The following is a 72,089-nucleotide window of genomic DNA, read 5'->3' as shown; positions in this document are numbered from 1 at the left end:
TATTGGTTGTATTGTGACATCTACCTCCCAACGTTTACAGTGACATTTTGCAAAGCATTTGTACATAGTTGATTTGCAGGTTATCCTATTGTGACAGGTACCCATGCTATTAGTTGTAGTGACCTGACATTTGTGAAGCATGCCAATTCCATTAAAGCAGGCAGCTGCTGAATTGTGCAGGTCATTAGCACATGGGAGGATGGGCTGAGAATTTGATCTTGCCACCAGTGCAGACAGAACAGTTGCTGGGCAGGATGTAGCTTTGACCATTTTGAGGTCTAGTTGATTGTCATGCAGGGAGACCCAGTACTTTGTTGTATATGTGTTTGGAGTCATCATGTAGTCAGTGCAGTGTGAATGTATCTGCTGCCAATACCATTATGGTGATGCATCTTTATGCCTTTTGGATCATTGTTTTGCACACTGGGCATACTATCTTTCCTGTCCACAATAGTTTCATCTTGGGTTAGCTGTTCGAGAAGGAGCTAGGTGGTCAGACACATCTCTGGGTTGAGCATAATGTGTATCTTGGGCCCTTCCAGGTGAGTAAACCTATATTGAGAGTTAGCAGGCAAGGGTTTTGCACAAGTGACCACTGTTCTGCTGTTTGGAGTCACTTGAACAGTGCCTCCTAGGAGATGCAGTCATGTCACTCCCTCTCCTTCTCAACACTTGACAACTGGGATCTTCCCAGGTAAGTATACTCCTTTTGAGAGTTCATGACAGATGCATTCTGACAAGTGGTCACAGGGCTGGTGATTGTAGTTAGCGAAACAGGGCCTATTGGGATTTGCAGTCATGTCACTCCCTCTACTTCTCAATACTTGACAAGTGGTAACCTCCCATGTGAATAAACTTCATTTGCAAGTTCATTAACAGATGCATTGGTGCAAGTGCACACTGGGCTGATGATTGGAGTTACAGGAGCAGGCCCTCCTAGGAGTTGCAGTCATGTTACTCCCTGTTCTACACACAGTATACAAATGTTATCCTCACAGGTGAGTACGCTTCCAGAGAGAGTTGACGAACAAGGGCATTTGGACAAGTAAGCACTGGGCTTGTGTTTGGAGAAGGAAAGACAGAGTCTCCTATCTTTGGCAGTCATGTCACTCCCTCTACTTAATACACCTGTGAAATGTCATCCCCCCACATGAGTACACTTCATGTGTGAGTTCCAAAACATGTTCTTTGGAGAAGAGAACCCTAGACTGGTGGTTGGAGGGCAGTAAGGGAGTCTCCTGTGATTTGAAGACATGTAAGTCCCTTTACTACACAGACAATACAAATGGTATCCTCCCAGGTGAGTACACGCCAATAGAGAGTTAAGACACAGGGGTCTTTGCACAAGAGAACACTGTGCTGATGGATGGAGTTACAGAAACTAGGCCTGCTGGGAGTTGCAGTCATGTCACTCTCTCTAGTACACACACTATACAAATGTTATCCTCCCAAATGAGCATGCTACAATTGGGAGTTAACAAACAGGGGCATTTAGTTAAGAGGACACAGGGCTGGCTGAGTGGAGTCACAGTAACAGTACCTCCTGAGAGTTGCATTCATGCCAATCCCTGTACTACACACACTTGACAAATGTTATCCTCCCAGGTGGGTACACTACAATTGGGAGTTAACAAACAAGGATATTTGGTGAAGAGGACACAAGTCTGAGTGAGTGGAGTTACAATAACAGCGCCCCCTGAGAGTTTAGTCATGTCAGTCCCTGTATAACACATGTTTGACAAATGCTATCCTCCCAGGTGGGTACACTACAATTGGGAGTTAACAAACAAGGGTATTTGGTGAAGAGGAGACAGGGCTAACGGAGTGGAGTTACAGTAACAGTGCCTCCTGGAAATTGCAGTCATGTAACTTCCCCAAATACTCACACAATACACAAATGTTATCGCCCAGGAGAGTACACTTCAATTGTGAGATGCCAGACAGGGTTCTCTGGACAGCTGGGCACTGGACTGGTAAGTGGAGTGAGAGTGGGGGTGGTAAAAGGTGAGCAGGGAGCATGCATGACATAGACATTTTTAGTGTTGTGACTTAGCAGACTCCACACACCCAGGTATTTCTGTCAAGCCCTCAGGATGCAGAATGGACAAGACCTTCTCCTCCCATGGATAGAGTTGAAATGGGGCAGTGGGAGGGCCACTGCCAGTCTTCTTGGCCAGCAGCTGATGCCTGGAGACCAAGGATTGGACCTTGCCCCGAAGGTCGTTCCACCTCTTCCTAAAGTCCTCCCTTGTGCCAAGGGTGGTGCCTACAGTATTCACTCTGTCGACTATTCTGTCCCACATTTCCATTTTCCTACTTAGAGGAGTGTGCTGGACTTGTGCTTCAGACAATTGTGGCTCTTCTCTTATGATTTCATCCACCATGACTCTTAACTTTTCATCTGTGAAACAGGGATTTTTGGAATGTGACATGGTGGAAATAAATAAATAAATACATTTGAAATTCAGAAGATGACAGTGACTTACTAATGGGGGGTAGTGAAAAAGGATGTGACTGGACATAAGTTTGTGCATGGTGTTGTATGGGATGGTGAAATAAATGGTGCCTAGTATCTGTGCAGTGTAGGAAAGGCGTCACTCTGTCTTGCTGGGTCTTGCTGTGTAAATTAAAAGTATTGTCATGTGTGAAGAGGTGGGTTTTACAGTGTTGTTTGCAGGGTTGTGTAGTGTGGCAAGGTGTGTCAGCTGTGCTGCTTTCAAATTCATCCAATATGCCATTGTGTATTTCTTTGGTGATTGCGAACTGCCGTGGTTCAGACTGCAATTGGCTGACCGCCATGGGTCCCCTCCACTGCGACTTTGGACTTGTAATACGGTTAGTGGTTGGTCACTGTGCTGTTGGGGCTGTAGTTCAGGCCACCTATTTAAAAGACCCCTGCGCCGCTACCAGTCTGGCATTTTTGTTTGGTGGTTGGTGGTCCTGTCTGTGTAACTCGTAATACACCAGTCTGTAAGACTGCCAACATGGTGGTCTTTCCAGGACCACCAATCAAGCGGTCTGGCAGTGCGACCGCCAAACTTGTAATGGGGCCCCATAGACTTTTGGTCTAAACTTAGGCTTTTGGTCTAAATTTACCTTTGTGAATCAGGCCCTAAGTTTACGACTTTTTGGTATTCACAAAGGTAAGTTGCAAGTAGTATCTTTATGTCTGCACTTGGGTTTGAATCTCCATATTCGTGTGGAATCTCCACCCCGAGTGTGGAGATTTCACTCTGGGCCCGGAGTGTCATCTCAGCACCAGGAGTGCACTCTCTGCACCCGGAGTGGAATCTCTACACTCGGGGTTGAGATCATGACCAGTGTGAAGACTTGAAGATGAAACTCATCACTTACCTTAATGAATACCGAAAAGTCATAAACTTAGACTTTTGGTGTAAACTTAGACCTAAAGTGTACATTTGCCTTTGTGAATTGGGCCCTTTGACTGCAACCAGACACACTTTTGAGACCTCAGATTTATAAGCAACATTGAGCATAGCACAACTGGGTGAAGTCTAATGAAGCTAAAGGAAGATGCTCTATGGCAGAAACTGGATATGTATTCACCAGTCAGTCAGTCAGACATCTACGCGGTTTCCTAATTGAAAGTATCAGACAATGCGCGGGATGATTAGGGCATTCAAAGATGAAAAATACAGTGTATGCAGTTTATGAAATCCAAAGGTGGAATAATGCAACATGAATGTGAGGCACCTATTGTTCATACATTGACACAGCTCTCCATAGCACACTATCCCCCTGGTGCCTAAACTGACCCTACACACCCCTTGTGTATCATGTCTTGCATAATTTACACACAACATGGAAGAAGTGCTCCTTCCCATGATGGGTGCAGGTGAACATGCAACTCCACCTATATTACTGTCATGCACTGCCATCAACCACAAGTGCCCTGAGAGGGTGATGTGTGGGGGTTGAAGCTATCATCAAATAACATTTGGATGCACCAAGTCTTACCCTTGTGGCTGGAAGTACCTCTATATTCTTGTGGTAAATCTCAATCAAAACAAGAAATACCTCAGAAGAAGTCACAGATTGTGAAGCCCATTGGACGATACCCCAGAGTAGATGAGAAAAAGTCATCCAGAAGGAGGATGGACAATTGAACCATACCAAATATTAATGGTGAAACTTTCCCTTTGTGTAACTGGTGACCTGCAACAGGCAATCAGTATGTAACACATTTTTCCAGTTATTTGTTTTTTTGCTTATAGACATAGGCAAGGTAATAGCTTTTCTGTTTTAGTATACTAAATTATTTTCTAATCATTTTGATGTGTTATGTGTTAGAGTCTCTGTGGAATAGTAAATATGGGTCTTAGACAAGAGGAAATGAATTAACGATAGATTTGTCTCTGCTGTTAGCTTCAGCACAAGAATTCACACCAAATCAAAACTGTCCCATTCCCTCGTGCAATTCAGAAAGAATCTCAAGACTCATCAGAGAACATTGCATCACTACCTGAGAGATTCAGAGTCCTTGAATATTCAAACTCACTATAGATGATCATGAATCGTCAGGGCTCCCACCCATCTTCAACGTCCCATTGCTCTTTTGGTAGATTCACACTTTAATAGCCACACTACGTATGTTCACAGACAACAATATTGAGTGGACTAATGCTGGCCTACAGGATGAAATGTTATCCTTATTTGAGTTAAAATATGGTTTATCTTCACAATTTATGCCTTTGCGTCTGTGAGGTTGACTCATTCTAAAAAAAGAGATATTGTGTATGGAAGTAGCAGGATGTTATGTTTCCTGGGCACACAGTTTCATAGCTTTTGAAACTTACAGTGTGTTTTTGGATTGGCTATTATAACATCTGATTTTACAGCATAGAGTTATTTATTGGCCTACCACAGGAAACACACAGTATACATCACTCTAACTAGGAACAAACCACTTCTTACCTTCTTGACTAGAGTAGATGGTAGAGCCCCCACACTACAGCTATAAGCTCCATGTGATTAGAAGAATAAAATAGTCACTAATCAGAAGAGATTCATACAAGCTGAACTTGCATCAGGTCTACTTCTGCATACCACAGTACAAAGCACAAACAAGCCAAGTAATTGCTGAACGTTGTGCTATTTATATGTCCAGTAACACAGCATAGCATTTCAAAAATGGTAATGATTTGATTTGCTTTTTTATTTATGTAATGTTAACATCCATGGGGATTTCAGGTTTTGGTGGTCAGTGTAAAACACATTTGTGGGTAAAGCATCTTCACAAGATAATGACCTTGATCTAGACAGAGGCTTTGAGAAGCATAAACCTTCTATTAAATTTCTGGTATTGCAACCAGGTGATGAGGCATAGCAAAGGTATTATAAGCATCATCCTAACTAGTGATGAATGTGACCCACCCATTTCTCTCTGCCACACTTGACTATACTCATCTCCCTATTGCCATTACTAAACTAGTCTGAAGTACCTACTGTCCAATTAGATGATGAACATAATGGCCAGAATGATGGAGGTAGTAGGACTTTGCTTCTGGGACACCTTGATGGTCCAATTTGAAAGAGAGTCTAGCAGTTAGTCTCCCAGGATGGTGCCTGGAAGACTGGGCTGTGACATTGTGAAAACTCAGCTTTTCCCCTAGATCTTTAAAAGGCACCCAAAGACCACCAATGTTGACGATGTTTCTTCGAAAATGTCATGGTTAATTTTTTCATAATAGAGGAACAAACGAATGAATGAATTAATATGGCTTGTAAAGTGCACAGCTATGTAATTCATTCCAGCGCTAGGACTATTGCTACTTAATAAGAGGCATTCATATGTTGTTGATGAGAGAAAAGCTAGGTTTTAAGAGTGTATGACGATGTGGAGATCTCAGGGGTGAAGTGAGCGAATTCCATAATTTGGCCACAAGGCAGGAGAAAGATCTGTCTTCCAGCCAGCAGAATTTGATGGTAGGAATGTTAATCAGATGTTCGGGCTCTGATCTGAGACAGCGGGGTGGCAGTTGTAGAAAGAGAATTTGGTCCTAAGATATGCAGGTCAGGAATTATGAAGAGCTTTGTGTATAAAACAAAGAGCTTTAAATGGTGTTCTTTTATAGATTAAAAGCCAAGGTAGAGAGGAAAGGTAGGATTTCACCAATGTACATTTAAGTATATCAAGAATCAGCCTGGCAACAGCATTTGGAATCATCTTTAGGTGAATGAGGACTGTACTGGGAGTGCCTAGGCATACAGAGCTACTGTAGTTGATTCTTGAGGAAATAAGAGCTTAACCATTCATTATTCTGGAATAGGATAGCCTATTTTGTGCAGAATGTGTATAATAGCAAAGCAAGAGCAAGCCCACTTGGGAGATTTGAAGTGAGCACAACAGTGAAGTGTTGAACAAGATGCTAAGAATGCTGGCTGTATTGACTGGAGGTGGGGGTGAGGGGAGCAAATAGGCTCAGCCACACAGGTCAGATAGCCATCTGCCCATATGCAAAAGTTAGTTTTGGCCACAAAAGAATTGTCTGAAATAGTAGGATGCTTTGGATGTCATCCGCTTAGGATAACAACTTCAGACCAAAGGATATAACTATGGTTGCAAGAGGGGACATGTAAATATTAAAAGGTGCATGGCTGAATTTCGAGCCTTGAAAGACATCACATCCAAAAGAACATAGATGTGATTAAAATGGTCCAACAGAGAAGCATTTGGGCTCTGTTGGAAAGATTTAGGGTCTTATTCCCAACACCAAAATCAATTAATCTGGTTCGGATTACTTCATGTAACACTGTATCAAATATTGCAGAGAGATTGGATTCTGAGTACTCTGTCAACTGCAGAAAATAAATGTAAGTATGTGGTACCAGACATCTCCAGGTTACTTCTTGCTGAAGGAAGGTAGACTGTATTTTGTAGCCTACCTACTTGGATTGTGAGAATGAATAGATTTATCAGCTAGTAATAGAAATTGTACTCTTGTTCTCAAAAATGCACCCACTTTTGGGTTTGTCCAGAGGTGGGTCACTTCCTCACTGTCCCACAGGATTTATTCTATACCTCACTGATAAGTCCTAAACAGGCCAAGTCGAGTCTCTGATCGTTTCTGTTCCTGTTTGGAGGGGACCTAACTTAGCTTCTACAGGAACAGAAACATTGATGTCTAGAGTGGAATAGTAGTTGTAAAACAATGGTCTGGAATGTTACCCAATTGATTGTCAGGGCCTGAGATTAATTAAATTATTCTTTCCATCACTTTATTGTTTGTTGTTCTTATTAGGTCATCTTTCAGAGGTAGGAGGGTCTCTAAACAAAAATTACTAATTACCAAGATATTCCAAATGTTTGGAACAAATTGTTTAAAATCCTGGAGTAAAAGTGCATATTTTATGTTTAGCTACGGGGTGTCAGTACCAGGCCTCTTTTAATTTTAAAACCATGCACTCTGCTATGTATGGCCGCTCTTGATTTAGAACAGAAATTTGAAGTTAATTTAAATATGACAGAAGCTTAATTCTAATGTATAGCTCCTTTAGAAGCAGCAATTGTGAATACCATATTCAAAATCTGGTTGTTCTCTGCAATGATGCAGCAACAATAAGAAACAAAAGTTGCACCCCACTGTTGTACCATCATCAAGGGATTCCAGACTGCTCTGTCAGGGCTGTCAGAGAGCCTATCAGTCCAGCACTGGTTCTAGCACAGCTTTGGGAGGGGTGGGTGTAGGAGAACAACTATGATAGTGTGGTGATGTGGCAAGAGGCCAGGTATTTTTCTTTTTACAGTTGAAAGCAGAAATAGATGATTTTGATGGCCATACAAAACAAAATTATAGATGGGTAAAAAGAGGAATACATCAGAGATGTAAGTGACATTAAAGGCAAGTTGACCTGGACACTCGTTATCTATTTGGTGTCACTCAGTACCTCTCATTTAAAAATATCCCAGTTATTCACTCTTACCTATCTTTAATTGTGTGTGTGAAAGATAGCTCATTCATGATAAAAGAAGATTTTTTATGCTTTAGCTATAAAGACATCTGTAGGAAAGGGTAAGCGTTATTCAACGGTGGTTTGACACAGTTACCACTCAAACATAAACCTGATCGTACCCCAGGTTCTCAAAATACCCAGTATACAGCAAGGTTTATTTGAGCATTGCAATACAAATTGTGGGAATAGAACTACACTAGAGAGGGGATTAGAGTCACTTTTTGAGTAACATACAACTACAGCTGCTCTGTGATCCTCTATCTCTGAACACAAGCATTGAAATAAAGACATACTCCAGGGAGGGCAGCCTTACACCTGGAAAAGACATCAGGCCTTATTATGAGTCTGGCGGTCCACGACCGCCAGACTCGCGATGGCGGTTGGACGGCCGCACTCCAGGTGGTCTAACTGACACATTACAATCCTGGCAGTCGGACCACCAAGGGACTGCTGTCCCCGCCAGGAACATGGTTCCCAATGGGCTGATAGAGGTCTGACTCATGCACAGCCACGGCAGTGCTGAGTTCATCACTGCCGTGCTGAGCACAAGTCCCCTTTCTACCAGCTTTTGCATGGTGATTCAACTGCCATGGTAAGGCTGGCGTAAAGGCTGTGCAGTGGGCCACAGGTGGGCCTGTGCACTGCACAAGCCCATGGCATGGGCAGTGCAGTGGACCCTTGCATTCCAAAGGTGCTGGTGTGCTATGCTATTGGCCTCGGCTTCCTTAAGGAAGCTAAGACCAATACCGTAGCACTGTGGCAGGAATGTAATAATGCGATGTTTCCACCGGTCAGCCTGGTGGGAACATCGTAATACAGCGGGGGTGAGGCAGCAGGGTTGATGACTGCCTGAACCCCATGAGATGAGTTTGGCGGTCGGCTTGTCTGACCACCAAACTCATAATGAACCCCTTCATCTGCTGCACCACGAGGCCTCAGACATGTCACTAGCCTTTCCAATTAAGACTAATTCCATCTGCTATTAAACACTATTGCCCTGCAAGAAAGGCCTATACTAAAGACAAAGCCTATTAATCCAAAAAAAACTGCAATATATTCTTTTAACTCAAAGACTTTAACTACAATACCGTAATAATTGTAAATAAGTGGTGATCTTGAGTGCATTAGATGGGTGGAAGAAAATGCTTCGCCTGTCCTTAGTGGTGAGTCACTGCTGTGTTGCACCGTTATTGCGTCAGATTAGCTATTGCACAAAATTTGATGGCACTAATTGGCACCCGCATCTGTTAAGAACCTAAAATATTTAAAATGTTTTTAGAGCAACTGTTTATTTGTACCCTATAAAGAGTGCACTTTCACTTACAATTCATTACTTAAATGGGAACACAACTATTTTTACAAATTAATCATCAAAACCTCTATGATACTCTGTTAATTTTTTAACACATTAGTCTACGAACAACAAAATGTATAACAAATGTGACTTTTTACACAATAGGATGCATAATCATTCATGCTTAGACACAAAAGTGTTTCGGCCCATATCTATACTTTTTTAGCACCGCATTTGCGTCATTTTTTTACACAAAAGTGGCGCAAACTTACAAAATGTAATTGTATTTTGTAAGTTTGCGCCACTTTTGCGTCAAAAAATGATGTAAATGTGGCACAAAAAAGAATAAATAGGATCCTAGGTGTGCAAAACATTGAGGTGTTAATTAGTATCAGCAAATGTTGTGCTACATTTAATCCATCACAGGAGCAAGATGGGAAGTAAAACCCTTGCACAAATTATCTAAGACATAAAAAGTTGTGTCACTTATTTGTTCCAGCCTCTGGAGTGGCATTAAAGCAACAGGCTAGTGCTATTCATAGATTCATAAATATGCGTTTTTTAAGTTATTGTAAACAGCCAACACTGGAGTCTCAGTGATCTACTAATGAGGGAAGACTACAAAGATTTAGAGTAGGTATTCGATAACAGGGGTCATTCCTAAGGGTTGCTTGGGCACTCGCGAGGCGCTGAACATTTTTGTCCAGCACCCACAAATTAGGGTGACCACCCGTCCGTAAATTTCACGGACTGCCCATAATTTTGCCCTGCCATCCGTAGTCCATGATGAAAACCTCAACGGACGGCATTTGCCCGTAATTTTAGCCTTTCACCAAAAGGACAACTGATGGCAGGGCTAAATTACGGGCAGGTCAGTTTCCGCAGCTGGACTGAAAGGCAGGGAGTCTCCTGTGCTCTGAGGGAGGGGCCGACAGATAAGAAAAGGCCTTCTTGCCAGGGTGTCTCCTTCCCTAAAGAAATGCAAATGTGGGCAATCTGCAAATGCAAAGGGGCTTGAAAACCTGCATTAACTTTCACCAAAGGAGTCACTGGAAGCTTTCTGATGGCAAAGACATTTTCTTTTAGAGAGGTACCTTAAGGGTGTTCCATGGTGAGCTGTGGAGTGTGTGGTTTTAATGGAGTGTTATAAAAAAATGTAGTACTATGTATAAAATGTATATTATTCAAATCTGTATTTGAGAAGCACTTTTTAAAATTTAACCGAAATGTATTTGTGCATTTTGTAGCAGCCTATATTATGATGTAACTGTATTTATATAGTGCTTACTACCCCTGACAAGGCATCGAATGCATGTTTAAAATAAAGACTTACACATTCACAGTTCTTTCAGGGACATCAGTACCTTATAGTACTAACAAACATTGGCAAAGCCAATAGGTCTCGTCTACGAAAGAGTTATTGGCTTTGCTAATGTGTTTCAGCCATGTTATACACCAGAGTGGCTGCTGTTCAGCATGGCTAAAAGTTAGTGGCATAGTAGTGTGGAGTGGAGTAGAGTGGCAAAGGAGCAGTAGCGTAGTGGTGCAGAGTACAGTGCAGTGGCGTACAGTGCAGTTGTGTAGAGTGCATTGGCGCAGTGTGCAGTGAGTGGCGTGGTGTGGGACAGAGTAGAGTGACAGAGTGCAGTGGATTAGAGTGACATACAATAGAGTGGCAGAGAGTGCAGTAGTGTAGAGTGCTGCAGTGGCATAGAGTGCAGAGTACACTTGCGTGGCAGAAAGTGCAGTGGCGTAGTGTAGAGTGGTACAGTGCAGAGTAGAATTTAGTGCTGTAGAGTGCAGTCGTGTAGAGTGGAGTTTGCAGAGTAGAGTGGCATGAAGTGCAGTGGCATAGAGTGCAGTAGCGTAGAATGCAGTAGTACATAGTATATTGGTGTACAATACAGTGGCAGAGAGTGCAATGTTGCAGAGTAGAGTGTCAGTGCAGTGATGTAGAGTGACACAGAGAGCAGTGGCATAGAGTACAGTGGTGCAGAATAGAGGGCAGTGGTGTATAGTGCAGTTGTTTAGAGTGCATTGGTGCAGAGTGCAGTGGCATGGAGTGGCTTGGGGGTAGAGTAGCATAGAGTGCAGTGGAGTAGAGTGGCATACAATAGAGTGGCAGAGAGTGCAGTAATGCAGAGTGGTGCAGTTTGTCATTGAGTGCAGAGTAGACTCGTGGCATAGAGTGCAGTGGCCTAGAGTGGTGCAGAGTAGAGTATTGTAGAGGGGTGCAGTGCAGAGTAGAGTATAGTGCCTAGAGTGCAGTGGCAAAGAGTGCAGTGATGCACAGTGCAGTGGCATAGCGTGCAGTGGCACGGTATGCAGTAGTACAGAGTAGAGTGGTGTAGAGTTCAGTGTTGTAGAGTGTCAGTGCAGTGGTGTAGAGTGGTACAGAGAACAGTGCCATATAGTACCGTGGTGCAGAGTAAAGGGCAGTGGCATACAGTGCTGTTGTTTAGAGTGCACTGGTGTAGAGTGCAGTGGCATAGAGTGGCATGGGGCAGAGTAGAGTGGCATAGAGTGTATTGGTGCAGAATGTAGTAGGTCAGTGTACAGTGATGTAGAATATAGTTGTGGCCAGTGCAGTGTTGCAGAGTAGAGTGTCAGCGTGAAGTGGTGTAGAGTGCATTGAACTAGAACGCAGTGGTCAGAGTGGCCTAGATTGCAGTGGCGTAGAATAGATTGTTTCAGAGTAGAGTGGAGTTGCATAGAGTGGAGAGGTGCAGGGTGGAGTGCAGTGGCACAGAATGCAGTGGCACAGAGTGCAGTGGCATAAAGTAGATTGTTTCAGAGTAGAGTGAAGTGGCTTAGGGTGGAGAGGTGCAGGGTAGAGTGTAGTTGCATAGAGTGGCATAGAGTGTGATGGCATAGAGTAAAGTGGTGTAGAGTGCCGTGGCATAGAGTGCAGAGGTGCAGAGTAGATTAAAGTGACGTACAGTGTATTGATTTAGAGTGCAGGGGCATAGAGTTGTGTGTTATAGAGTAAAGTGCACTAGCCTAGAGTGTATTAACATAGAGTGCAATGGCATACAGTGCAGTGTTGCAGAGTGGCATAGAGTGGAGATATGTGGACTAGAATGGTGTTACCCAGACTGGAGTGGTATAGCATGCAAAGGAGTAGAGCGCAGTGGTGTAGAGAGGCGTAAAGTGCATTGGCATAGATGTAGGAAAGTACCATCTTGCCTGGCATGTTACCCCCATTTTTCACTGTATATATGTTGTTTTAGTCGTATGTGTCACTGGGACCCTGGTAACCCAGGGCCCCAGTGCTCATAAGTGTGCCTGAATGTGTTACCTGTGTAGTGACTAACTGTCTCACTGAGGCTCTGCTAATCAGAACCTCAGTGGTTATGCTCTCTCATTTCTTTCCAAATTGTCACTAACAGGCTAGTGACCATTTTTACCAATTTACATTGGCTTACTGGAACACCCTTATAATTCCCTAGTATATGGTACTGAGGTACCCAGGGTATTGGGGTTCCAGGAGATCCCTATGGGCTGCAGCTTTTCTTTTGCCACCCATAGGGAGCTCTGACAATTCTTACACAGGCCTGCCACTGCAGCCTGAGTGAAATAACGTCCACGTTATTTCACAGCCATTTTACACTGCACTTAAGTAACTTATAAGTCACCTATATGTCTAACCTTTACCTGGTAAAGGTTGTGTGCAAAGTTACTTAGTGTGAGGGCACCCTGGCACTAGCCAAGGTGCCCCCACATTGTTCAGAGCCAAGTCCCTGAACTTTGTGAGTGCGGGGACACCATTACACGCGTGCACTACATATAGGTCACTACCTATATGTAGCTTCACCATGGTAACTCCGAATATGGCCATGTAACATGTCTATGATCATGGAATTGCCCCCTCTATGCCATCCTGGCATAGTTGGCACAATCCCATGATCCCAGTGGTCTGTAGCACAGACCCTGGTACTGCCAAACTGCCCTTCCTGGGGTTTCACTGCAGCTGCTGCTGCTGCCAACCCCTCAGACAGGCATCTGCCCTCCTGGGGTCCAGCCAGGCCTGGCCCAGGATGGCAGAACAAAGAACTTCCTCTGAGAGAGGGTGTGACACCCTCTCCCTTTGGAAAATGGTGTGAAGGCAGGGGAGGAGTAGCCTCCCCCAGCCTCTGGAAATGCTTTCTTGGGCACAGATGTGCCCAATTCTGCATAAGCCAGTCTACACCGGTTCAGGGACCCCTTAGCCCCTGCTCTGGCGCAAAACTGGACAAAGGAAAGGGGAGTGACCACTCCCCTGACCTGCACCTCCCCTGGGAGGTGTCCAGAGCTCCTCCAGTGTGCTCCAGACCTCTGCCATCTTGGAAACAGAGGTGCTGCTGGCACACTGGACTGCTCTGAGTGGCCAGTGCCACCAGGTGACGTCAGAGACTCCTGCTGATAGGCTCCTTCAGGTGTTAGTAGCCTATCCTCTCTCCTAGGTAGCCAAACCCTCTTTTCTGGCTATTTAGGGTCTCTGTCTCTGGGGAAACTTCAGATAACGAATGCAAGAGCTCATCCGAGTTCCTCTGCATCTCTCTCTTCACCTTCTGATAAGGAATCGACTGCTGACCGCGCTGGAAGCCTGCAAACCTGCAACATAGTAGCAAAGACGACTACTGCAACTCTGTAACGCTGATCCTGCTGCCTTCTCGACTGTTTTCCTGCTTGTGCATGCTGTGGGGGTAGTCTGCCTCCTCTCTGCACCAGAAGCTTCGAAGAAATCTCCCGTGGGTCGACGGAATCTTCCCCCTGCAACCGCAGGCACCAAAAAGCTGCATTACCGGTCCCTTGGGTCTCCTCTCAGCACGACGAGCGAGGTCCCTCGAATCCAGCGACTCTGTCCAAGTGACCCCCACAGTCCAGTGACTCTTCAGTCCAAGTTTGGTGGAGGTAAGTCCTTGCCTCACCTCGCTGGGCTGCATTGCTGGGAACCGCGACTTTGCAGCTACTCCGGCCCCTGTGCACTTCCGGCGGAAATCCTTTGTGCACAGCCAAGCCTGGGTCCACGGCACTCTAACCTGCATTGCCCGACTTTCTAAGTTGGTCTCCGGCGACGTGGGACTCCTTTGTGCAACTTCGGCGAGCACCGTTTCACGCATCCTCGTAGTGCCTGTTTTTGGCACTTCTCCAGGTGCTACCTGCTTCATTGAGGGCTCTTTGTCTTGCTCGATGTCCCCTCTCTCTTCAGGTCCAATTTGCGACCTCCTAGTCCCTCCTGGGCCCCAGCAGCGTCCAAAAATGCCAAACGCACGATTTGCAACTAGCAAGGCTTGTTGCCATTCTTTTGGTGGGAAAACACTTCTGCACGACTCTCCACGGCGAGAGAGATCCGTCCACCAAAGAGGAAGTCTCTAGCCCTTTTCGTTCCTGCAGAAACCTCAGCTTCTTCTGTCCAGTAGAAGCTTCTTTGCACCTGCAGCTGGCATTTCCTGGGCATCTGCCCATCTCCGACTTGCTTGTGACTTTTGGACTTGGTCCCCTTGTTCCACAGGTACCCTAGATTGGAAATCCACAGTTGTTGCATTGCTGGTTTGTGTCTTTCCTGCATTATTCCTCTAACACGACTTCTTTGTCCTTAGGGGAACTTTAGTGCACTTTGCACTCACTTTTCAGGGTCTTGGGGAGGGTTATTTTTCTAACTCTCACTTTTTTCTAATAGTCCCAGCGACCCTCTACAAGGTCACATAGGTTTGGGGTCCATTCGTGGTTCGCATTCCACTTTTGGAGTATATGGTTTGTGTTGCCCCTATCCCTATGTTTCCCCATTGCATCCTATTGTAACTATACATTGTTTGCACTGTTTTCTAAGACTATACTGCATATTTTTGCTATTGTGTATATATATCTTGTGTATATTTCCTATCCTCTCACTGAGGGTACACTCAAAGATACTTTGGCATGTTGTCATAAAAATAAAGTACCTTTATTTTTAGTATAACTGTGTATTGTGTTTTCTTATGATATTGTGCATATGACACTAGGTGGTACTGTAGTAGCTTCACACGTCTCCTAGTTCAGCCTAAGCTGCTCTGCTAAGCTACCATTATCTATCAGCCTAAGCTGCTAGACACCCTATACACTAATAAGGGATTACTGGGCCTGGTGCAAGGTGCAAGTACCCCTTGGTACTCACTACAAGCCAGTCCAGCCTCCTACAATAGAGTAGAGTGGTACAGAGTAGAGTAGAGAGGCATAGTGTGAAGTAGCTTAGAGGGCAGTGGCATAATGTGAAGTGGTTCAGGATGGAGAAGAGTGTAGTGCAGTAGCGTAAGGTGGAGTGATAAAGAGTAGGGTGCAGTGGTGTGGAGTGGTGCAGAGCAGAGTGGAGTATGCATGGTATGGTAACACACTGCTATTACAGACAACACATTTTTTATTATTGAAATTGCCATTACATTGCACAGATATACAGTTTTTCAAATCAAACTATACTGTGCACAGACAATGATGTATGAAAATTGCATCACCTAATGTAATGATTTGTTTTAATCATATAAAGGTATTTGTTTCCAGCACAGTCCAGAATTAACAAAAATGTGCTTCATTTGATCTCCTAATTGTGATATACTATGAAGTTTATTTAAATGTTGTCATGTGATAGAAAAAACTCTTTCCGAACCCTAGTATCCAGCAAGATTGTTGCATAAATCCTCCCACTTTGAAGTCAGAGAAAGAAAAGTAAACACTAAGTTCCCACCAAAGACAGTCTGACAATTGACTTTGTTCTTTGAATGCATAGCAAATCTAGCCCCTGCTCACCCTACATAAGCACAAACAGAAGACCATTGCACCAGAAGAGTTTGCCAAGGTGAATGGGTGTTGCTTGTTCAACCACTTGACAGTGCCACTTCTGTTTCTCTCCTGTGTGCAGAGACAAGACCCCAGGTACCCAATACCTTCCGGTAGTCTTGGTGGACCCATCTTGTCTGATTTTAGGAATTGTCCCACCTTGTTCTTCTCTTTCTTATTCATCCACTTCTTAGCAACAACCCTTTGAATCACTTGCCGTGGATCTCCTATTTGATCTCGATTTTATCCTCCTCTATTATTATCTTCGATTGGTAGTCAGGGCTCCCATTTCTGAGATCAATGTAGAGTCCCACACATACACTCTAGTGCTGTGAGACTACAAACAAGTTGTGGGTACCTCACATCCTGACATTAGATGTGAGACTGTCACCCACACCATCTGCCCTGTCTCTTTAAAAAAAATTAGGTTTAAAGTCCATGGGCGGTTGGGGTAAGCCAGATGGTTTTTTTTAAACTAGCCTAAGGTTAATTACCTTAATGTTTCCCAAACTGTTTGCTAGGGGTTTTAAAATATTCAGAAACATAATCAAAATGTATTAATGCAATGCTTTTAGCTACTTGTGGCATGTGAGTGTCAGTGGTGTAACAAAGGACCCTTCAGTCCCTCTGGTGCAGGAGTCCCCCCTCCCCCCACCGACCCATCAGGGGCTCCACCACGCTTCTATGGGGGGCGTGGGGAGGGTCGGGAACTGCTCAAGGCCAAAGAATATATGTGACATATGGGAGACTCATCTTATATCGGCTGGAGCTATCATTTTAAGATATGCCACTCCCGACTGCCCGTGCAAAACCTTAGTAAATAACCCTGTAAGCACGCCACACACTGGAGGGCTGTTTTCTTTTTGATTAATTGAGCGTAGAGCGCAGCAAATTACGCTATTCCCCAAAAATTGTACTTGCCCCATTTCGGTTTTACCGCTGAGGAGGTGTTTCATAGTAGCAAAATATAGTACAAGGACTAAAGGAAGATACGAGCTGCAGCGATGTAAAATGCTGTGCTGCTGAAAAAATGAAATAACTCTGGATTTCTGGGGCCCGGGTTTAGTTTGCCTTATTTACGGGGAATGAAGGCTAGAATGTTGGAGAGCGAATTATGCAGCACGGTCTCAATAAAGAGGATCTAGACATGAAAAAGGAGCAACAATGTAATTAAAATATAACCATATCAAAAGAAAAACTTTACAAAGAAATGTAATTGGTTCCATTATCTTGTGAAAGAATGATGCTGCCGATGCTGGTGTAGATTTATAGATCACTGTACAAATGTGTAATTTGTGAGAAAAGCCTAATAAAAACCTAACAGCAATACAGAGATAATCTGTAGGCTCACAGTGGAGCTGTCATGGCTAATTGAAATGTTTAGGAGCAGCACAGCGTCCTTGCTCTCTGGGATTCATGCTAAAGACACGAATATATACCATTCCTTTATCTTGACCAGACATATATTATCGCTGTATATTATAGTAATGCCAGTTTAGACTTCTAATTGCTGAAATCTTTAGACATAGGCCACCTAATAATTGCAGTATCATGGCCAGGCTAATGCCAAACATAATTCACATTTCAAAAGCAAGGGATCATTTGTAAAGCCAATGCTGGATGCTTGTGTTTTAGACTATTTCAAGCACTCATGCGAGTACTTGGCTTTGCCGGCCTGTGGCCTGTATTCTAAGGGCCGGATTCACGAAAAGTTAGCGCCGCCTCTATGTCATTTTTTTATGCAAAAGAGGCGCAAACTTACAAAATATAATTATATTTTGTAAGTTTGTGCCACTTTTGCATCAAAAAATGATGTAAAGGTGGCGCAAACTTTCATACTCATGAACAGATCATCTATCTATCTATCTATCTATCTATCTATCTATCTATCTATCTATCTATCTATCTATCTCTTGAAGAATAATACCAGTAAAAAGACAAAGGCCCTCATTCTGATGCCGCCCGCCAATATCTGGCCGCCGAATGACCGCCCCGCGGTCAAAAGACCGCGGCAGCCATTCCAACTTTCCCGCTGGGCCGGCGGGCGCCCTCCAAAAGAGCGCCCGCCGGCACAGCGGGAAAGACCCTGCAACAATGAAGCCGGCTCTGAATGGAGCCGGCGGAGTTGCAGGGGTGCGACGGGTGCAGTGGCACCCGTCGCGATTTTCACTGTCTGCTAAGCAGACAGTGAAAATCTTTGTGGGACCCTGTTAGGGGGCCCCTGCACTGCCATGCCCCACGACACCCGTTCCCGCCATCCTGTTCCTGGCGGTAAAAACCGCCAGGAACAGGCTGGCGGGAAGGGGGTCAGAATCCCCATGGTGGCGCTGCAAGCAGGGCCGCCATGGAGGATTCCCTGGGCCAGGGGAAAACCGGCGGGAAACCGCCGGTTCCCCTTTTCTGACCGCGGCTTTACCGCCGCGGTCAGAATGGCCCTGGAAGCACCGCCAGCCTGTTGGTGGTGCTTCCGTGGTCCCCGGCCCTGGCGGTTTGAAACCGCCAGGGTCGGAATGACCACCAAAATGTGCAAATATTTCCTAATTGTGATGAGAGAAACCGCAGCCTCTAAACATCCCCTAACGGGTAAATAACCCTCCACTCCACCTTATCCAACCTTGTTAAAGGTTGGGCTCTGTAGCCAACCTTTATTGCCCATTATTGTAGGCAATGTGCAGTAGGGGTAGTCTCCACTGTAGGCTGGGAACTGGTAGAATTGCCTAGCTAAAGGCCAGGCACTATGGCCAATCTATGCAGCACATGGCCAAAGGACTAGTTTAGAAGATGTTTAGGTTTTGTGGTGTTTGGGGGAAGGACAGGCTATAGGATTAGTCCTCTACCCATCACCTCCTCTGCACCATCAAATGCAGTATGGCATAGCAGGGGTTAATTGTATTGGACTTTTAGCTAAGGGTCCAGCCTAATGTTAATCTCAAGGAAATGCAAAGGGGAGTTAGCTTGATGGTTCTTTGGGCTCTTGGCTGATTTGCCAAACCATGTAAGGAACAGTGGAACGTATTATACCAAAAATCCTAGAATTGACTGCCAAACGTTGTTAAGGATAGGTCATTCCTTTTGCTTACAAGGCATTATCTATGTTTTAAAATAACTCAAGAATACAAAAGCAGTAAAAGTGTTAATATAAAACAAAAAACGAAAAATCATGAACCTGTGCCCTTCCCTTCCTTTATGTGAAACATGGATGGGGCACTTATGACTATGGGCCTCATTACGAGTCTGGCAGCCTCAAAACCAGCAAACTCGCCGTGGTGGTTGGACTGCCACACATCTGGCGGTCCAAATGCCAGATTACGACCCTGGTGGTCAGAATTCCAGGGGACCGCCACCACTGCCTAGAACATGGTTCCCAATGGGGTAGCGTCAGTTGGAGTCATGTTCAGACACGGCAGCGCTGAGCCTTTTTACATGGCAGGGTCTCCACCATGAAAAGGCAGGTGGAAAGTGAGTGCTGGAGGCTACAGGGGTGCCCCTGCACTGCCCATGACCCCCTTGCCAGCACCATCGGAATGTGCATTCCGAGGCTGATGTGCCATGGCACTGGCTTCAGCTCCTTTAAAATGTTGTAATACGATGTTTCTGTTGGTCAGCCCGGTGGAAACATTATAATACGACTGGGGGGAGGCCACTGGCACAACAGCAGCGTCTTCTCTGCGGCTTTGACGGTCAGACAATTCAGACCGCAAAAGTGTAGAGGTCCGAAACCTGGACCGCGAGAACTGTGGACTGGTGGGCTCCCACCGTCCCCTATTACAAGGTTTCCACTGGGCTGACCAGCAAAAACTTCTGAAATCTGAGGTTTCCGCCAGTCAGCTCAGTGGGAACCATGTTACGGCATTGGCCTTGGCTCCTCATGGAGCCAAGGCCAATGCCGTCGCACAGAGGATGCTCCCAGCACCCTCAAAATGCACAAGGTCTCCTGTAGCAGACAGTGTGCATTCCAAGGGTGCTGGGCAGGGGGGCTCCTGCTCTGCCCACAACATGGTCATGGGCAATGAAGGGGCCCACCTGTGGCCCCCAGCACTTTGCTTCCACCAGCCTTTTCATGGCAGGTAACCTGCCACGAAAAGGCTGGTGGAAAGAGGACTCATGATCAGCATGGTGGCGCTGTACTCAGCACCTCCGTGGCTGACTATGACTCCGACCACACCACCCCGATGGGAACCATGTTCCTGGCGGTAGTGGCAGTCCCCTGATGGTCCATCTGCCAGGGTCGTAATGTGGCAGTTGGACTGCCAGGAGTGCTGTGGTCTGACCGCCACTATGAGTGACTCGTAATGAGGGCCAGTGTCCGTGTGTGCAGCAGGTTGTGTATGCACCCTGTGTGCTGCACATGGTGACTGCAGCCATTTGGTCCAAGGTTTTACAGTTTTATATAGAGCAAACTCAGCCTGAGCGCTTTATGTGAGCACCAGTTACATTACAAAAGGTGATATTCATTTTTTAGTCACATGGGGATCGTGTGATTTGCCCAGAAGAACAGGATCTCAAGCTGACAGCGGGACTTGAACCTGGTTCCCATGGTTCCAAAGTTGTTAACTTTGGCTGTACTACCAAATCCCCTTTATTTTTTATTTACTACACCTGAATGGTACATGACATGAGGTTGCAGAGAATCTGCCACACAGCAATATAATTGTAAGGCTTCTTCCAAGCAATTCTAAGGCCCTTTTTGGTGGACCAGATTTTAGGGTGTTGTGAATAGGAGAGAGGGGGTCCTTTTGTTGCACAAAGATAGTCCATGATCCCTTCCTGATTTATTTTTACCCTAGACTATTATCACCATCAATTTTGGAGCCTTTCCCATTTTTGAGCCTTTGTTTTGGGTCCCTCCTGACTGGGAGCTCCCAATTCCATCCCACCTTCCGGCTGAATGTTTTGGTTTTAAAAATAAGATTAAGCCTGGTGCCACCACTAGCTAATGGCTCTCATTGTGCCCAGTAACCACTGATTGTCCTACTACTTTGACAAGAAACTTCCCATAGTACTATTAACCATAAAATGCTTTTGAAAATCTAATAAGAGTGCATGGGTTTAGATGGAATTGCAAAAAAGTGAGATCCCATCAATTTAAGATAAGAGGTTCTCTATCAAATATGGTTTCTTTCCTTCAAATTGTCCCTCAAGGCTCTCTATTATACTCACCTCTTTTTAAGTTGAGCCTGCATGAGCATATGCTAAAGCATGCGCTCTCACACTTACAAAACTTTTGTGTTTAATAATGGGCTTTGAACCCGCTCATTGCTTTCCATTCTTTGGTGTCACTGTCAAACTTTTTTTGCTGCCTTCTAATTGGGCAGCACCTGGCATGCATCCCTTCCTTTTCTTTCTGCACGGATCACGTTCAGATTGAGGGCTTCAGTACAACCTTGGCTATACCACCATGGGACTGCCAGTGCCATGGGGAGGATGCTATTGCCATGTTGGTGGCGTCCCTCCCAGTAATATAGCAATGTTATAATGTGGCAGGTGGACCGTCTGGAGTGAAGGAGTCTGACCATCACCACAGCCTCGTAAATTTCGCCCTAAATAAGTTTGAGTAGTGTCTCTCTGCTGGCCATCCACTGCTTGCACTGTGATTCAGACTCTATTTCTTCTAAAAAGAATGTGATACGATGCGGTCAACACTGGCCGTGTCATAGCGCTTTTTTTGTACCTTCTCACCACCCACCCCTGTTTCTTTTTACCCACCCACAAAAGTTTCTTCTCTCCTCCTACCTGTCCCATCCTGTTCTCCCCACCACCCGCCCTCCCATCCCTGTTTCTTGGACCCCTCTCCCAGCCGTCCATCCCTGTTTCTTCTCCCCCTCCCACCCACACCTGTGTCTGGTTCTTTTCCCCCCTCCCAACTGGCAGAAGGAAAAAAACACTTTGAAGCAGCCAAGGCTAGAAATTTCATAGTGTTTTTTAATCATCCTGGTATCCACCACCACCTGCTCCCCCTCGATACCCACTCCCACCTGATTTCAAAAGCCTAGAGGTTGCTCCTAGGCGTGTCCTATTCACTTTGCCAGTGATGGGGTTCATCGTTGTAATCAGCCAGGGCGGCACTGAAGTCAGCGCCACCCTGCTGGTGACAACTTTGTTCTCTCTCAGCCTTTTCATGACGGTCTGATTGCCATGAAAAGGCTGGATGAGAACAAGTGATGGGGGCCACATGGGGGCCAAGCACCCTTGCAAACAGTGTGCTTGCGTGTGGCAGCATTGCAGCTGGCTCATTTATGGGCAGGGAACAATGCTGCTGCACCTTTCCTACTGGGCTGATGGGTGGGAACTTTGGTTCCCGCATGTCAACCCAGTGGGAAAGCTATAATAGGGTCGATGGGGAGACCACTACCTCGACGATGGGTTTCCCGACCACCAAACTCATAATCAGGCCCTCATTGTGAGAATCGTTATACTCTTCCCTCTCTGCTGATGACTGAGGCACCTTATACATTTTACTGTTTATCATTCCTTAGATATTATTTTGGTTATCTTTTTTCTACATTTACCCAGTTATGTGGTGTTTTACCAAAATATTGAATACAACTATTAGGATACAAACCTACTGTGTCAAGAATATCGGATTGTTACAAATATCGTGGACAGGAATGTCGAAGGTAAGAATATTGTTTTAAGTGTTATTTTTAATATTGGATTCTAAGGAAATATTGTATATAATATAATTTGTAAGTATTATTTTATATACATTTATTGTAATATGTTTGATTTTATGTGTTTAGTATTTCTTAAATTTGTGTGGTTAGTAAAATAATTTATTAACTTTGACATTTTTTTAAATGTTTACTGTCAGTTGTATTAATGTGAAACAATTTATGTATACATATATTTTATTTTAGTACCGGAATGGTGGGTTTTTAGGGCATAAGAGTACGGAGATTTAAAAAAAAAGGCAATTTAATTTAAACATAATGTTTATTTATTAATTATATGTAATATTTCCAAATATAGAATATACATTTTTATTATAATGTTTTATTAAAAACGATTTCCAAATTATTTTATACATTAAAATGGGTATTTTGTTTTAAATATTAAAATCATAATTTTATTTATAGAAATATTAAGGAAAGCACAATTTATTAAATTAAAAGCGAATAATGTAAAATTGTGTACATTTAGTTTGATTACATATTTTTAATTGAATACGTTTATATTTGTATTAGGAATTTAATATTTTTTGTGGTTTTCCTTAATGTCAAAAATTAAACTGTCATTATTCATTAGTTGTTTTAGATTTTTTTTCACATTTTACATTTATTTAAATATCTAAATGTATGTATAATTAAATTATTAATATAGAATAGATATATATATATTATTTTTATATATATATATATATATATATATATATATACTTATATATATATATATATAATTATATATATATTATTTGTGATGTATGATTTAGGATTTATTTATTTATTGCTTATTTATATCCTTAGTGCCCATGTAATATTTATATGTATTTTTTAATTATAAAATATGTTTTATATATTTTTATATATTCAATGATTTTTAAAATAAAATTGGAATATGTATTCACTTTATTGTGTTATGCTTTACAATTTAGGAATATTAATAAATAATAATAACAAGGTATCATTTTTAAATAGTGAAAAACATATTGTTTTATAAGTTAATGTTTTAAGCACATAGGTTTTTATTTTGGGTTATTGTGTCTTCTCTGTACCTTTTATTTTTTTAGACATAAAAATATGTGTGAGTATGGAGTATTGATTGTGTATATAAACCTTTCATTGTCCAGCACCTTCCCCAAAAAGATTTAAGATTGGAGTGAGAATAGTAAATGTCACCACGTTAGTGTCCAACACTTCCCTAAAATGGTTTAGAATGGAGTTGCAATAGTAAATGTCACCCTTTAGTGTCTAACACCTTCCCCAAAATGGGTGAGATTGAAGTACGGAGAGTAAACATTCTCCCTTTTAGTGTCCAACACCTTCACCAAAATGGTTTAGACTGGAGTAGGAATTGTAAATGTAATCCCTTTCATGCCCAACATCTTCCCCAAGATAGTTTAGATTGGACTGTGGAAAGTAAATGTCACTCCTTTACTCTACAACACCTTCACCAAAATATGTTAGATTGGAGTGAGAATAGTAAATATCAACACTTTTGTGTTCAACACCTTCTTTACAGTGGTTTACGTTAGAGTGGGAATATTACATTTAACCCTTTTAGTGTTAATTTCCTTTTTTAAAAGCTATTTCTGTATAGTAGAAGTATTTTATGCCATTGAATTAGTATTATTGATGTTTTGAAAGATGATTGACGCAGTAGTTGGTTGTATATTTGTAATAAATAACATTATCATTTACATATGTTCTTAGAATCAAGATATGTAACACATTTTTCTTTTTATTATTTTGTAAAGTTTATTTAATGCACTACTTAACATCTATAGTTTTAGTGTTATAAATTATATGTTGATAAATAAAAACATTTAAATGTATTTTTATTATTAAATAAACAATGTAAGTCATATTTAAATAGCATTGTGTGTTGTATATTTTCTGTTTTTGTCTACTATTTAACATTATTTCAGCATTAATTCACTTGTTTCATAAACGTATTTATAAGATAGGGCCTGATTAGGAGTTTGGCAGACAGGAACATCCATCCACGAAACTCCCGACGGGATGGTTGCCACTATGCTGGCTACCTCCCCGTCGGACCCATTAAGACTTTCCCACTGGGCTGACTGTCAGAAACCAAGGTAATCGAGCCGTGGGCAATGCTGGCACCCATAGGGGCACTAGTACCTATGTGATGTGCACTGACTGCGTATTACGAGGGTGCTGGGCATGAGGAACCCTGTGGCCACCTGCACCTATTCTCCACCAGCATTTTTGTGGCAGTTTTACTACTGACTTCAACGCTGCACTGGCAGATTGCAACCTGCACCATCGTCAGCCAGTCGGGATCTCCAATCCTGGCGGAGATGGCAGTAGGTTGGCGGGGCTGCCCACCAACCTCGTAATGTGGTTCTCAGACTGCCACAACAGTGGTGGTCCGACAACCAACGTGAGTGTGGCAGCCCGAGGAACCCCACACTCCTAATTAGGCCCATAATGTTTACATAGTTTTTGTCAGTGTGTATTAAATAACTGGATATTTTTTCTACTAATATTAGTTAATTTATACTTTAGGATTGTATATATATATATATATATACATATTTATATTTATATATATATATATATATATGTATATATATATATATATATATATATATATATGTTAACAACATTTTGTAACACGTTTAACAATTTCTTTTACATTTTTAAAAACTTTTGTTAACGTATAATCTAATTTATCAACATCATCATCATCATCATCATCAATATACTTTATTCAGTTTAAAATAGCAAACCACAAAAGTCAGTTACAATAAGATCAGACAATATACAACAAGTTATATCAAAAGAAGACATTAGGAGTCACCAACCACGGAGTTCATAAGTCTAATATCACAGTTTAAAAAACAAGGAACAGAATCCCAGATAAAAGGATTGCTTGATAACTGTAAAAACAATAAGGTGGGCCTGGTCTGAGTAAAATTTATTCCTATTAAGATTGGCTTCAGAAGAGGTGTTTATAAAGAGGACAGAACAAATAAAGTGCATAGGGGCATAATTAAGAGCCCCTAGCACCTCCTTGCGCCACATTAGTTTAATTTTTTGTTTACGCTAATGTGGCCCAACGAGGCCAAAATCACTGTGCAAAATTTACAAAGTGGCACAATGCATGCATTGTACCACTTTGTAACCCCTTGTGCCACAGTATGCCTGTGCCAGGTATAATGTATGGAAGGGGGGTGTTCCCCCATTAGGGGGGCCGATAAAATGGTGCAAAGAAATCTAAATGATTTCTTTGCATAATGTTTTCTGCATTTTTAACACCTGCTCAGAGCAGGAGTTAAAAGGGGACATGCCATTGTTTTCAATGAGCCCCTATGTACCACAATGTTGGCGCTAACCCTGAACAGTACATCAATAGTGTTAGGAATTCTGATGCTATTGCCCCCTACCCTGTGCCATGGTGCCTCGTATTTTAAATACGGTGCACACATGGTGGTGGTAGGGGGGTGCAAGGGGCCACAATAAAAGTGACACTACATGTAATGTAGCACCACTTTTCTTAAATCTGGCTTATAGTGCCTTGGGTAGATGTGACTTCACAAATGCATAGGGGGCGTGGTCCACAATGAATGACCATCACTTGGGAGTAATAAATAAAAAAAGACCATGTTTATCCTGACATGAGTTAACAGATAATGATGAGTGTTGGCCATGTCAAACAGGAGATAAGGTTTTATTGACAAGGTAGACAGCACAAGACAGTATCACCTGACTGAGGCCATTGTTAGAACAAGAGATTCTCTCTTTATCATGCAGTTGTCTGTAACAGGTTGCTTTGATCCAAGTAAGATCAGCTTTTTTTAATGCTCTGAGGGGAACTGAAGAAAGAGGGACACCCCCATTTAAAGAAAAAGTCACAGACATAGGTAATCCAATCCAGCATATGTGGTAAACACCGTCCAACCCTAAGCAGTCCTTAAGTATATCCTGATTAAGTGCTAGCTTCAGCTTGATCCAGATAGTCATCGAAAGTATAAGAGGTCTCAGTTGAATCATGTCCACCAGAATCTACTGCTCCAGATCATAAAGAACAATAAAAGTGGGTGAACTACTTGGAAGTGCAAGTAGACTTTGGAGAAACATGTTCTCAGCTCATTGCAAAGAAGCAGTGTGAGCGTAACCTCAGATTTCACAACTGTAGGATGCGATGGGTATACACTATGGCGCATTATTACGAGAGGCTTGTACTGTTGCTTCACCAAAGATTTTGACACAACTGAGGCACATGCAGTACAAAATATTTATGAGACAACGCATTTGCCTAAATGAGTCATTTTTTAAGGCGTGCCTAAACCAACTGCGCCACTCACAAATTAAAATTTGCAAGGTACGTGTTCCCTGCAACATCTCATGCAAAACAAACACAGTGATACTTATGGGTTTGACAACATGTGATGCATCGCTTGGATGCAGCAACCAAAGCCCGAAATGAGCCTAAAAAGCTGCTCATTGGTAATAACGCAGGCATAGGAAATGATACAGTGGTTGTGGTATGAAAAGCTGAACATCAAAACACTTAGGCAAGCTCAACTACCCCATGGAGGTTGTTAACCTGCAGCTCAGCATTGCAAGGAGACCACCACCACTTAGTAGGCAGCAAAGGAGGAGAGAGCATGTGTTCTGGCAGCTCATCTCCGTCATCAACCTCAGGGATGATGAGGTTATCAAATTCTATAGGATCTGGAGGGACTCTACAATGGACTCGCTCCCCAAGATTGGTCCATCTTCCAGGCCCACCAACATTATTCCCCAGGTGAAATTGATGGTGGTGCTCCACATGATTTCTTCTGGTCCCTTCCAGGCCACAACAGCAAGAGTAGCAGGAATATCCCAGGCATCATTTTCTGCCTTCCTACCCATTGTCCTGGATGTCATCATTCGCCTCACACCATGGTACCTTCTCTTCCCCAAGACCCGCCAACAACATCTGAAGACCAAGCAAGGCTTTTATGTCATTGCAGGATTTCCCCAAATGTTCGGTGCCATGGATTGTACATGTAGGCAATTGGTTCCTCCTGCAGAAACATCACACCTGTACCATACCTGCAAGCATACCTACTCAATCAATGCCCAGACCATCGTGGACCATTTGGGAATTTTCACAAATGTGCTGGCCACATATCCTGGAACTATGCATGATGCCTACATCTTCTGGCACAGAATTATCAATGAGCACCTCCAGAATAGGTGACATGGGAATGACCTACTTATTGGTAATCTAATTTGAAGTATGCGACATACCAACAAACATTTACAAATGTATGACATAATAGCCATCTCTGTGTCTGTTGATGGAGCTAGGTGCATATGCAAGAGTGGTGTGACTCGCGCTTGCACCGTGTATTGTACTTCATGTGTGATGCAAGCTCCTAAGTCAGATATTTGAGGACTTGCCAAGCCACTTTTTGTGGCTTGGAATGCCGTACGAAATCTGGACGCATGCAACATAGTGCCAAATGCTGTGTTGCATTACTGTGCATAAGGTGTGTAGGTTGAGTGTATCTATGAAACCCCAAATGCTGATGACACGTCAGATATACCAAACATGGGAATGAGTAAAATACATATGTCTTCCTAGTTGATGCATAACAAGGATACTTTATGTATGTTTTGGTGCTTGGATATGTCTAGGGGAAGATTGTTTTATTCACCCCCTGAAAGATTATCCTGGTATGTGCATTTCTACACAACATTTGTGTCAGAGCAAATGTCCCATGGGACATGGAGCCAGAGGAGAGTGAGCAAAGGGAGGAGGAGGAGGATAACAATGATGGAGACCTCGAGCACACAATGGCTGGACGTTGGTGACATGACACCATTGTGTCAAATTTCTTTCCATAATTATATTTGCTAGTGTACAAAACATTTGAAATATTCATCAAAGTTCAACATGGAAATACATGTTTGAACTCATTCATTGTGTAGTCTTTATGTCATAGTCAATGTAAAAAAGAAGTCAAACATGTCTTCACAACTAGAAGTAGGCCTAAACATGTATCAATCATGTTGTCAGACGTGTTGAGAAACATGGGGCATGGCTCCAAATATTCTATCAACCAACGCAGCAATGAAATGTGATGCAGTGTACTGCATGCAATAAACAAGCCAGGTTTGCTACATATCCTCATCTTAATAGTGCATTTGCGTCCTCACACTCTTGAGCAGACTAGTGTTGCAGAGCTAGCACTCTTGCTGTGTTTTGCAACAGCAAAGTGTGTTTTGTATAGTACTCAGTGAGGGTTGCAACACAGATCACTCAATATGTTCATACCTGAGATCACCCACTCAGTGTAATGTGTCTCACCAATGTGCCAGAATGCAGAATAGCATCACTTTCCAGGAGCAAATGTCGCAGCACATACCTTCACAGATCATGAGTGACAGTTGTATTATGTGTACAAGTTAATTTTTTGTTTATACTGATTCCATACCTGCATGTCTGAGAATCCTCAAAAACTACACATGTGAGTAGATTCCTGGCCACTTTGTCATAGATACCAATTCAGGCCACAGTATCAAAATACACATTTCAAAGGCATTGCACAGCAATGTGATGAGACTTAAAGTCCTGTAGCTCTGTAATATGAGCAGATGACTAAGCAGTTTGAGTAGTTACCCAGAGAGGCATCACAATGCAGATGGTTTTTGCAAACATCACAACACCCAAAGAATACAGAGATGTCAAGAGTGTGAAGTGTTCATGTCAAAAGTCAGACAAAACTGTATGTGTACACGTACTAACTCATTGAACATGGTGTCATGGACGAATTTAGATAAGAACTTACCTCTGCATTGCAAGAGTAGTTTAACCCTTCCCTGAATATACAAGTGCATAGTTGAGGGGATCACAAATCTTATATCATCCCATAGGTGAAATGGCATTTGAGTCTATGCCATTGCATATGCCTGTGTCAGGGAATGCAATCTTCTTGGACGGGAGGCCCACAAAAAGACCTGCCCTCAGTGTAGATGTACTGCTACTGCCTTTGACAGGTGTAATACAGAGAACGTGTGTGTTTGGCAGCATGATGTTCATTGAGAATCCGTAGTGAACATGACCATGTGACTCTGGTTCACAGCATGAGACCTAATAGCTCATTCAAGTGCTCCAAAAGTCTGTTGCAGTGTGTCACACTCACCCCTGCCCAACATCACGTTGATAAAAATATGTGTGCATGATAACACCATGTGTAGAACACGTGCTTGTGCAAGACATACCCAACAGAAAGGTTGCAATGTAGAACAGTGTGCACATGCTGAGAATGTGTTCACCTTCAGACCCACTAGCACAGTCCAAGGGGATTATAGAACCAAACAGTGTGTGATGACTGAGTGCGTGTGCTGGCTGTCATGATGTTTGTTTACGTCTGATGCATGTGGATCTTAGTATAATTCCCCTAATGTCCTGTTGGTTGGAAACAGAGCAATATAATGAGCAGTGCAGCACAAATAGTCTCCCTACTGCACGGCTATGTGTGAAAGCAAATTACAAGTAACATGCTGTATCTAACTGAAAACAAAACAGTCATGCCTTTTTCCCTGTGCCGGTGCTTTTTTGGCTGCTTAGGGTCAACGGAGGTACATTTGCCCCATGGAGCAAGGATGCAACTATCACATGCAGGAATGTATGTGTGCATGAAAATGCATCTTCCTTTTAACCAAAATATCTTGTGAGCCATATTCCACCATCTATGTGTGCTGCGAATTGCAGCACACATAGAAAAATGAATTAAGGAGGAGAATTTAAGGTCTAATGACACTCCTGGGAAGGTACTACTTCCTGGTGCACTTCAAATTTGACATGCTTGGTATTGCGTATATAAGCATCAGATCGGAATCGATACCCACAAGCAACAGTCAAGGAGCCTTTCTCTGGTGTAAAGTAAGGCAATGTAATGATTTGCAATACATTGTGTCACTTGTGATTAATGACATTTGTCAGGGCTGGACAACCTGGCCTTTTTTGGCTCAAACAATATACAAATAGATTTGTGTAGAACTTTTACCATGGTGCATTGTGCAAGTGCCACGCATATTGGTTTAGACATATAGGCCCTCATTATGACATTGGCGGTCTAGCTCTGCCACACTGGCGGTGGCGGTAACACCGCCGATGGCGTGGGGGTGTTGGACTGCCAGATTATGACCACGGCCATGAAACAGACAACCTTCGCCCCTGCGGTCCACCATAGACAGCTGACGGTATTTGGAGTCTCCTTCCTGCCAGGAAATCCCTGGCAGAAAGGACACCGGCGACAGGAATTTACATTCCTGTCACCAGTATGCAATTCCCCCGCCCCCACACACAGCCACAGTCCCCCCATAGCCCATAGAGACCCACCCACCCCATCTAAGCATGCACGCACCACACACACACACACAGACACACACACATGCAATCACGCTTACACTCGCACACCCCCCCACCACCCCCGCATCCATTCAAGCACTCACACAGACACTCACAATCACACACATAAAGGCACACAAACACCACCACCCTCCAATCACATAAATGCACACCCCCATGCACTCACACACCACTCATCACCCCCCTCCTCTATAGGATGGGCACTTACCTTTTCTCAGTGGTCGTCCGGAAGGGGACTTGATCCTTGGGGCCTGCTCCACGGCCAGCGCCCCTTCACCACAACACAGCCACGCCTATTGCCAACTCGTAATAGGCATGGTGGTGTTGTGATGATGTGACGGTGCAAGTGGAGCAGCCTCCACTGCACTGCTGACTGCCAGAATGGCTGCCGGCGGCTCCCCGCCCAAATTCTGGCAAAGAGCCGCCAGCAGTCATAATATGGCTGTCTGAAGACCGCCATCCCTGGCAGTCTTGTGGCTGGCAGGACTTCAGAGGTCTATGTTATAGACCTCTAAAGTCATAATGAGGCCCATAGTCCTGACTGCAAACGTGTCGTTACCACCTCATTACATGGCGGAACTTGCCTAGTTATGTGTGCAAATACATGACTTCTAGGCATGCCATATTGGAATTACACTATTTGTTTTTTAAACATCCAGTAAATCTGTAAGCTGGGTAGCACATACACTGTAGAATGGGTGAACCAGCATGTCTCTGTGCTTCCTTAAGTGTGTGTGTGTTGCATTCGTAACACATCTTATGGCAGGATTCCTGACAGACTGACTGAATGAAGATATTGTGCAGAATAGGGAATACAATAGCAAAGCACATAGGCCCCAGGAGCAATCTTCACATGGACATATGACTGTGGGGGACATTCAGGTGTTTATCCTGGTAACAGCTTTGACAACTGAAGTGTAATCAGACAGTTCCTGATTCTTGCCTCGGTTTGCTGCCATGTTGCCTGCTGTTTCCCTGGCTCAGTGAAGAGAAGAGCAATGCACTCCTTTAACGCATACTAACTCCATGGCCCATGTGCCAGCCCACCTGTCATGAAGTGACAGGTGCATGAACAAATTATACAGACACCGATTTATAACCTGGACATTGCCCTCTACCATGCATACCTGCCAAGTGGTGCCAACCCAGTCCACAGCTCTCCCAAGTACCAAGCAATACTGGGTGAAGTCAAGCAAGCACATGGCATAGTTATGGCATCATCGCATCTGCCTACGTCCACCCATGCCTACTAAAAACCACAAAAGGAAGATAAACTTGAAAATGTCTCAGTACATTACAATAATTATTTGCTTCCCCTCACAATAAACTGTCACTCAAAATGTCACATCTAAGAAGGTATAATGTCACACATGAGCACACTATTGCCACTCAAAAGTCACACATAAGAAAATTGTAAACTTGTCTGGTAAAAATCCAGCACCAATCGATATGTGCCCAAGGTGTGTTTTCCTGCATTTCACAAACCTCTACAGTGAAAGCCACACATTAGGCCAGTTGCATTAGTCAGAACCCAAACTTGACTCTGTTGCTCAGAGCATTGTACCAGTTGCACCGGTAATAATCCGTCCACTGATGCCAATGCATGGGCGGGACTGCAGACGTGCTAATGGGATGTGCAGGCACATCCACAAATTGGCCATTTCAGTAATGATGCATAAAAAAATAAATAAAAAATCTCTCAAACACGCAGGAAATATCCAGGAAATGATGCAATGGGTGTGGCAGTCTGCAAACTGGGAAGTGTGATAGTTACTTTCACTCCTCTTACCCTCGGTTAGTTTGTGCTTGGTATTGGAGGAGTCTTGAGGGTGGCTGGTGTTTCATTGTGCTTTTTGGTCTTGTCAGTGTCTGCTCTGTCCCTGTTTTGTGCTAATTGTGTTAATTGTGTATTGTAGGTGTAAATTGTCTTAGTATTGTCATTGTTTTGTCTGGTGTTTGTACATTTAGGGATTTAATAGTTTAGTGATAGGGGTTAGGTTAAGAGGCATTTGTTGTGGGTTTAATGGGCATAACATGGTTGTGGGAATATTGGCAAAGGGTAGAGCTAAGAATTTGTCTGAGGAAGAGTTTGGGGGCCTGCTATTGCTGCTGTCCCATTACATACCAGACATGATGGCATCCGGAGATAAAGTCAGCCAGGGTTACCTGCCGAAGAAAAGTAAGTAGCACTGAGAGGGGCTACGTTGGAAAAGGTCCAGGGTGTTTGGGGTTGACTGCATGGTCCACCAGCTGAAGCATCAATGGGCTGATGTGGTGATCAGAGAGGCTGATTTGGTACACCACCTTGAATTGGAGATTTGGTCCCTGTAGGTATGTATGTACCAGCTACATGTAGTTGTGTAACTATCACCGTGTGCACATGTGTTAAAATTGTAGTGGACAGTTCATTTGCTATGGTGTTTCCTAAATTCCTGTGTAATCCTGTGAAATTGTTATTTTCCTGCACCAGGGATCTGTTCAATGTTCTGAGGATTTAATATTTAAAAAATATATGTGTGCATTAGGAAACAAGAGCTGATTTCATATAGGTGATTGTGCAGTGCATTACCCAAAGATTTTCAAATTCAGCACAGGTGATGTGTAAGGAGGAATGTAGTGTTCAATCTCCTATTAGGTTACCTTCATATGTGTGCTGCATTGTTCTGCACACATGTAAAGTTTAACATGGCACTGGCAAATATAATTGCTCATGTAGGTGACCCTTACAGGACGGAGATGCATACCATCTTCCATGACATGCACCCCAGCACCATCTTACAATGTAGCATGCTTTGCCGCTAGTCAGCAGTCTGTGTGCCTATGACATGAATAGTCTGACATGGTTGTTATGATGTCACACACGGGGTATACCTGTCCTTACCCATCCCAGCACTACTTTGCCCTGCTTCGGACCAATGGTTTTGGCCCTTTATGTCATGGTGCAAGGGGCCCTGGGATAATTGTACTAGCAGTACACAAAACAGTCACATGTCGGAGGCATGCTTCAGGGATGTGCTGTGAGATATGTCTGAATGTCACTTTCCAAGCATCTGTGCCATGTAGAGTGACTAGCTGCATCTCTTATCTTCAGATACTGTATACATATGTGTGTCAAACATGTTGAAATTCCAAAATCACTGGGATGTCATAGTACTGTTCATGATATTAAGACAGTGTGTATTTGCTCTATTTACAATGCAATTTTCCAATTGTTGTCTTACAAGTGGACCAGCACCTTACACACATGGGGAAGTTGCAACCTTCTGGAATACCAATACTACCAGTAAGTGAAATAAATACATAATTATAGCTCTGAATGGTTTGTGTGTGATCCATGATAGGTCATTGTAATGCCGTTGGTGATGCATCAATCATATGTAATCATTTTGCACTCAGTGTACACTCACAACAGTACTTGTACACATAATAATGAAAAATTAACAAGGATTTATGTCAAAGTACATGCAGGGATGGTATATGCATGGCAACAGGATTCATTTATCTTTCCCTGCTGTGGCGATATTTGCTTGCCACAGGTTGGTTGCTTATGGAACAATTACCATAATCAGGCACTTAATCTGCTGATGTTCCAAAGATGCAAAATCTGACATCCAGCACATGGCACAAACATTGTAAACAATGGCTCGACAAATGTTGGAGACAAATTGAATGAGCAAGGCTTATCTTGTCTTGACATGGTATGGTTGGTTTGCCATGGGTTCATTTTATTATGTTGCTTGGGCACATATATTTTAGCTTAGCTTAGGCTTGTAGCCTGCTCCCTTTCACCCAGATAATGGTGGTCATTACAACCCTGGCGGACGGTGTTAAAGCGGCGGTAAGACCGCCAACAGGCAGAAGGGGAAAAATTTGCAATTACGACCGTGGTGGAAACTGCCAACAAAGACAGCCACTTTAACACTCCGACCGCCATGGCGGTACAAACAGTGTGGCGGTCACCGGCAACAGACAGGCGGGAGACAATGTACCGCCCACACTATAACAACCCACCAATCCACCACCTTTTCCAGGGTGGATTCACAGCAGATAAAAACACAGCGGAAACAGGAATTCTGAAGGGAAAACACTCACCTCTACACACCCCACGAGGAACGAGGACACCATGGACCCGGAACTCCAAATTCTACCTGCAATAGTCTTCCTGCTCCTCTACCAGGAGCATGAACGCCGGTGGCGAAGACCACGGTGAGTACTGCACCTACGACACAGGGGATGGGGGAGGGAAAAAACAGGGACACACACACCAACACCCCCATCCCCACCCTCACCCACTACAACACACACACTAATGCATAATAATACATCACAGTTATACCCCCCAACCCACCCGGAACAATGCAAAGACAATAGAAAATGAGTGTAACCATTGTAATATATTAAAATCAAGTAGGCAAAAATATATATATATATACACCATTTACAAAATATATACCAAGCATAGTAGTCCAGGTAGTGCTCCAATTAAGTCCGTGGAACACTGGGCCCACACGGTATGGGTGAGGCCCACACAAGATCGCCGACCATGACGGAGAGAACACTGCAGGGGCATCAGAGAGCAACTAAACAGGAACCTCTGGGGGAGGGAAAGGGGGGGTACCTCAGCAGGTTGAGTGCACAACGCCAAATCCACGAGTGGGCCACATGCCCACTGTTCAATCCTGGGGAGTGCAAAGCCACAGTCTCTCAAGTCTCTACAGTGGGTGGTTTGCCCACTGTTCCATCCTGGGGAGTGCAAAGCCACAGTCTCTCAAGTCTATACAGTGGGTGGGTTGCCCACTGTTCCATCCTGGGGAGTGCAAAGCAACAGTCTCTCAAGTCTCTACAGTGGGTGGGTTGCCCACTGTTCCATCCTGGGGAGTGCAAAGCCACAGTCTCTCAAGTCTATACAGTGGGTAGGTTGCCCACTGTTCCATCCTGGGGAGTGCAAAGGCACAGTCTCTCAAGTGGATAACAGTCTCCACTGGTACTGGAGGGGGCATGGTGCCCAGAGTGTTTCATCCTGCTAAGGACAGAGGTAGTGGATGGATCTCTCCACTGGTTCTGGAGGGGGCATGGTGCCCAGAGTGTTTCATCCTGCTAAGGACAGAGGTAGTGGATGGATCTCTCCACTGGTTCTGGAGGGGGCATGGTGCCCAGAGTCCTTCATCCTGCTAAGGACAGAGGTAGTGGATGGATCTCTCCACTGGTTCTGGAGGGTGCATGGTGCCCAGAGTGTTTCATCCTCCTAAGGACAGAGGTAGTGGATGGATCTCTCCACTGGTTCTGGAGGGGGCATGGTGCCCGAGTACTTCATCCTGCTAAGGACAGAAGTAGTGGATGGATCACTCCACTGGTTTTGGAGGGGGCATGGTGCCCAGAGTGCTTCATTCTGCCCGTGACAGATTCAGTAGCGTCAGTGCCCTTGGCGCTCATGGGCCAGCGGTGCTTGAGGCGGCGGTGCCCTGTTCAGCGGTGCTTGAGACGGCGGTGCCCTGTTCAGCTGTGCTTGAGATGGCGGTGCCCTGTTCAGCGGTGCTTGAGACGGCGGTGATCTGTTCAGCGGGGCTTGAGGCGGCGGTGCCCTGTTCAGCGGTGCTTGAGACGGCGGTGCCCTGTTCAGCGATGCTTGAGACGGCGGTGCCCTGTTCAGCGGTGCTTGAGACGGCGGTCTCAATTGCAGGGACTCAGCTGCTGGCGGACCTTCATGGCCCAGCGGGGCTTGTGCTGGCGGTCCTTCATGGCCCAGTGGGGCTTTTGCTGGTGGTCCTTCATGGCCCAGCTGGGCTTGTGCTGGTGGTGACCTCCTGGGCAGCTGGGCTTGTGCTGGTGGTGGCCTCCTGGCCAGCTGGGCTGGTGCTGGCGGTGGCCTCCTGGGCAGCTAGGCTGGTGCTGGCGGTGGCCTCCTGGGCAGCTGGGCTGGTGCTGGCAGTGGCCTCCTGGGCAGCTGGGCTTGTGCTGGCAGTGGCCTCCTGGGCAGCTGGGCTGGTGCTGGTGGTGGCCTCCTGGGCAGCTGGGCTGGTGCAGGTGGTGGCCTCCTGGGCAGCTGGGCTTTGTGCTGGCCTCCTGGGCAGCTGGGCTTTGTGCTGGCCTCCTGGGCAGCTGGGCTGGTGCTGGCGGTGGCCTCCTGGGCAGCTGGGCTGGTGCTGGTGGTGGCCTCCTGGGCAGCTGGGTTTGTGCTGGCAGTGGCCTCCTGGCCAGCTGGGCTGGTGCTGGCAGTGGCCTCCTGGGCAGCGGGGATGACGGCGGTCTTCTCCGCCGTGCTGCTCTTCCCAGACTTGCCGGGTTTCTTGTGGCCCTTCTCCACCTTGGAAGGTGTCACAGCTGACTCCACACTCCCACCGGGACCCCTGGGAGCAGCTTTGATGGCTGGAGTCTTCCCCCTCTCCCGCCGGGCACTGGCCAACTTCTGATGCTTCACAGGTGGGGGACTGTCTGTGCTGTGGCTCCGTGCCACACCGGCTGCCCTGGTAGTTGGTGCACTCCAGATTCCGGTGACTACAGGCACCACTGGTCCCAGAGATGTTGTGGCTGAGGTGCTAGTTCGGGACCTATGAGACGGACGGGGTGGGGGAGGTGTGGGAAAGAGGTCAAGGTTGTACAGGAATAGTTTTTTTGACACACTGGGACGGGTAGCTGGAGGGGGTTTGGGAGTGGAGGAAGAGGTTGTGGTTGTAGGAGGTGTTCGTTTGCTGACTATGGGTGAAGGTGCATGCGCTGGAGTCTGTCGTGAGGTGGATGGTTGTTGGGTGGGTGTGTGCCTGCGTTTGTGTATCTTGGGAGGGGGCGTCACAGACACACTGGGAGAGGACACAGGGGACGTGTGAATGGTAGTGAGGGTGGTGACTGCACGTGAGCGGGGTGTGGTGGTGGGTGTGCTGGAGAGGGACGTAGTGACTGTAGAGGTAGTGCATGCAGGTGTGAGTGTAGACGAGACAGAGAGGGAGGAGGGAGATGAGGAGGAGGGGGACACAGTGGAGGCAGTGGATGTAGGTGTGTCTGCATGTGTGTGATGCTTGCGTGAGTGCCTGTGGGATGTGTGGTGCTTATGTTTGCCTGAGCTTCCCTTGTGTGTTGACGTGTGTGCATGCTGGTCTGTAGGTGTGCTTGGGATAGGCTGAGGTAAAGGGTTTTGGGTCGGGGTGGAGGAAGTTGGAGGGGGGAGGCTAGACACAGGGACAATGGCTGCCATCAGTGCTGAGGCCAGAAACTGAAAAGCTCGCTGAAGGGTCGCTTGACCAGAATGAATGCCCTCCAGGAATGCATTGGTTTGTTGCAACTGCCTTTCTACACCCTGGATGGCATTCAAAATGGTAGACTGCCCAAAAGTGCGGGACCTGAGGAGTTCAATGGCCTCCTCACTGAGGGCAGCAGGGGTGACTGGGGCAGGGCCTGAGGTGCCTGGGGCGAAGGTGATGCCCACCCTCCCGGGTGAGCGGGCACGGGCGAAGGCTGAGGGGCTGCTGGGAGGGCAGTGCTGGAAGGGGGGGGTGGCGGCTGTACCTGTAGATGGGGGTGGCACAGATGTTGCCACCATCACAAGGGAGCTCCCATCAGAGGACGTGTCCGTGTCACTGGTTTCAGCTCCTGTCCCTGCCTTGGAGCTCCCCTTGCCCTCCATCCCACTGGTGAAGTCCGATTCCGTAGTGTGGCCCTCCATGGCTATGTGGGATGCAGCCCCCTGGTGCTCCGGTGCGACTGCTCCTCCGCCTGATGATGCTAATGCACACAAGAACAGGGAGACCACAAAAAGGGGGTAGAACAGAAGAAAGACATGTTGAGTGCATGCATTACCGCTACCGTTGGCGGACACGACAGACACACAAGCCCCCTGCACTACGCCGCGCTCTTGGGCTCCACTGTTCAATTCCTGGGAAATGGCCTACAAGGCTATGGACGACATCTGCACACATAGTTGACACAGGGGCATGACTAGGTGTAGTTGTCACTCTACAGAGGTGGGGTGGGCTGCCACATGGCCTGCCTTACGGAGGGACCTTGCCTACGGAACTCACCCTGGCCTAGGGAAACCCACAGCCCACCTCCCCCACCCAGGCCCCTCCACTGCGTGCAAAGTCAGCAGTATGCGAGTGTACTCACCCCCTTGTGGCTGCTGTGATGCCCTCAAGCACCCATCCAACTCCGGGTACACCACCGCCAGGATCCTGAACATCAGGGAGGTCATGGTGCGACGGGCACCCCTCCCACATTGGGAGGCCATCCCCAGCTGAGCCTCCGCCGTCTTCTTGCTCGAGTGGCGAATGTCCTCCCATCTTTTCCGGCAGTGGGTGCTCCGTCTGTGGTAGACCCCCAGGGTCCGGACGTCCTTGGCGATGGCATGCCAAATATGTTTTTTCTGGTGGGCGCTGACCTACATGATTTTTTACAGGGGGAAGAGAAAGTTATTACCAACTGCACCGTCAAAGTGATTGGCCCCCATCCCTACCCTTGCCATGTGGCAAATGCACTCACCGTCGTTTCATGCACGCCACACTCTCCCCCCTTCGTTCTTATATCCACCCCTCTCCACACAGGCATAGCCCATACATCATGCTCCCAGTGTACTTGCCTGTTTGTCTGGAGGACCATAGAGTAACGTGTACTGGGGGAGGACCCCATCCACTAGTTTCTCCAACTCCTCCGATGTGAAGGCAGGGGCCCTTTCCCCAGACACTCGAGCCATTGTCTCTTCCAGACCGAGGTCACAGCAGCACTTGCAGTGTAAGTCCTCTCCTGTCGAAGATCAGGTGTTGAGTGATTGATCAGATAGAAAATGGCGGTCACGTCTGTGGCGGTGCGTACCGTCACCGCCGGCGTACATAGTCATTGGCTCCTGGGACCCATGGGGTCCAATGTTAACCAATGCAGGATTGCGCCGCGGTCTTCGACCGCCTACAGCGACGGTGTACAACGCCAGCGCAGTTACCTCACATCCCATTGTCCCACTTTAGAGGTCAGGCAGCTGCCATTTCAGGGGCCCACATGGCTTCATTTTCAACTGCGTCACACATACCTAGGCTTAGACTCAACACACATACATGCCACTTTTTGAGTATGAATGGTGTTCTGTGTAAGCTGTGGGTACGTACCTCTGAGTTGTTTGACTCTGTGCTCGCTGTTGTCCTTCATAGGCACCGTCCAATGGGACATGTGAGGAGATGGCGGCATCCTCCGGTGTACCGACCGTTGGTGGACCTGTCGACAATGGAGGAAAGACATGTGATAAACACATACAGGCTTGACCGTGCCACAATCCAGGATCTGTGTACCCAGTTGGAGCCAGACCTGATGTCAGCTATCTGCCATCCCACAGGAATCCCTCCTCAAGTGCAGGTGCTGTCAGTGCTCCATTTCCTTGCAAGTAGGTCATTTCAAACAACAGTGGCCATAGCATCAGGGATGTCCCAGCCTATGTTTTCAAACGTGTTGTCCAGAGTGTTGCCTGCCCTGCTGAAAAACATGCGGAGCTACATCGTTTTCCCTCAGGTGGAGGATTTGCCTACAGTGAAAGGTGATTTCTATGCCCTGGGACATATCCCCAACATCATAGGTGCCATTGATGGGACCCATGTGGCTTTGGTACCCCCTCACAGGAGTGAACAGGTGTACAGAAACCGGAAGAGTTATCTTTCGACGAATGTACAGATGGTATGTTTGGCAGACCAGTACATCTCCCATGTGAATACCATGTTCTTTGGCTCAGTGCATGATGCTTACATCCTGCGGAATAGCAGCATCCCTTATGTGATGGTTCAACCCCAGAGGCACCGTGTGTGGCTATTAGGTGAGCACCTGGAAGCTAGTCAGTGGGAATGGTTGTTTTGGTCTGGGGATATCCCTCCAGGTTAGTGTGTGTCTAACAGTTGTCCCTCGCCATTTGCAGGTGACTCTGGTTACCCCAACCTGTCATGGCTACTGACCCCAGTGAGGAATCCCGGGACAAGGGCAGAGGAACACTATAATGAGGCCCATGGGCGAACTAGGAGGGTGATCGAGCGGACCCTCGGCCTCCTGAAGGCCAGGTTCAGGTGCCTCCATATGACAGGCGGTTCCCTATTCTACTCACCAAAGAAGGTGTGACAGATCATTGTGGCCTGCTGTATGCTTCACAACTTGGCTTTGCAATGACAGGTGCCCTTTCTGCAGGAGGATGGTCCAGATGTTGTTGCAGCTGTGGAGCCTTTGGACAGTGAAGACGAGGAAGCAGAGGAAGAAGACATGGACAACAGGGACTCAGTGATCCAGCAATATTTCCAGTGACACACAGGTATGAATACAAACCTGCCTACTACATGTACTTAAACACTACTACCTCTCTACTGTCTGTCGTTTTCACCCAGTGTATGGTCACTGAGTTGTCACTTTCCCTTACGATTTCACAGATGTGGGTCCCACTGTCTGACATCTGCCATGATTCCCCATGGACTAGAGCTGTGTGACATAGGTATGTTGCCATTACCAATGAAAAAGCTTTTTGCCACAGTTATTGCTAATACAGTATTCCGAAATCACAGACAGACTCCAGATTGTTTTGTGCTTTAAGGGTGTTTATTTAAGTGCTCAGTATTGGAGGGGGTTGTTAAATGGTGAGGGGTGATGGCGGAGGAATGTCCATGGCAGAGTCCAGTCTATTAGTCTCACAGGTGCATTGCCCAAATGGGCATAGGAAGTGGAGCTAGGGCAGTTTGAGGATGGAGAGGGTGACAAATTGGGTCTGTAGGATGACTATCAGGGTGGTCTCATTTCTTGGCGGCGGTCTTGGCATCATTCTCCGTCTTTGTCCTGGATCTCAGGGACCATTTGCGAGGTGGTTCTCCATCTGCAGGGGGTGGGGTGCTGGTGTGGTGGTCCTGTGGTGGTGCCTCCTGTCCTCTAGCGCCAGCGGAGGTGGTGGGCAGTTCATCGTCCAGGCTAGTGTCAGGGGCCCCTTGTAGTGCCTTAGTGTCCCTCATGGTGTTGAGTACTTCCTTCAGCACCCCTACGATGGTGGCCAGGGTGGAATTGATGGTTCTGAGTTCCTCCCTGAAGCCCATATACTGTTCCTCCTGCAGGCACTGGGTCTCCTGAAACTTGGCCAGTACCTTTGCCATCATCTCCTGGAAGTGGTGGTAGGCTCCCATGATTGAGGAGAGGGCCTCGTGGAGAGTGGGTTCCCTGGGACTGTCTGTCACCTGTCGCACAGCAGCCCTCCCAGTTCCCCTGTGTTCCTGGGCCTCCATCCCCTGGACTGTGTGCCCACTACCGCTGCCCCCAGGTCCCTGTTGTTGTTGGGGTGGTGGGTTAGCCTGGGTTCCCTGTAGTGGTGGACACACTGCTGATTGACGTGTCCTGGGGACGGAGGTATGGGCCCGCTGGGTGGGTGCTGCATTGGTGTTTCCACAGGGGGGAAGTTCTGTAGTGGCCTGTGACTTGGTGTGGGGAACCGACTGTCCCGAGGTCCCCGATGGGCCGGGCTGGTCATCTAGATCCAGTTGGACAGAGGTGTTGTCATCACTGTGGGCCTCTTCTGTTGGTGGTGTGGACATGTGTGGACCCTCCTGTCCAGTGATGTTGGGTAGGGGTCCTGCAGGGGTATAAAAGCATGATTATTGCATCTGTGTGTGTCAAGGTGTGCACTGGATGGGTGACCGTGTACCCCAGTGCTAGCATTCCTGTGTGGGACCTTGTGTGATGATGGTTTAGGGGGGTGTATGGGTATGTGCAGTGGGCATGCTTTAGTGATGGGTGTCCATGCTTTGGTGTTGCATGCAGGGCTTGATGTTGGGATGGGTGGTTTGTGATAGTGGGACATTTGTGAGGTGTAGGAGTGATGGGGATGAGTGTGAGGGTGGGGGTATGTGCTGGCATGCAGGTAGGGTGGGGGATGTAATAGTAAAGCTTTGACTTATGAGAGTCCATTCCTCCACCTACTCCTGAGAGGCCCTCAGGAAGCAGAATCGCCAAGACCTGCTCCTCCCATGTTGTTAGTTGTGGGGGAGGAGGTGGGGGTCCACCGCCAGTCCGCTGAACCACCAGGTGGTGTCTGGAGACCACGAAACGCACATTCCCCCGTAGGTCGTTCCACCTCTTCCTGATGTCCTCCCGATTTCTTGGGTGTTGTCCCACTGCGTTGACCCTGTCCACTATTCTTCGCCATAGCTCCATCTTCCTTGCAATGGAGGTGTGCTGCACCTGTGATCCAAATAGCTGTGGCTCTACCCGGACGATTTCCTCCACCATGACCCTGAGGTCCTCCTCCAAGAACCTGGGTGTCTTTGCCGTGCCATGGGGTGGTGCAGGTGATGTGTGGGGTGATAAGTGTGCTGATATGTAGTGGTGTGTTGTGTGAGGTGCATGGAAGTTATGTGGGTGATGGTGTTGTGTGCCTGTGAATGCTAGTGTTGTTGATGGTGGTGTCTCTCTCTGGCTTTCGTTCGTGATTTGTGGTCGTAAGGGTTTGTGGGTGATGTGGGTGTGTGTTTTATATTGTATTGAGTGTGTGGGAGTGGTGTGTGTATGTGTATCAGGTGTGTGTATTTCAAATTGTCCAATGTGGCTGTGTTTTGGAGATGTGTGTGTATTTTGAGCGCAGCGGTGTGTACCGCCAATGGAATACCGTGGTAGAAAGACCGCTGCGTGGATTTGTGGGTCGTGATAGTGTGGGCGTATTTCTGTTGGCGTGACGGTGGAGGATTTGTTTTCGCCAGTTTATCACTGACCTTTGGTGTGGCGGACTTGTGTGGGTGTCTGAATTTTGGCGGATTCCGAACTGTGGGTCATAATAGCTGTGGCGGAATTCCACAGCCGCGGCGGTGTGGTGGCGGTCTTCTGCACGGCGGTAAGAGGCTTTTACCACCAAGGTTGTAATGACCGCCAATATGCTCTCTTCTCGTTTATTCATTTTAGAATAGCTTCCTTTTCAGTGGGTATGTTTTATTTTCCTAATCAGCTGATATTCTGCTCGAGTGTTTTTATTATTATTATGGACATTTCTCATCATGTTCATGACCCAAGGTTGACAAGGAACAGTGCGAGACCAACACAAGATAATATTTTACATTGCCACCACAAGAACACGCAAACAGTCCAACACTTAAGCACATGCTCACGACATGCCTATTTCTGAGAACAAAACATGCTTTTCTATGAAACACCATGTAGGCCAAAAGGGATTTGAGTGGGGTCCTTCTGATCAGGATTTCCATCTGTGCTGCATGCCATTTTCCATCAAGATCTCAGACTTGTCTGTGCAAGCCAGCAAAAGAGCAGACCTTCATTCTAAGGTAATTGGGGTGGGTGCTCCTCTCATGGACTGAGTATGCACAGGCTGGGCTATCACTGCTATGCTCTTGCTAGAAGCTAGACACTAGGTGTTAGGTAGGAATTCTAAATACATGTTCATTGGAAAATGTTGGGATTGTTCACCTTTTTCTCACTAACTCTCACAATCATAATTTTGTTATGCCTCATTATCCTAATAATTGCAGCTCATATGTTTTTCCGTAGATTGCAGTTTTTTCAATAAATAGATTGAAAACCACCCTGCATCTCTTTATTGCCTGTGTGTGTGTATGAGACCTTTTGCTCACAAGAGAAAGGTGTGAGATCTTGTCATCATGACTTCCCTGAGAGGTCACTAGAGTGTCATGTGATAGGCTGCCATAAGTCACTTTTTCTTCTTGGGTTGGATGAGGTGCTGCTAGTAAGACGACAGGGTTGGGCCAGCAGCCCTCAACTGGTGTTGGAATGACTCAGTCACCTACAAGCAGTGGTGCTGCCACCCTAAATCCAGCAGTCTTGTTCGAATAGCAAGAGTCATGTGACAGGCTATGTCCATGTGTGATTTAGATATTGGTGCTGATGAGATGGAACACATTACCCAGACAGGGTTACCAATTGTAAACATTACGGTCTCATGTAATTTAAAATAGAGTGTGTGTGTGTGTGTCCAAATCCTGCATATATTGCTTTATTTAGCCTCATACTATGCTCATACATGCTACATATATTGAACCTCTCCTGCAACATAAGATAAACATGAAAAACTATAGGCTGTAGGCGTGGTCAAACATTCATGCTGATCAACACTTAAGATGTATTGTGGCCCATATTTGTTCCCGTAGCTATGTTTGATTGAAAAAGTCCAAAATGTACAAAGTTTTATGACCGTACTTGCAGGCTAGTCATTACCAACAAACCATTCTGCCTATGATCAATGTTGCTAATGTTGTTGAGACAGTGCAAGCCTTTTCCTAACCATTGATTTGATTTCTGACAGAAAACATATTGTTTATCAAAATGAGTAGCTGTAAGGGTGTAGGCACATTATCAGTAGCAGTTTTGTTGTGTAATTTCCATACCTTAACCTGAGGTATGGCTGCTGTAATCCAGCCTCAGGGGTACTTGAACATCCCTCAGAGTAGTCCATGTTATCCATATGTGAAATAGAGTGACAGAGAAACAATTACACAGATGGCATGGCTACAACTCAATGTAACCATGGTGTTGGACAATTAATTTCCAGACTGCCTGACTAATGCACATTGTGAGTGTAGATCTCCACATGGAAGGGCAAGGACATATGGCTTTGCAGGTCATGACAGAATGTGAGGGATCCTACCTCAGTAAAAAGAGAATCATTGTAAGGGGCACATTTTGCATGTCATTAATCTGCACATGGAATTGCATTTCAAATGGCATACTCATTATCTCATACACTCTACGTCTCATTTCTGGGAGACATTCATACATTGCCAGATAGTTTGTGACTTGCAGCAATGTGTACAAGTCCATATGCAGGGATGCACTGTGTGAGCAGCACACAATCCACTATACTGCTTAATGACGGGTGAGGTGACTTATACTGGCCAGCACCAACACTGTCACCCCTGACTCATGATACATGGTTCCCTGCATCATACACCACAAATCACATGTACAGATGAGAATTCCATCATGCACGCACACACTCCTGACATGCATTGCCTGAATCATATTGTGCTGGGAAGAAAGCAGCCTTGGGAAAATATGTGAACAGACATTTCTGTAGGTGAAAGATAACATGTTTTTGCTGCAGCTGTCCAGAAGCTTTGTGTTAGATTTGAATGTTGCCTATATTGGTGAAGTGGACAATGGTTATGTATTACAGGAGGTAGCTAACCACACCCCATCTATGTTCTAACTACCTGGCACTGGGTCTGTTAAGACAACAATGTGTGTTGCCTTGTGTATTTCGAGATGAGTAATGCGATGCTGAGGCACACTAACTTGATTTCATTTACCGAACACATTTCACATATGTAAATAGGCAAAGGAAAAACCCAGTTGCATGATTCAACACCAACAACCAAATATCTGTATCTGAGCCATGTGTCTTGTTCCATATGGAATCATTATTATGCTTGTGAGTCAGTGTCAGGGATGATATGTGTTGTAAAGATGACAGGAAACTGAACTGGATGTCTCTGCTCTTTATTACATATCTCCTGTCTCTGCTTATCACTTTTTCCCTGACTCTCCTCACAGAATAGAATCCAGCAGCCATCCAACACTCTAAGACAGACAACCTTTCGAAATGTGTGAATGCACCATTAACAAATAGAGGAAAGGGGAGAACCTAATATAGAAGCTGGGAAGTTGCTAAGTTAATAACTGGTGATTAATTTAATCAATAATTAAAAGATTACATTAAAACATATCTTCCCGCCAAAGAATTGAAAGAATAACATTACAACATATCTTCCCTCTAAACAAATACAGGAAATGTTAGGTACTTAAAGTCAGTTATTTCCCATGTCATAATCCTTAGGCCATACTGGTGGGAATTTTGTCTTTTGATTAAGTCAGTTGTTTTGCTCATGTTTTCCTTGGGATGATTCAAGTTATTATTACTGCTTGTATTTTTTTGTTGATAGGGCGTATTTAGCTAGTCTGTCCATACTCCATTTTTGCCCATTGTCCATAATGGCTACACTCTGATTTCAACAATACCCATGGGTTCAAAGAACTTAGAATCACGGGTATTTCTTCCTGCTGTTTTTTTGACATGTGCCCAATCTCCCCTGTCCCGTTGCTGTTGTTTTGGGTTGAGTTTATTATCATAGTATTCTTTATGTTTGGCTTGGGGCAATGTAATTATATTTTCTGCATTTGGTATGTTATATTCTATTCTCTCTCCTCCCCCCAACCAGCTTAGAAAGATTTAATGGCAGGCTTTCTTCTTCTCAGGGATGAGAATGGTGATGTTCCCGTAACTTGGTTGAGGGTAGTATGTTATACCCATTTTTTTTAATGTGAGTCCTGCTTGTCTAAGTTTGTTTAGCACCATTCTCAGGTTCTTATTGTGTTCCTCAACTGTGACACCATAAATGAGGACATTGTCGTAGAAGTATAGAGTTTTGGGTACTTCTTTAAGGATATGCTGCATACTCTTCTGAAAGACAGCAGGTGCCAATGTTAGGCCAAACATTATCCTGCAGTACATGAATATGCCCTTAGGTGTGGTGAACGCAGTCAACAACATAGACTCGGGGTGCAACTCCACCTGGTGGTATGCCCTAGATAAGCCCAGAACACTAAAGCATGTGGCTTCTTCCATTTTACTCCTCCTGGATGTGAGATAAAAGGTGTCTTTCAAGCCCTAAATTTTTACTAAGATCAAGTAGATCCACGCATAACCTGATTCATCATCATCATCATCAAAAATACTTTATTCGATTGAATTTAACAATCATAAAAGCAAGTGATACATATTAATAACGTCCGCCAATTAAAAAATTTTTAAAAAAGATTAGAGGGCAGAGAGTGAGTCGAGCCATACCTAAAATAAAAACCATGTAACAGGTTACACTACAAAAAGTTAAATAGATTCTTGTAAGAAGCATTATAAAATCAATAAAGCAATATATTTCATATACATTTTTTTATCTTTCGTAAAATGCATATAAAGGTGCAAACCTCACTGGATTATCTAATGATGTGGTCTAGCCTTAATCACTGCACATAGAAATAAAGCTAATCCATTGCAGATCATGATTGATGGTAGGGACGAGAGATAACTGAAGGCTGGGCGACATTGTTTAAAATGCATTTGTTTTAAAAATGGGATTACAAACACTTTCCTTAGATCTGAATAAAATTTACAAAAGAAAAGAATGTGCATTGTACTTTGATCTGATACTAAGTCACAAGGACATTTTCCAAGGCTAAAGTCCAGTCATTCATATGGGGAAAGCTAACGAGGTGGTGGAAAGTCTCTAATCTTAAGCGCGTAAGGACGAACCGATGCCTTGGATTCAATTGGTTTCTCAAGTATGGTTCCATACCATCTGTTTGTTGCAGCATAATAATCCTCCTTACGCTAGGTTTATTTGCCTTAGTGGACCATCTTAAGTCAGCCAAATGAGTAAGACAGATGTTTCTCAATTCTTTCCTGGAGATTGTTTCCATATTGGCCGGGATAGAATATAGCTCGGGATAGCCCAACTCTATAAAAAAGTTCTTTATGTAGTTTAACCATGGAATTTTTAACGAATAAGTTAGTGCCAATGCATCTTCTATAATGTCCCTGTTCAGCCTAGCAGAATCAGATGTCCATACTTTGTGCCATAATAGAATTGGTTGAATGCGAATTAAGTCTAGAAGGTATGCTACCCCCATTTCTATATGGCATGCCAATGTTGAGGTAGATTTTGAAGCACTTAAAATAGACTTTAAAACATTGTTTTCAACTAGCTGTAGGATGTTGCAATTCCTGTATCCCCAGAGTCCAGCCCCATACAGTGCAACAGAAACACATTTTACATTGTACAACATTGTCATATCCTCAGGGGTCGCTCTACCAACCTTTTTAGAAAAGTTTTTTACAGCCATGATAGTTTTTGTAAAGAACAATTTCCTCAATTTTACGGCTTGTGACCATGCACCTTCATTATCAAACATAATGCCTAAGTATGAAAAGGTTCCTGAGTCATCTAATTTCGTCCCTTTTAACATGATCTGAGGTTTCTTAATAGAATTTCTACCACATGTCATCGAAAAGGTTTTAGAATGGTTGATTCTAAGACCTAACGCTTCCATATGCTTATCAAATGTTGTTAGTAGCCGCTGCAAGGCTACTGGAGTGCGGGCCATCAAAACTGCGCCATCCGCATACAGAAGTGCTGGGATCTTTTGAGAACCAACTTGTGGGAGATCACTGCAAGTGTCAGATAACACCCCCTCTAATTTGTTAATATATAAAGCAAACAGTAAGGGAGCTAGTACACAACCTTGACGTACCCCCGCTCAATAGGAAAAGCTGAGGTACATTCCCCCTGAAGCCCATAACGCACCTTGGCTTTAGCTCCAGCATATAGTTCCCTAATAAAATGAACTATGGTTGTATCTACCCACATGTCCAATAAGATAGGCCATAATTTGCTGTGAACCACGCAATCAAATGCTGAAGTCAGGTCGACAAACACTAGGTATAATGCTCCTGCCTTGGCCCTCTTATATTTGCCAAGTATGATGTCTAGGTTCAAAGCCTGCTCCATGGTCCCTATCCCGGCCCTAAAGCTATATTGCAAGTCAGTAAGGATGCGATTTTCTTCCGTCCAATCTCTTAACCTGTTTAAAACAATTTGTCCCGCAATATTAGCAAGAGTATCAAGCAGGGAGATTGGGTGGTAACACGCAGGGTTTTGACGATCTCCCTTCCTAAAGATTGGGACAATAATAGACCCTGCCCAGGTCGGAATAAAGGCTGTGGCACAGCAGGCACGTAAAACCTGTGTTAATAATGGGCCCCATAATGAGACGTTAGTCTTGTAAATATCAGTTGGGACTCCATCTGGGCCTGGTGCTTTCCCGCTTTTACTAGCATTACAGTAATTGCATCAGTGACCTCTTTTAGACTAAATGGTGGAGTGATAGGTTGGGAGTCCAGTCTCAGGGGGTTTGGTCCTAGGGCCAGATTTATTGCGGAGTATATGCTAGAAAAAAAGGTGATCCAGTCCTCTTCCATGATGGCTATTTCAATTGTTGGTAACGTTCCATCACATAGGAGAGGAGAGTTCACAATTTTCCAGAATTTGATATTATCATTCTGAAGACTTGCTTCGTGAAGAGAATGCCATGCATCATTTTTTAATTTCTGTTTCCTTAATTTTATATCCTTTTTGTGCTCCTTCCTCCGAAGACTAATGCCATGTTTGTCAGGATTTTGTCTTTGTAAATACTGTTTTAAGTTCTTATGAGCTTGTGTACAATCGCTATCGAACCATCCTTTGTCTAAATGAGGCCTAGGTTTGCCAAAACTGACTGTAAGGGACTGCTTGATTCCAGTGGTTATTGCCATAAAAGCTTTAATACAGGCCAGCGGGCTAATGTTATCTAAAAGACAGATTTCAAACTCATTGTAAAATGTGCTCATTAATTTTTCCATAAAACGCAGAGGTTCAATTTGTGACTACTGAATAGTATAAACATTTCTTGCTCCCAGTTCAATGTTCTCTACCTTCTCTATCAGTTCCTTCTGTTTAGTTATGGCTTGAGGGAATCCAAGGCTTAAACTTTGAGGGTAGTGGTCACTAAACCTGACATCTTGAATTTTATACTCCGATACATAAGAAATAAAATTATTAGATAATAATATAAAATCAATTATTGTATTGGCATGCCTGCCATTAAATGTGAGTTTTAACTTTGATTTACTGTGATTTAGACTGTTACACAAGAGGAGATCAAATTTAAATAGAGTTTCATTCAACAAGTTACCGTGATAATTATGTGTGAAATGGAATGGATCGTCATCTCCACCTGTGCCATAGAGGCAAGATTTCTCAGCAATTTGAGGGCACAAGTGTGTGTTAAAATCACCCCCCACACAATAAAGGTCTCTTTATGCGATGAATTACATACTCAATCCAGGTCCTCCTGCAGCAACTTAAGTACAGATAGGAATCTTTGTTGAGGAGTATTATTATAAAAGTTAATAATCGCCAATTGTGCAATATTTTTTAGTTCACATGTGATCAATTGATAAAACGTGTTGGAAACTAGGCTAACATCCTTGGCTAGATTAAGCTTATTGGAAATGAAAGTGCACAGACCGCCTTTTGCCCTGCCCCGTGAACAAGGAACAGCGGGAGTATGGAGTGTCCTAAAACCATTTATGTGAATAGGGTCCACAGACCAAGTCTCTTGTAAGCTCGCCCAAGAAAAAGATCGGATATATTCTAACCAATCCTCATTCTTGATTTTAGAACGCAGACCCACCACATTCCAAAATAAAAATGAAAAATCCTCTCCCAGAGTATTAGTGCCTTGCCTTGTGGGAGACTGTTTAATTGCTTTATCTTTTGATTGGGCAGGACGACCAGTTATTGTCACTTCATCATTGGCAGTTTGTCTCGGTGAAGATTCCATATTCATCCATTCATCTCCAATGTTCTCCACCAGACCATCGCCACCCTTCAATAGATCAGGGACTGGGGTTAACGTAGTAGTTGTGGACCCACCCACTTCCTGATCAAGTGATAGTCAATCAGCTCCTTCCGAGCAGAGAGCGTGAAATCTATTCTTGGTAGATATCGGATGATAACTTTCAAACCTGCTTGTTTGTTTTTCAGGATTAAGACCAGAACAATCATGGGCAGGATTATGGATATTAAAAAAAAGCCCAAAGGCAGCGGTACAATGCCTTGGTCTGTGATCTGCCGCAAGCTTAAATGTCTCAGAATGTCTTTGACAAATTTCGGGGTTTTGATCGAGAGTACCACACAATCGCCCCTAAATGTTTTTTGGTTCTTGCCCACCCATTTTACCCTTCTAACCATCTTAATATCCTCAAAGAGGACTTCTGTCATGCCGGATTTCATGCGAGTTCCAATCCAGTTCAGGGATTTGTTCCTCAATGCTGTCCACGATTCCCTGTAGTCCCCGGAAAGGGTAGGAACATTTGCGAGGACTATCACATAGGGAGTTGCCGCAGGAGGAAGATCTAAAATAATACTTGATGTTGACGAAGAATCCAGAGAAAATTTCCGACTATTCGATGTTTCACGTCTATTTATCTTTGCTTTTTGGTATTGGGGACTTCTAGTACTAACTAGTGGAGTGCATGAATCTATATGTCTTTGTGTAGTCTGAGGCATAGATGATGGCTGCTGGTGCTCTATTAGGGGGTTACCATTTGGATCTGGATCATTGCAGTGTTGAGTAGTAGCGGCTGATAAGCTTGCAAACTGTAGCTTCATTAATTAAGTTAAGCATTGTATCCACTTTTTCCTCCAATTGTGTTAAACGGTTCGTCATTTGGTCAAAGACTGACCTAACTAGATGTTCCAAGGCATTAGTGGACTCTAGGGGATTGATTTTTGCTTTCACTATGGGTTGTTTATTCTTCTGGGCAGGTGTTTTGTTCTCACAGACGATTTGTACGTGTTGCGTAGATTCCTTAGGTAAAGCTCCAGAGTTGCCACGTCTAGTGTTATCAGGTGGCTCTTGACTGGAGGCTTTATCCTTCCTGGCTAATTTAGGTTTCCTTAAGCGCTTGGAGAAGGTGGGTGGTCATCATCATCTGAAATGAAGTCAATTTTATCTTGGACACATCCATTTATGCCTCTAATTTGAGTATCAGTTGCCGAAAAATTGGTCGGTATTGAAGAGGTTATTGCTGGCAGGGGAGAGTGAGGAGGGCCCAACGGGCCCTTCTGGATTAAGATCTTTTCCTCGACATTAATAATCTGTTTGTCAATTGCCCCCATGGCTCCTGAGATGAATTTAAGTATTGATGAGTGATCTTTCTGAGAGGTAGTGTCTTTTGTGCTAAGTTGCTTCCTTTTACCCATACTTGCTAATTGTTTAATCCTAAAATCAGTTTCAATAATGGTGCACTAACAGCGCTCCTTACTAACAAAAAATGAATAACTGGAATAAGACAGTCTCTATATAGCTGTAACAATACAGGTTAAAAATAATAGATAAAAATGGCTTCTCAGAATATTAAAAGACTATTTAGCAGGGTCATCAAAAAATGCAAACTTAAGGCCCTGCTGCAAGAAGTCAGAAAAAAATAAATAAAAAAATAAAAAATATAAAATAACAAAAAATAAATTAAAAAATAAAAGTACCTGTCAAAAGGCTTAGTGATCCAATCCAGTAATTGCAAGAAAGATGTCAGGGGGGTGGCCCAGCCCAGCCTCTGCCAGGCGCTGATGGGCGAAGGACGGGCCCGCCCTTGTCCGGGGCTTTGCCCAGGCGCCGCCCGCGCGCGTCCCGTGCGGCGGGAGCGCGTTGTTGAATTTAAAGGGCTCTTACACCCCTGGCAGCCACAAGCAGGAATCCGGCGCGTCCCACGAGGCGGGAGCGCATTGTTGAATTTAAAGGGCTCTCACACCCCCGCCAGCCACAAGCAGGAATCCGGCGTGTCCCGCGAGACGGGAGTGCGTTGTTGAATTTAAAGGGCTCTCACACCCCCAGCAGCCACAAGCAGGAATCCGGCGCATCCCCAACCTGATTCCTTCTCCCTGGGCTTTCTTGGTTATCACGATTGGGGCTACCCAATCTGAGCATTCAATAGAATATATTAAATGTGACAGATCTTTTTCTAATGGCTCTTGAGTAGTACTGGTTTATCTTGCATTTCAATATTATCTTTTGTTCGACATCTCTTAGCACACCTCATGGAAATTCATTTAATTTTTAGTGTCCAGGTATTGACTGGTTTACAATTAAGGCCTATTCTGGGTTATTAGGATCCAGCTTAATTCCTAGCTCCTTTTGATGTTGCCATTCTGGAAGATTTTAACCTTCCACCACAACATATACTTTGCCTATTGTGGAAGGATGCTTGAATGTGATATGAGTTTTAACCATCCCTTTGAGGGGAATTGTATCCTTAGTGCAAACACTAGGTGATATGTCAGGAATTTGAAGGCTTTTGCTTCTCCTTTCTGAAATTACTTTGAAGACTGTGAAATTGATTACCTTCCTTGTGATGGGGCTGCCTACTGCATCCCAGAATGGGGTCCTGGGACCAATTCCTTCATTTGTCAGGCCCTCGCATTTTCCGCATAGCCTGTCATAACTTGTTGAAGTGCATATTCACAACTCAACATGTATGTTTCACCCCAGTTTGACACCTTGCTAGACTGTTTAGGCCTAAGTGGTGCACTTTAAGGCAGATTTCACCTATGTGTGTACAATCACACTACAGAAAGTCCACTAAACCCTAGTGACCTTTCTATGAATGTACACTAATATTAAAAGGCCTACCATAGATCAGTACCTATCCTGGTATGGTCCCCTCTGAACCAGACTACCCGTGCACAATTACCAGTCTGCACTTGACAGAAGTGTCACACATGCAGCCTGTACATGGTGCTCACATGTGTGCATACATTCTCACGTGCAACCAGCCCAGTGTCCCTTACCCTAGCTGCATCCTAGAGACCTTATCTTACAAGACAGATACTGGTGGTAAACATGTGCATTCCAATTACCATGTATTGCTGTGAATGACAATGAGACTCACCTGCAGTAAATCTCCAAAAGTAGTGTGATCAAAAAGCAAAAAACTGGGGTACAAAATGGGTGGAGTGCAATTTGCTACACTATGCTACACTATGCGAAGAACTAGTTAATGCTCATGGGTACTCTTGCTTAGTCAGCAGTAACAAGTGGCAATGAGTTCTGACTAGATAAACCATTCACCAGTCATCCACCACCGTAGACATCTTACATTGGCCTTATGATACAAAAGCCACCCACTAACTAAACCATTAGGCCATCTCTCCCAACAGGGAACCCAGATCACATTAAAGACCCAACTGGTTCTAGGTCAGATGCATTAAGAGCACTAAATGCCTACATGGCTGAGCAGGTCTAGGACCACCCCTGCCCTGAGTTAGGCAAAGTTGCACCCATCAAACTCTTCATGGCAAGCATTCAGTGCCTCAGCTCTGATGCTATCACAATAGACAAGTCTAGTACCCGTCCATGGGTCACTGGCTGTTCCACCTCTGGAGGTGGAATACACAACCCAATACCCTCACTCATCTGGACCCCCACACCTTAAAGATGCAGATTCAGCATCCAAGCAACTCCGACCCTCATCCTCTGCACCTATGCCGAGGTCTATAACTGCCACTAAGCTTGTGGGATGAGGCCTTTCCTAAGGAAAGAACAGCCTACTCACAAATCCAGGTACTCTCCTAACAGAGATGCACCTTTGGTCCATTTTCCTGGGTCCTGGTTAGGACACCAAATTCCAGCACATTTACTCCAGGTGTCAAGCTAAGGTCCCTCACCAGCGCATAGACAGTGTCAGGAAGTCTGAGAAGTTCTGTGAGACAAGCCTACAGCACACTTCCATCAGGTAGCTCTACACAGGAAACAACCTGAAAACTTAGACAACCTTGTTCTCCTCTGCAAAAACAGGGCCCATGCCCCACCCTGGAAATCCTTGTTTGTCTTAGGAAGACTGATGCCTCTCAAGGGAATTGTCCCAGGAACCTAGATCCCCCCCTCTCCTCCGGGAGAACAGGGTCTATTTGCTCAACCCAAGGATTCTCAAGCCCTATAGAATATCAGGAAGTATAATGCATCCCCAATGAGAACTATCAGTCCCTCCTCTCAGCAGCTCCATCCACAGGAACCACCCTGAGAACCTACAATGCCCGGTTCTCCACCGCAACAACATGGTCAATGTCCCCACCCTAGGAACACTCAAACCTTGGTCTTAAGAAGATTGATGTCTCCCAACGGAACCATCTTGGGAACATAGATACTGCTGTCCTCTGTGGGAACATGGTCCAGTCCCCAAGCCCAAGGATTCCCAAGACTTATAGGGTCAATTAGGAATGCTATTTCCGTGAGGTCAGCCTCACCTGACACCCTCTCTCTACAGGCAACTTTCTAGCCTCCTAGCAGAAGACTAATTAGGGGCCCTAAAGATCACCCTCTAACATTTAATAGGTGACCCTGTAGGCACACATTATCTCCTTCAGCCTCATGGGCGTCTGCCCCACAATGGGTACACCTAAAGTGCACTCTTCAGAGGTTTGCTGGACAAGGTCCAAAGCAGCTTTGCCTTCTGATAGCTCTGGGCGATAATCCTGAACAGAAGTGTCCAGCACCAACCGAGACTAAAGCACAGGGTCCCTTCACTCACAATAGGCCCTTATCTGCCACATAGGTGTGCCACTGTGAGTGCACCCGCCTTCTGCACCATCTTGCTGGGTTTTACAACCATCAGCCAAACCACTGCCTAGCTAGTCATGACTTCATGGGACCTCATGGCTGCCCCTCAAGGCTGATACCCTTCAAGTACATCAGACAGGAGTCTTCTAAGGCAAAGACGCTACAGCCTGCCCTTCCAACAGCTCAGAGCAACAATTCAGATGTGGTTTTCTGCCACCCCCTGTCCAGAGTAGACCTGGACAGAACTTGTGGCGTTCACTCTGTGGAATTCCGAAGACTTTCCTTAAAAACTCTGCGAGATTCCTTGGAGGTCCATGAATGGCGGAATTTCAGTATGTCATACTGCTTGTGCTGAATTTTAGCACTGGGAGCTGGTCCAGCAATGTAAAATCAGCAAGAAAGATACCATGCAGCACGCCAGAGGGCGCTGCTTCTTCCTGCAGCTCAAGTAGATTTTCTTTTTGAGAAGCAGCTTTCTCAATGCGAGAAGTAACTTTCTCAACACAAGCGTTAGTGACCTGCTGCATTCAGATATCATCCTGTGTTCTAGTGCCCAAAAACCAATCTAGAGGACGTAAATTCTCACTTGCAAAATTTAACATTAGTGAGTTGCACATGAAATAAAACTCTGCTACATGTGGTTGACATAGAGTTGCAGGAATTCCATGCTACAAGCAGAATGCAGAGTACACAAAACTCTGCGAACTTTGCTGTGTTTGTTCTCCTCATTTTCTTACAGCATGGCATAGGTGGAATGTAGGAGCGTTGGACCCTGGATCAAAATTCCTGCCTTTTAAAACAAAGGTGTCTGGATTATTTGCTGGCATACAAAATGAACTTCTGGAAAACTCAGGAGCAAATCATAGACTTGATTCTCCCTAGATTCCACGCTCTGGAAGTGCATTCAAGGGTCAGAAAAGTTGTCCTTCTTTTCACCTTTTGGTCTGCAATCTCTGAAGAATAAATTCCTTGAAGAAGAACCAGCTGATCTGTTGGGAGCGAATTGCACTAGATCTTGCCTAACTAGAGAAAGTAGTTGAGTAAGTGTTCCAATACTGCTGTGGATCCTGGACCATAAGAGTCTCCTCCAGCTGCTTGGAACCCTTCAGAGTGACCATGGAGCATTTGTCTAGCTTCTTCAATAAATACATTTAGGACTTATACATTTTTATACTCTACTCACTAGGAGCAAGAAAGGGTAGCAGTACTCCAGAAACAGATGAACGTTGATGGGGGAGATTTCCCAGTTTGTCCCTTTTGGATCTTTTTCAAGCAGAATTTGGAGTCTATGGTGGGACATCCAATAAGAAATATTTAACCTTGTAAAATTCATTATGGTCTACATGAAACTGCAGTCAGGCCCCGGTCAAATGCTCTATTTACTTAAACTGATACTTTGCATATTTTTCTATTTTTCACTAAAGCATTTATAATTCCATATCTAGAGTACCTTAATTCAGTGCAATAATTCAAACGAAAATCTTGTCTCACTTGATCTCCGAGATGATAGATTTCATGATTGGGGAAGAAAAAATCTCAGGTTTGCCTATCCAGGCAAACTTGTCTCCTACGAATATAATGCAAGGGATTAGGAGGCCAATTGCCAAAGACAGACACTTATAGGATAGCAGTACAATTTGATTTCTCAGTTTTCTCCAGATCACAAGCCAGAGGACCAAGGGACAACATTTAATGGAATCAATAATATACTTGGGTCCCAGCTCAGAGTGGCAGGCTGCGACAGAATTATTAGATGGTACAGGTAACATTCTTTGCATAAATGCATCCTCTAATCTTTGGATCCTCTTATGGTCAGTATATGCTTAAATTCCTGCCGCACATGATCCAACTGAGATGCACTTGCCTTTATAGATCTCAAGGATTTCTTTTATTGGTTTTAAACCCAGTGTTACTGTAAATCTAAAAATTGCTTCACTGCACCTCTCAAGGTGTTGCGTTCTTACAGTGATAAGGGGTTGCCAGGTGAGGCTGGAATTCATCAGGATTCCTAGATATTGAAAAAATTTAACCTTATCAGTTCGCACAGAGACAACATAAAAAGGCATTGCTTTTTTTAACTTTGATTTCTGAAACCGATTTTGAGGAGCGTGCCATAAAGACGGCATAGTCTTACATAGCTATATAAGGGTACAAAGGGATATGCACTACATGACAGTGCATTGCATATCCCTCGGTGCTCATACTTAAGAATGTAAAGGCACCGAGGGGTATGCACTGCACATTGTGGTTCCCATTTTGCCCCATGGATGAATTCCTCAGAATTGAGCTCTGTAGTTCTTTCCTCCCAGGATGTACTTTTTGATACAATTGTGCAATTTTATAGTTACTCCTGTACCATGCAACTTATAGTTAGTGCCTGTGGCTGCTAAAATCAACCAATGAGATATGAGATCGCAATCAAGATTTTCACCACTGCAGAAGACTGTAGTCATCAAATTTATGAAAACTGAGAAAACCTCACATGGCGGAACAGTCCATGCACAACTTGTAGTACATACAGGTTGCATGATTTCCATCTATTTGAATTGTGGTGAAATATATGTGCAGTGTAAGAACATTCACTTCTAAGAAGCCATATAATGCAGTATTCGGGCTCATCAAGCTTGACTACAGGGTATTTGTTGGACAGGTTCCAACAGAATATTAGTCTCCTCTAATGTGTTCTATTGTGAAGGTCGGATGTGAAAAGTGTATTTTCTCTTACAAAATGTCAAAAAATTGTCTAAACACAGTCTTAAATGAAACCATTTCCTGTGTAAGCAGTACTCAGATATTGGATATTATGGACATTTTCTACTGACCTAAGTAAAGGTGTGAGTGCCCACAAAGGTGACCAGAGGCCTTCAGCTTAAGCTGTCAAAAGGCTGTCCACCACCACCAGAGTACCAGCCTACACGTTTAAAATGAGCGCATTGACCAAAGGTTTTTTATAATTAAGTCTGAATGTGGAAACTAAATACCTTCATTAAAAAAGTTAACTGTTATCATATGAAAAGTCTGCACACCCTTAGTCGTTTCAATTTTATTTTGGAATACCAAGCTCACTGACCCGTGTACTATGACGGACAAGGGAATAATAACATGTGCAAGATATCTGTTTATGATTGGAACCTTACGTCTCGTCTTTTTTCTATCATAATTTCACCTGCCAAGAAGACATCACAGACCTCCCGTCGCGGATCCCTACTCAGTAAATAAACAAGGTTTATAACGTAAAACGTGTTCACGCTGTAAATAATCCGTGCGTGCTCCAATACTGGCAAAACTCCTGTTCCATGATGTCCCAGTACTGCTTCACATTGTAAGCTCTGATGGGTACAAGTAATTGTTACCTGCAACAGTTTTGTAAACCTTGACTTTCTTTGGGAATGCACATTCCTTGAAGAAGTACTTGAAAGGGCTAAAAAAAACGACTGGAAACCTTGGCAACCATTTTTTCATATCTAAATGCATTGCAATCCAAAAAGGTCATTTCCTCAAGCCGAGCACCAGGCTTTTATTATACAACCACATATTTTTCCCCTTCACTTTATTTTGCAGTGCGTCTTTGTCCCAGCTTCAGAACCCATTCCCAAAGCCTCAAACCGAGTCTAAGTTTGCCTTCTCGCCACCCACGTTGCATAGACAATTCTGCGCTCCATAAGGCTTTATGTTTACGAACATCTTTATGGGTCACAGGATCATGAAAGATGTGAGGCATCCGTGCCTTCCGCAGGCAACTAACAGCACACCTCTTGAAAACGCCTTCCGCGCCATTCACGGCGCTATTAAAAATTAGGAAAGTTTCTGAAAGTTGTTAACAAATTTCACCGACCTGTCTGCACTTAAGTAAGCTTAACAAAAAATATTTTCTAAGTAAAGACTGTATTATAAAAGTTCATCTATGTAGTCACTGCTGGCAACACTCCTTCCAGAGGCTTGCTTTCTCTCTAGCAGCTCACCTTTCTGAGCACTAAATAGATACATGGCGAACAGTGAAGGGGACATGTGAGACAGTTTTATCTGGAGGAGAGTATGAGACTATATTGGTCAGTATACAGTACTGTGTTACGCTTCACTAGGTTCTATCTAACGAAATATGCTTTCTGTAGAAGTAAAAAACAATGAACTCCCCTGGGGAGCAATAAACCAATGGCATCGAAATATCGATAATCTAAGGTTTTATGACAGAACCACGCATTCCGGAACCACGATCGCACCGTTTTCAAGCATGACTTTACCACCCATGCCTCTACAATGAATTTCATTGTAAAAGCATGCCTAGTAAAAGCATGTGTGTAAATGCATTCAAAACAGCAAGCGCGGTTTTGACATGCAACCTCCCCACCCGCCCTGAGGCCCAAAACTAACCTCACACCTAATACCTAAACTACCCCAACTGGGCCCTAAAAATAAATACTATCCTACCCCCACCCTTATAAACTAAAGTACCCCAACCCCCACTTGTCCTGAAAACTAAAAACAAATACCTACCTCAACCCCCCCACCCCTGCCCCATAAAAATAAACTACCTAAATACCCACACCCAGCCGGTACCATAAAAAAAAAAAAAACTGACCCCCACCCCTAAAAAGTAAACTACCCAGATGAGCCCACTTGCCCTGAGCCCTAAAAAAAAACTACCCCGACCTCCACCCCTAAAAACTAAACTACCCCAAAACCCCTACCCGTCCTGAGCCCTAAAACCTTCCCCGAGTAAGTAAACTACCCCAAAACCCCCACACACCCTAAGCCTTAAAAAAAAAACTAACCTGACCCCCACCCAGCCCCGAAAAAACAAGTTACCCCAAGTCCTCACCCACCCTGAGCCCTAAAAACAAATACCTTGACCTCCCACGATGCCTCTAAAATCTAAAGTACCCTGACACCCCCCACCCTAATCACTATATCCAGCCCCACCGCTAAAAACTACCCACCAACCCTGCTCCAACACCACTTACCTCATCCCGTCCTCTCCTGATTCTTCCTCCTCTTCTCTCCTCCCTCCTTCCGCCCTTCCTTAAACCTTTCGCCACCCCTTTAAACAAAAACTACCCCACCCCCCCACCCTAAGCCCTAAATAAATAAATACCCAAACCCCTCCCCTAAGGACATATCCCTAGAACGATAGAGATGAAAACTTTCATATGCCAAAAGTTGACAGGAGAGTTGCGTCAAATGCCACTGCGCTGCAAAGTGCCACTGCTTGTGATAAATTATAGTGAATCTGCATAACAGAGCTGGAATGGCAAAAATAATCATTCAATCAATCAAGGGTTCAATAATATCCATGCCACCTTGGCACAGAATGCAGAGCGTAATGACCAGTTCAATGATATTTCCCAGGAATTGAGGGTCTATGCTAATGGGTTCCTTCTTGGCCATGATCTCATGGCCAAGGGGTTAGTCGCCTAAATCATTTGTAAAAAAAAGTCTGGGGGTTTGGCTTGACAGTAAGCTCTCATTAGAGGTTCAGGCCAAGAATGTAGCCTCAAGCTAGTTTGTGCTATTAAGAACACTTAAAAAAGTGCTGAACATGTTACCCAGGTCAACCCCAAGAGTGGTCTTGCAATAATTAGTTTTATCTAAACTGGATTATGGGAACATACTCTAAATAGGCAGACCCCAATTTCTGATCAATTACAAGTGATATAGAATACAGCCACACAAATACTGCTAAAATTACATAAACCCATGGAATTTCTAGTGGACAGGCATTTCTACATTGGCTGTCTGTCTCCAAACTGATTCCATTTAAGGCACTATGCATAGCTCATGTGGCGATGCATAAGAAATGTCCCCAGATGCAACAGCATTTGATGTCCATACAGTCCTAGAAGATCATTGCATTCCTCCTACAGAGGGCTACTACTAACAGTTCATAAGATCAAGAAATCAATGAGCGGAGGACGATCATTCTCCTATACTGAGCTCCTAAATTATGGAATTTACTATCCACAGCTCGAAGACTGGATAAGGTTGAGTTGAGCATTAGGAAACAGTTAAAAATTGTGTTGTTTGCCTAAGTGTCTATGTTTCTGAGTCTCGTTTGGTTGATTTAGCACTGGGAGGCCCGTTGGGTAGCCATGCACTTTAGAAATGTAAAAAAAAAGTAGAAATACCCCTAGGATTCTACATAACACAAGATGAACTACATTCACACAAAGTAGCACACCCACATAAGTGATATCTTAGTGTTACCAGAAAACATGCATTAGCAAAGCCAACAGGTCTGGTGTTAGTCGCCAGACTTCTGTCAATTCTCGTTTGTCGTGATTTGTATATAACTTTATGGTTCAAGAAGTTGCCATTCCTTCATCAACCCCCCCAAATAAAAATGTTTATGGTATCAAACAGCAAACATTATCATTTTTCTTCCCTGAAACTGAAGGGAACAACTTTGTGTGTGGGTTTGCTCTTTGATGGTTGATACAGTCTGGCACATTGCCCCTTAATATATACTAAAGTGGGTGGAAGAAAAATGCGAATGATGCAACAACCTTCTAATGGATGAAGTCTGACTGAAAACACCTGTCAGTAAGTATGTTATACACATAATTTTAATGAAATCAAAAGTTCTTGGCTGACACAGACCTAAAGAGTCAATAGGTCTGGCACTAGCTGCTACCTCATTGCCTTTAAGAAAGAAGGCAAGAAACAAAGACAACAACAGGAAAGAAAAAAATAAAAATGACTTGAAATATAGATAGAGCACCCTGATTAGCTTATATTAAGAGGTAATGTGAGCTGAAGGCAAGAAAGAAAGTAAGAAAGAAGGGAAAGGGAATAAGAAAAGACAAAGGGAACAAAGAAGGACAAAATGAAAATGGAAAAAAGAAATGAGGAAGGTAAGAAAGAAGAAAATAAATAAGTAGAGAATGGAAAGAAAAGGGAAAGAATGAAAATAGGGAATACAAAGAAAGAGAAGGAAAAAGGACTGATGGAAAGGAAAAAGGAAGGGAAAAGAAGGAGATAAGGAAAGAAAAAATTAAAGAAAAACAAAGAAAAGAATGGAAGAAAAAGGGTAGAAAGAGAAAAAAGGGAAATAAGTAGAAATAAGACCAAGCGATAGAAGGTAAAGAGAAGGAATGAAAGAAAGAAAGAGGGAAGGCATGAAAGAAGAGAGGCAAAAAATAAAAAAGAAGGAAAGAAAGAATAGAGGCAGAAAGTAAAGAAGGAAGAAGGATAGAATTACAGAGAGAATGTACAAGGATGAAGGCAGAAAAGAAAGAAAAACAGGATTGCAGATATACATAAAGAACTCTGATTAACTTATTTTCAGTGTTCATGTGATCTGATGTGAAATAGCAGCGGTCAGAAAAATAAACAAGGCCAAAGGAATTTACAACATAATTAACAGCAGATAGGATTGAATAAGGTTGGAATGTGTCCTGTGATCACATCAAAAATGTCCTGAATTCGCATTACGCTTTAAACACAAAGACAACACTAAAGTAAACTAAAAAAAAACACTGGCCCTGAAGGGAACTACCTTGTGTGCAGATGTGCTCCTCGTGAAAAATCAAAATGAAGTTACTGAAACTGAAGTTAGCCAGTAGCTTAGGAAGGTTGACACATTGCCCCTATGCTGTATGCTGTAGTGGGCAGAAGCAAATTGTGAATGACACAGCAACAGACATATGGATGAACAAGGGTGCCTGAAAGCATCTTTAAGTAAGTATATTATACATATAATTTCAGTAAAATCAAAAGGTATTGGTTAACACCAGACCTAAAGAGTAGCAAATAATGGGCAATAGAATAATAGCATGATTGTTTTATTCATAGGGAGTACTGCTGTGAAATTGCATGTTATGCAATTTGCATCCATGACTATATCTTGGATTAGGTTAATGTACTATAGGTAGTGCAATGAGAACAAATCACATACAAGGATCCTCTCACATGCCTTTGCACTGTGTAGTCCTGATTTAGAGTTTGGCGGACAGGATACTCTGTTGCAAACAACGTTGATATCCCATCTGCCATATCACCTGTGTATTATAGCCTATGGCACTTGTAATACTATGTACTGAATATCAGTCAGGTTTTGGCTAGGGGTGGGTGTAATTTGCATAACCCTAAGTGGCTTGATCATGCTGTGTTGCCAAAAAAAATCTGCAAGATTACACGAGTAGAGTAATTCTGCATTTAGTAATATTTTCTTAATGCACACTTTGGGATAGGATTTCCCATCTTACTCTCACCATTTAGAGCTGTTTTCTTAGCACAAAATGCCACTTCATGTCTAAAATGGATGTGAGGATGCATTTTGAACTAAGAAAATAGCACTACATACAGCAGAATATAAACAGCTGCATGAGCAGCCACTCATTAAATGTACTAATGCAATAGGTTTTTCCCCCAAAATTTACTCTTAATTACTTGAGCAGGTGTAACCGTGATATTATCAATAATTCTGGGTCAAAGAGTTACAGAGAAATTACCAATTTACTCTGATTACTCTGGTGTAATTCAAATGCTGCCCAAGCCTAGTTAGGGCTAATTATTCTATCGGATAAACTCTAAATCAGGCCATAAATCGTATTCAAAATTATTGAGTTATCATTGTTTATGATGACTTTGAACAGCATGTGTGGTTAAGCAGCAGTCGAACCAATTATTCTGTACAAAATTGGTCTCCATTTATTTTTATCACAGTGAATTAAGTAATGTCTCATGCAGGTAGGTTGCAGATTTCTAAAAAGACGTAGGGCGAAGATTTATTGAATCCATAATGTATCTGATACCTCAAAACCAACAACTAGTGTTGCTTTAATTTTTTATTTCACAAAGCAAAGAATATGTGTCTTGTCCACATGGTTCTTATTATCTCTAAGTGAAATTGTTCTGATACAAGCTATAAATGGTTGACTATCCCCAACCAGCATCAGGAGATTACTGTATCCCTCCCTTATGTTTTAGTAGAACCTTTTTTGAATATTGAAATATAAGCCCACTGCCATCCTCACTTCTTCCATTCAGTATAGCAAACTAATGTTGGGCTTACTGTTTTTGTTTACTCTTTTAAACTCTACTTTCAACAAGTTTTTACTTTTCCACATCCTCAGTACCTCAAGAAGTTGACAGGTCATACCTCTCCCGATCTTACATACCATTATGTTCTTCAAACATAGGGCCAGATGTAGGAAACAAAAAATTTGCGACTCGCAATTTGCGAGTTGATGCGACTCGCAAAATGCAAGTCGCAAATCGAAATGCAGGTAAAATAACAGTGCCGAAATAGCGACTCGCACCCGGAGTCGCAACGCAGTGAGCGAGTCTGCCGATTGCGAGGTCGCTTTTTGCGACCGTGCAAAAAACGAACTCGCAATTTGCGAGTGGGTGTCGCAAATTGCGATTAGCTTGTTAATTGCTTACAGGTGCTGCAGAACACTCCAGAAACCACTCCAGAACACTCTGGAAACACTTCCTGGCACATGATGATGACATCACAGCCAGGAAGTTTTCAAATACACCTGGGAGGAGGGAGGACCACACCCTTTTTAACTGCTGAACTGCACACAGGAGAAACAGCAGCTGCAATGGAAGGCACTCCAAGGAAGAGAAAACTGAAGTTCTCAGAGAGGGAGCTGGAGGTGCTGACAGATGAATGCTGTCAGCACTATGACGAATTATTTGGGAAGGCAGCCCTCAATGTGCCTGAAGCCACCAAAAGACAGCTGTGGCAGGACATCCAGGATAAAATCAACTCCCTGGAGGTGAGCCACAGGAGTATAGATGAAATAAAAAAAAGGTGGTATGACCTCTGCTCCCGGACCAAGGAGAGGGTGGCTGAAAGGCTCCGGGAGATGAGAGGCACAGGAGGGGGACCATCGTCAGTACCACCACCCACACCCCTGGAAGAAAGGGTGGAGGAAACCCTGGAGCAGGAGGCAGTATCCGGATTTGGGGACCTGGACACCTCAGAGCCCACCATATCAACCGGTGAGTACCATGTGACATGCCTGTACCCCTATCAATGCCATACCCCCACCCACCAGGTAGACAGGGGCATGCTCAACCAAGATAGCTCCATTTCAGGGTAGCAAACACCAGAATGATGCATTATGGGAAATGTAGTCAAGTAGGCAGTACATAGGCAAATGTTTATTTGGAAGTGTGCAACAGATAGGAGACACTGACAGTCTGTTCCCCATGTCCCACAGGTCTCCCACAAGACACCACTACAACCCACAGCAGCCAGCCCCATGAGGACAGCTCAGGACCCGCCATCACTCCCACCTGCACGGCCAACATCATCCCTGCAATATCCACACCTGCTGCACCTGTGTCCCAGGAGGCTGCGCCAGCAACAGGCAGGAGTGAGACAGTGGAAAACACAGGGCAGCCACCGCTGCGCAGGTGACGCAGGTCCAGAAGATCAGAGCTGCAGGCTGCGTCCGGCCATCAACCTCCCAGCCACAGTGAGGCACAGCTGCTGCGTGGTCAGCGCCTACAAAATAACATTTTAGGGAGGATTAGTGGTGTGCTGCACCGCTTTGTCCGCAATAACGAGTCCAGCATGCAGCAACTTAACTCAAGAATCGACATGATAGCCACAAACACTGGGGACCTTGCCCTGGCCATGAGGGATCTTGCGGCAGGACTACTGGCCCAGGCCGAGGGTGGGCGGCGCAGGGACCGTCAGCTCCTGCACAGACTGGATTGGATGGCCACATCCATCGGCAGGCTGGCTATGAACACCACAGGCCTGTCGAGGAGGACAGTTGGCCTCCAGGTCGAAATGGGCCATTTTGCAGGGGATGTGGCTAGGGGCCTGGGATGTCTCACACACGTCATAGACCTAATGGAGGCACGGCATCTGTCCAGGGGCACAGGGGAAACACCCCAGGACAGTGAGGAGGGCTCTACAGTGAGCAGTGTCTCTGCCACTGACACTAGGGTGCTCCGTAGTACCAGGCAGTGCACAGCAGAAGCACCAGGGACCAGCCAGGCTGGCAGGAGCCGCAGAAGGACATAGACATTACCCTGGCCCTGTTGATGTGGCACATGACATCAATGTGCCCCATGCATGGTTTGCATTTACATGCCCATGAACAGTCATTACTTGTATATAGTTCTATTTCTGCACTAATTAAATAGTTTTTCTGTTCCACTTAACAAATGGTGTTTTTGGTCAATAGGTGAGTATGGTTGGAGTTGACACGTACCTTCCAAAGTATTGTGTTGCGATGTGTTCCCGTCTCAGTCTGCCTTGATTAGCTATACTCCGATCCCCATGATGGCGATGTGGTTGCTCTTGCTCTTCATCATCAGGATCTGGGTCTGCAGGGGTGAGAGGTAGCCCACGTCGGGTGGCTATGTTGTGGAGGATGGCGCATGCGACCACAATTTTGAATGCTGTAATGGGGGTATACTGGAGGGCACCTCCACTGCGGTGGAGGCATCGGAATCTTGCTTTCAGGAGTCCAAAAGTGCACTCTATCAGGTTCCTGGTCCTCTTATGTGCATTGTTGTATCGCCTCTCACATTCATTGCTGGGTGTTAAAAACGGAGTCATAATCCATGGCCTTAGAGCATATGCACTGTCACCTGTTGGGCACAAAAAGTACACTGTTAGAAAGTCCTGGTTGGTGTGCACAGTGACCTGTGTGTATGTCTGCAAGGTGTATGTAGCTCTACCTAGGAGGTATCCGTCTCCAAACTCCCCACGTTCCAGGCGTTGATGTATCCCACTACGCCTAAAAATGTAGGAGTCATGGGTACTGCCTGGAAAATTAGCTACAATGTCAGTGATGACATAATGGGCATCACAAACAACCTGAATATTGAGTGAGTGGGTACACTTTCTGTTGCGGAAAAGATGTTCCATGTTTGCAGGGGGGCATATTTGAATATGTGTCCCATCTACACATCCTATGACATGGGGAAAGTTGGCAATGCGGTAAAAGTCCAGCTTGGTGCTGTTTATTTCTGCCTCATTCCTTGGTAGGTATATGAAGTGAGACATGTGTGTGAGTAAGGCATCTAGGAAGGCCCTGAGGAACCTTGACACTGCACTTTGGGATACCCCACCTGCCACAGCAATGACCCCCTGATAGCTCCCTGAGGCCAACAGGTGAAGTGAGTATAGCACTTGCACATGCGTAGGGATGGCGCAGCCACGCAGAGTCTGGTGTTCTAGCTGTGGTTTAAGTAAATCAATTAATTCTAGTATGGCAGCGCTGCTAAGGCGGTATTTGTCATAGATCTCATCCTCAGTTTGCCTTGTGCTATAAATCTTCTCCTGTCTGTGGCCCCTCCACCTCCTCTGCTGGGCTGCGTGGACTCTCCTCCTCACTGCTATCAGGTAGATCTCCGCCATCTTGAGTATCCCAGATGGCTTCTGGGTCTCCTTTTATACTTTGGTACTGGTTACTACCTGCTCTGAGTTAGTGGTAAATTGCAAGTGCAAACTGGGCTTTTTGCGACTAGTCGCAATTTGCGAGTTGCTATTGCATATGGTTTGTGACTCGCAAATTGCGACTTGCTATTTGCGGGTCGCAAAATGGGGTCGCAATTTTTTGCGAGTCGCAAACGGCTCACATCGCTTTTTGCAAGTCGGAAATGTTTTTTTTGCATCCCATTTCCGATTTTGCATAGTCGCAAATAGCGATTCGGGCCATTTGCGACTCGCAAAACTTTGCTACATCTGGCCCTAAGTGCCTTCTAACTTTTTTAACCAGCATCTGGCAGATGGGTCACAGATTTCTGGCTGATTGCACTGCATGAGAAATTCTCTGGGATGAAGCTGTCCCAAGGCTTTCCTTTCAGGTCACCTTTTCTGACTGACCACAAACAACCACACATGTAGCACAATTACAAGCGGTCACATAATTCCTGTACAGTAGATAATGGTTGTTGCTGCATACAACAATTGAAAAAATAATGCATTCTTAATGTTTCCCACTGAACATTTGAGTTACAAAAAACCTGCAAATGGGAGCAAAGAAAATGGAGAGTAACCCATCAAAATGAGTGCAGAAGCAACTATTTACCAAGTTATTCCCAGTTTCACACGGTCCACATTGTAATGGTCCTGTTATGCATCCCAGAAAAACCAATGCCAAGTATCTGTAATTTCAGGAACAAACTTACAACATGAGTTAACCCAAAGCACTTGGAATGAGGACCTTCGAGGTGAAATGTGCTTGCACACATGTTGATATCTCAAAGCTATAAAATATTAGTTCTATCAGAAAGTGTCTGCTGCGGTAAAATCATCAAAGGATCAAGCTGAAACATTTGTTGGTGCAGAAAGCACCAAGAAATCCCAGCACATACGACAACAAAATGGATAAAAATGAACACTTAGGGGGTCATTACGACCCTGGCGGCCGGCGGTAAGCTGGTGGTAACACCGCCAAAAGGCTGGCGGTGTTCCGCCAGCTATTATGACCGTGGCGCAATAGCCACGGCCATACCGCCGGTCCCTCCACTATAATCCCCAGGGCAGCGGTGCAAGCACCGCTGCCCTGGGGATTATGAGTCCCCGACCGCCAGCCTGTCCGTGGTGGTAAACACCGCCATGGAAAGGCTGGCGGTAAGGGGACTTGGGGTGCCCCTGGGGGCCCCTGCACTGCCCATGCACTTGGCATGTGCAGTGCAGGGGCCCCCAGGCATAGCCCCGTCGTGCATTTCACTACCCGAATTTCGGGCAGTGAAATGTGCGACGGGTGCTACTGCACCCGCTGCACATCAGCATTGCCGCCGGCTCTATTATGAGCCGGCAGCAATGTTGATGTGACTTTTCCGCTGGGCCAGCGGATGGTAACACTGTTACCATCCGCTGGCCCAGCGGAAAAGTCATAATAGGGAGCAAGGAATACCACCGGCAATGGCGGTAGTCTGGCTCCCGCAGCCTCGGCGGTCTTTTTGAAAGACCGCCGAGGTTGTAATGAGGCCCTTAATCTTTACTTAGCGGGGAAAGGAGTCCGATTTCAGTTTGTGAATGTTCACAAAGCACTTGTGCAGTACAAATCACACTTACACCTCCCATAACTACTTTTGTGATTTCCTCACAGGCATAAAAGGAGGTATTTCAGCCAAAAATGTGTTTGTGAATTAAAAGAACTGGCACTGAGATCTTTTGTAATGCTCGCAAAATTCATTGAACAATTCCTGTTCATTTTGTATATGTATTGAAAAAGCTGTCAATTTTGGTAATGGTATGGTGAATATTATTTGGAAGGGGTACCCGTTAGACGCAAAGCAGGAAAGATTGACTGTCCCCATTCTTAGCATCATGCCCCATCAGCATACCAATAATAACTGTGACAATAATAATATCTAATTTATTTTTAGTGTATCATGCCACAGATACATTTCTGTGCTGCAAATAACATCTGGTAGTACTTTCATTCAGCCAGAATGAAAGTAAGGAAAGCTACTGAGGAAATCAGAGTTTATGCCAAAGTAGAAGGAAAGTGTATGTGTAAGTGATAAAATATGTTGGACATTAAGATGGGAGAGGAGTCACCACCTTGATTGATGGCATATCAACAATGTAAAACACAACAAGGTATTCCTCTCACATATATGTTGCAATGCTCTATTACTTTGCAATCACAAATGGGAGTCGATTCACAAAACATTTATATGCGGTATTGCTAGCGCAGGTGTATTAATAAAAATTATTAACAAGTGTTCATGTATTCTGAATAAGAGGTTTTTGTAGAAAATGTAATAACATAGAAAAATAATGCACGCATTTCAAAAAGTGATTACGACGAGTGGCCACCAATGTTCACAAAGTGTACCTACTAGAGAATTGATATTGTGAAATGTTGAATATATGTTTGACTAATGTAGTAGTGTGTCATATTTAGGGTTATGCAGTAAGCTTTATTAATTGTAGGCTTAACTTAGCGAATGTCTTGGCCTAGTTTGCCAGCCCTTATGTGAAAGCTGTATTTCTCAACGTTTAATAAAATGGCTGTCTTAGAGAGTTAAACTGTTATTTCTATTGCATTGTTTAAATGTGCTTATAACGGAAGCTTTCTCATGATAACCGACTGCTAGAAGATGGTGTTCCTACTAATGTAACAGTTTATGTGTAATGTGTGTGAGGCTGACTTTCTCAGGAGGAGAACAATGGAGATACTGACCATGGAAGCTGCAACAATATTGTAACCTGACGAGCTGGATGATGAGGACATTACCAGACAAACCTATCAACGACATGTGAACTGAGTAATAGTAGAATTCATAGATTTGGAGTTTTAGTTTTATTGGACAAAGTATGAACATGCGTTGAACTGACCAATAGGGATTTGGGAAGCAGTTTTAGTAGTTTTAATTTAACGACGCGTCAATGAGAGAAGACAGATCTATTTGCCCATTTCCTTGCTGACCGTAATTTCAATATTTCTTATGCATCTTAACAAGAGATGTGCTTAACTTTAATGCTTAAAGACTTTGGCCCTCATTGCAACCCTGGCGGTCGGTGTTAAAGCGGCAGTAATATCGCCAACAGGCCGGCAGAAAAAAAATGGAATCATAACAGTGGCGGAAACCGCCAACATAGATAGCCACTTTAACACTCCGACCGCCACAGCGGTACAAACAAACAGCGCGGCGGTCACCGCCAACAGACAGGCGGAAGACAATGTACCACCCACCCTATCACAACACGGCAATCTGCCACCTTTTCCGGGGCGGAACCAACGTGAAGAAAAACACAGCAGAAACAGGACTTGGAAGGGAAAATACTCACCTCTCCACACCCCATGGGAAACCAGGACGCCATGGAGCCAGAACTCCAAATACTCCCTGCGATGGTATTCCTGCTCCTCTATCAGGAGCAACAAAGACG

This window comes from Pleurodeles waltl, chromosome 12 (assembly GCF_031143425.1).
Source record: "Pleurodeles waltl isolate 20211129_DDA chromosome 12, aPleWal1.hap1.20221129, whole genome shotgun sequence".
Lineage (NCBI taxonomy): Eukaryota > Metazoa > Chordata > Amphibia > Caudata > Salamandridae > Pleurodeles > Pleurodeles waltl.
Note: the sequence above shows the minus strand (reverse complement) of the source record.